General features: G+C 43.2%; 2 protein-coding genes across 3 annotated transcripts; both read right to left on the minus strand.

The window, feature by feature from the left end:
* Positions 1 to 10,343: 10,343 nt before the first annotated feature.
* On the minus strand, positions 10,344 to 12,455 carry LOC122132879 (contactin-6-like). The gene is made up of 5 exons (XM_042707709.1): positions 12,452 to 12,455; positions 11,879 to 12,018; positions 11,146 to 11,435; positions 10,553 to 10,565; positions 10,344 to 10,415 (listed from the first exon to the last, which is right to left on the minus strand). The coding sequence occupies exons 1-5, from the start codon at positions 12,453 to 12,455 to the stop codon at positions 10,344 to 10,346; spliced, it is 519 nt and encodes a 172-aa protein (XP_042563643.1).
* A 63-nt stretch (positions 12,456 to 12,518) lies between these two features.
* cntn3b (contactin 3b) lies at positions 12,519 to 56,890 on the minus strand. Of its 2 annotated transcripts, XM_031567140.2 has the most exons (20): positions 55,625 to 56,890; positions 50,292 to 50,428; positions 47,831 to 47,966; positions 35,565 to 35,740; positions 32,804 to 32,899; positions 28,609 to 28,812; positions 28,074 to 28,176; positions 26,484 to 26,668; positions 25,565 to 25,701; positions 24,432 to 24,561; positions 23,663 to 23,813; positions 23,004 to 23,131; positions 21,523 to 21,698; positions 18,774 to 18,891; positions 17,407 to 17,565; positions 16,838 to 16,987; positions 16,172 to 16,242; positions 14,918 to 15,152; positions 14,261 to 14,370; positions 12,519 to 12,758 (listed from the first exon to the last, which is right to left on the minus strand). In XM_031567140.2, exons 2-20 carry the CDS (start codon positions 50,344 to 50,346, stop codon positions 12,534 to 12,536), a joined length of 2,745 nt encoding a protein of 914 aa, XP_031423000.2. In that variant the 5' UTR covers positions 50,347 to 50,428; positions 55,625 to 56,890; the 3' UTR covers positions 12,519 to 12,533. The 2 variants fall into 2 exon arrangements, with proteins under 2 accessions (XP_031423000.2, XP_042563688.1); XM_042707754.1 differs by lacking the exons at positions 50,292 to 50,428; positions 55,625 to 56,890 and having other exon boundaries at positions 47,831 to 48,947.
* Between the last annotated feature and the right edge of the window lie 15,199 nt (positions 56,891 to 72,089).

Here is a 72,089-nt window from a genome sequence, read left to right on the forward strand (position 1 = left end):
CTCCAGGGCAGGCTAACTTAAGTGTAGCTGGATAAGCTTGCCACACCCCCGGAAAAAGGAGGGATCCCATTGACCAAGGACTGATATTAGAGTTAGATTAGCGGAGGGAGAGAGTTCTTTGTGATCGCCAAGATCCATTATTCTTGTATGAGCGCTACCGATTCAGCCGACAAGGAATCATTAATTTACAAGACCTTCTCGAGTCATTTATTGCAAACACCACAGTCGAACATTGACTGTCTTGCGTTTTTTGCGAGTAGTACATTGTAGTGTCGGTGATGCGGAGAACAAAGCACTCATAATTATATGAGTGTTATTAGTACACCATAGCATATCATTATTGTAGAAAATGATTAAGGTGGACGCATGATAAGAATAGAGAGAACTACAGACAATTTATTTTCACTGCTTCAATTTATTGCATTTGTTATTAATACATTTAGTCATTTAACAGACGCTTTTATTCAAAGCGACTTCCAAGGAAATGTAAAACTACATCGAGGAAGGAGGTGAGGGGATTTGAACTAGCAACCATGCAGATTCAAACCGTAGAGGAAACCTCTGTACCAGTGGACACTTGCCATCAGGTATTCATACATAGATATCACCCTATAAACATCCCAACACACCTTGCTCTCATAGCGGTGGTGGTGTTGAATTTTGCCATGATTATGGTCTTGTATTCTTCATAAGCGTTCATGTTCATCTCCTACTCGCCAGCGGAGAAAAAAAGAGCCCTTTTCTTTGAGTTTAGAACCATTACACCGTTAGAAAATCATGGTTTTGGTGATCGACCTTTCCTGCCTTTTGAAGTAGGACGTGCACGCGCAAATGCCATGATAACTTTAGCCTGGTTGAAATTAACCACATGATTAGGATACGGATCAGCCGTTAACGAACCCATATTTGCTGTTCTCAATCAGCTCGCTAATCTTAACGGGCTAAAAGGCCAATTGATTAACTTAGCTTCAATCCTACGACGAACGTACCCCAGATGTGGATAGAACAAGTAAACAAATGTAAAGTTTGTATTCACTACAAAAATCAATGGCTCTTTTGAGGATACAGATGCAGTCTTGAACATGCACCATCTTTTCTATTCATTCTCTTTTCCTTTTATTTTTTCATATCATTCCATGACAATAAAATCAATGATTTCTGTCTGTGTGAAAAAAAAAAAAAAAAAACACTATTGTACTGTCCACACCTATTGTGTACAACTACTGCACTGTTGTGAAGATGTCAGACATGCAGACAGCGATGTGTTACAAATTGGGAGATATTTAATGCACTCTGATCTCTAATGATTAGTGTGGACCAATATACCAGTCAAAGGAAAATCTTGATCTTGATTGTGGTGTGGGTGAGGGTGAGGGTGACCTTTTCTATAGATGACAAATGTATTATTGTCAGTTCAGTCTTCTAAGACTATTGACCATTGAGCAGACTTAATTGTGCCACTTCAATATTGATCTATAGGGACAAGGGAGATGTATCTTCACTCTCCCGAGTAAGCATGAAAGAGAAGTGAAGTGATTGGCTCATCATCTGATTGAGTTTCATAGTTTTGTCCACACAAGGAGTATACTATTACACGTATCTAATAGCTCTAACCCTGCTTATCTGATTTCCTTTTACTTCCGTTTGAAATTTCCCACATCAATTAAATGTCTGTCTGTCTGTCTGTCTGTCTGTCTCTCTGTCTGTTACAGTAAAGTTGAATAGTTCACAACGTTTGTTCAGCGTAGCATGGCAAGTCTTGGCGATACGGCCAAAAAACTCAGATCTTGGTATGCTGAGGAGAAATGGTGATAAACGGTACAATACGATATAATACAAAAGTATGATGTTTAAGTATGAGTATTTATTTGTAATAAAAAAATCATCACAGCTTGCTGTCATATATAAACAGTTGCACTCAACTGATGGAAACCTGCATAGCCTATGTTACCTATACTCAATATAATGGATATGGTCATGTCTTATAGCTTGTGTAAAATAGCATCGGATTTATGTTGCTTGATTAACCATAACTTTTTTGCATTTGGTTTCAAGCATCTCAGCGGGAGATGTCAAAGGCCTGCACACTTCAGGCAAATTAACTCGGGATTAAGTTATTGCTATTGAGCTGCACTGACTCACGGGCTCCGCTAAGCTAGCGCTGCTGCTATCATGACCTTCTTACTCGTGTCCTCAGCTGGTGGCAGTCCAGCCTGTGCACCTCTATTTGTACTCCCCGTGCGTCGCTGCCCATCACGGCGGATGATTGTTCCCGTCAGACTTGAAGGATGTACCTCGTTTAGAAGCACAGATAGAATTTATAAATGGTCTACCATTAAATGTAGTTAATTGACTGGGAGTGACATATATGCGTATGCAGTATATAAGAATCATAAAACTTGCAGTCATTTACATGCAGCAGTGCAATGATGTTGTGGCTGTCATTACTCTCATGATCTTCCAGGAGAATTTAAAATGACTGACACCCTATAAAAGGTTTGACATAATGAAAGCTACAAGGAATGTTAAAGTGGGGAATACCTGCCTATGGTTTAATTGTATTGATGCAGTTCATCTTGACATGTGTTGCACATGTATGCCTCATCTTTTTCCTCTCTCTCTCTCTCTCTCTCTCTCTCTCTCTTCCTGTTTGTGTGTGTGTGTGTGTGTGTGTGTGTGTGTGTGTGTGTGTTTACCTGTGAGGAAGACACCCTCCCTGACACGTTGTTTACTAGTAAGAAGTGTGCTCGGCATTCAGATGAATTTTTTGGCCACTTCCTGATGAGCCTGACATTTATACTTAATTAGGAAATTGCTCTGCTCTGCTAAACCTCTAATTACATGTGAGTCAGCCTGCCAATAATAATGACCCAGACACAGGCTCAGTTCACAGACCCCCTCAAATCTCCACCCAAAACCCTGCAAATGTCAGAGGCTGAAAATGAGCAAAGTTCACTTGCACAACAGTATCCTCCCTCTCCTCTGCTGTGCTGAAAGAGTCGTCTGAATGCACTGTCAGTTGGACAAGACCCCTGAACAATACCCTGTGGACTCCGTGCAACAGAACAGGGCCACGGCCACAGCCTGACATTTTACACAGTGTTCAGAGTGGAGAAAAGCTCCGCTCCGGAACACGCCGTGCTGTCGTAAGGGCACAACGCTGCATATGCAGGTCAAATCTACTGGGCTACACAATCCGCTGTGATGATTAGGAAATTGCACGCCATCTTGGGCAGAACTCCACTATTGTCTTACTGGCATCGCACATTTTAGGATTAGGCTTTAATTGGGATCTCGAGCCCCCCGTCCGTCCTGTTTGAATGAATTCGAGCTCATTGCAATTCGCATGAAAGGCCCTCTCCACCAAGAAAATCAGGCAAGGTCGAGAGACACACTGTGTTCCTCCACGCAAAGGGGCAGACTTGTTCATTACCACCACCACCACCACGAGAGAGAGAGGCACATAATTAGGCCTGTGATGAGGACTGGTGCTGAGAGCCTTTGCCACTCTGCTCATACCTGTCGATTGGCTGAACGCCACCCATGCATAGCAGATAAGAAGCTATTTATCACTGCACCATCCACTTTATAAATGTTGAGTGGCCAGCCACAGGGACGAAAAGGCTCGCCTTTACCTGAGGCTAAATGAGGAGTACAGCAGAAGCGGCATGTACATGGTGGATGGCTTGTCCTGCTGAATTTATGTGAGTCATTTATTGCTTCATGGTCAAACGTGTTATTCATTAGGGTCATCTATTACTTGATGACACTCAGGGAAATGGCTCTACTTGCTATTAGCTGCAGAGTAATGACAAGACACTCTGGCATCCTAATGAATTTTGAATGGCTGATGAATTGCATATGCTGATTTCCATGAGTTTTTGAAAATTAAATCATCGGCGAGTGAGTTGTGATTGAATTACGTCTGTGTGGTGGTATCAAACACGCTTGACTTCTTAAACGCGGGGGGAGTGATAACATCCTGCCGCAGTGCTTTGTTCTACAAACTGTTATGGCAAAAAGTAATCCCTCTTAGATCCCCGAGACTAAAAAAGCTGTACTTAGCATTGATGTGTGAATCCCGGGAGCAGAGCTTCCCGGACTTATTGAACTTTGTAATCTTGCATCAAATTACAATAAGGAAACTGCTTTGGACCCAATTAAGCCTCAGCTATTTTCTTTTTTCAACTCGAGCACATAAAATAAATAAATAAATAAAAACATATAAAGTGGATTATGCAGCACTTACATATCTGTAATTCTATCACCCTCCCTGAAATTATGCCCAGTCGTCAAATTGATTTACAATGGCCATGTTAACTGGAAGCTCAGTGTGAAGGAGCTGCAAACGATTAAATCGGAAATGGGTGGCAGAGCGTAAATCCTCCTGCCAGATAAGGCTGCCATTTCGCCTGTAAAATGCGTGCCGGACATTATGTAATCGCAAAAATAGCCAAAGACGAACTCTAAAAAAGGCTCTATCATTATTCTTTTCCTTTTTTGAAGAAATGGCAAAGTAGTGTAGTGAATAGAAGTGAATCTCAGACTGGAAAATGGGCTGTGTAACATAAGAGTCTAAGTGTTTTTTTTCTCCCCAATATCAATAAATCATGAAGGTAAAAGACTGTGGCTGCTTTCAACAATTTTATTAAGTTACTGATTTATAAAATTCAACACATACGCACCAAACAATGTTTCACATGCACAAGTTTAGTATACAAGACAAAACGATTACTTTTCAATATGAAAACACAATGTCATAGTTAAATTATCTCACGGAGATTATTGATTAATACAGCAGTATTAAAATCACAGGCCTTTTGTTGTAGTATAAAACATCATTATGTCCTCTATGTTGGCCAGATTCAAAAATATATAGATATTAATTATATACATTTGGAAAAAAGATTATTATCCTGACATTTTTAAACATGGTCCAGAAAATAATAACGCCTCATGAATGATTACTTCTTCCTTTTTTTCCCAAGCTGCTGATATAATACTAAGCAAATACCTAATAATACATTACTAAAAACAAGATCAGGATGGAGGTACGACATGAAACCTCATCATTTTACAGATTACATTGAGATAAGGAACACAAAAACTCAGGTCACACCCATAGTACATAGGAGAGAAATGCATCAGTAGTACCCAACAATTACTGTAGCACGGATGTGTTAAGCTCTGTCAGGTTGATAGCATGTTTTGTACAGGATATGAATGGATGGGAGGTGTCAGCCTGCGACATCTGAGGGGCTGTGTGGCACATCCTACAGTATAGTCTCACTACACACTCGTCTGCTCTCAGCCCACTGCTCTCCTAGCAGCTTTTGCCCACTGCATCGGTAGTTCAAAATGTTCAAAGCAAAACAAAAAAAACATTTAGTTTTGTCATCCTAATACTACTACCTGAAGTTCATCCGAGGGTGCCCTACAAGGTATACGAAAAATAGTTCTACATTTCTGCTAAGCTAAGATCAGAGGAAGCTTTGACTTGACAAAACTGTTGTCTGCGCAAGCACAGGAGCACTGCAGAAAGGTGGAGAGAGAGAGAGAGAGAGAGAGAGAGAGAGAGAGAGAGAGAGAGAGAGGAAGAGGAAGGACGTCCCACACCATAACCTGGCATGAGACGTGCAACAGGAACACTGGCATCAGTCAATCAACTGTCTGCATTGTGACAGCGGCAATAATGGGGGCAGAAAATCAATATCTCATTGACTTGGCTGCTGCAGCCTAATCAACACTGCCTGGCCTTCCTGAAAGCGCAGGAGGAGCGGAGCGGAGTGGAGCTGATTGGGCGGGGCGGGAAGGGCAGGGTGGTGGTGGTGGTGGGACTGAGCACAGCGCAGTTTTGATGGACCTCTGGGTCCCTGCACACTTGTTCCACTGGCTAGGCAGGGATGCTGCGTCACCTTGACTTCCTTGTGCTTTTGATTCAACTTTGTGTATGTGTGTATGTGTGTATGTGTGTATGTGTGTATGTGTGTATGTGTGTATGTGTATATGTGTGTATGTCTGTTTGTGTGTGTGTGAGTGAGTGAGAGAGAGAGAGAGACACTGAAGGATAGAGAGAGAAAGAGAGCGAGAGAGAGGGGGATGGGGAAGAAAGGAGTGCAAATGCAAGAGAGGGGTAGGCCACTTGGCTGACAAAGCAGAGCCAGAACAGTCCTGGGTTCAGTGAAAGGCACGACTCCTCACAGGAAAGCAAAGCACGACCACGAGCAGCACACAGAAGCTCATGCAACTGGGAGATGGGGGGTGGGGGTGGGTGGGGAGCCGTAGCACAGAGTAGGTAACGTGGGCGTCCCACACACACATGCTGGTCCAGCGCCCACCAGGACCCAGGTTTGAGTCTGGCCTAAAGTCATTTCTCAAGCCCACTCCCCATCCCTCTCTCCCGCACTCTTCCTGTCTGATCTTCTCTATCTTATCAATAAAAGGCTAAAAAAGCCCAAAAATAAAACTATAACAGTAAAAAGAAACTCATGCAGCCCCATCTACACACACACACACACACACACACACACGTTGCCCTCCACTGGTCCATGCATTGTGGCTGAATATGGTAGAGCCATCTAACAAGCAGAACACAACAAATGGAAAACAATTTTGATAAAACTCTGCCTCTGGCAGGTTCCCCTTCCATCCCTCATTTTGAGTCGAAGCTCAGGATACACCACCACGTTCTGCAAAGACCCAAGGATAGGATTAGTGTAACTGAAGCCCCAGGACAAAGGGCTCCTCTAGAAAGCTGCCATCATTGGCTCCAAGGCTTAATGACCTCTAAATTATGCGGAACATCAGGGCATACATTTACTAGGATGGGGGCACCAAGGCCAGTCGATATGTCGGATGTGAAAGTAAGACTTTTCTCCTAATCCCCTTTTTGCCATTGTAAAGCTTTCACCTCCTTTGCATTTGTCAGGTATGCCATTAGAGTCATGAAACTTTAATGACGAGCCCATTTCCATTCGTGTCTCGCATCTAGCCACTTAGTTCCCTGCAGTATGCCTTTGTGCACGTGTCGTACGTCAGTTTACTGAGCATGCGGTGACACTGCAGCGCTGCAGGGCTCAATAATGTGTCGCCCTCACGAATACAGTACACAGCAGAAGTGTGCACACCCCTGTGCAGTATCACTTAAAGCAGCGTCATGGAGTTAAAAAGCATGCATCTCTAACAGCAAAGCCGACACTGCTAAAAGCTTCCTAACATGTTAACTGGTGTCTTTTGGTGATATTGATGCCCATGTCGTGCTGTGAAAGCTTTTCTTACATTTCTGTGTGACAGCTAGTGGGAATGACAGGTGTGTTTATCTGTCCTTCACATGACCACATTCCATCAACATTTATTTGATGATGATACCAAAAGTGGTTGCACATAAAAACTTAAAAATGTGGAAAATAGTTTTGTCAAATGATTTAAAATGGTATCACCTCTCAGCAATTGCATGATTTCTAAATTGACAAGTGGAGTATTTCCTCTCATAAGCAAACACAATACTTATTAGACCATATTAAACATACAGACCTCAAAGTAGAACAACATACACCTGTAATCACTGACACACAAGTTAGACTACCTGTGATCATTGAAACACCTGTTTGAGTGAGTACACCTGTGATGCACGCCGTGTATGTGCATGTCTGTATCATGGCTACTTGTGGAAAAAAAGAATTGCCAGAAACACTGAACAATCTGATGATGGACGATGAAAAAGGATCCAGGAAGTTCGGTGACCAACTTAAAATCAGTTGAAACACAGTCGCATGTGAAATCGGTTGATATAGAACAAGCCATAGTGCCACTAATCAGAGCCACAGTGACGGCTTGCCTAAAATGACGCCATGGACATGCGCTACTTGCATAATCTAGCTCTGAAGAACAGATGGGCCAGTGCTTCAGACTTGGCACAAGTGTCATCAACGGAAATCAGAGTGTCTGTGACAGCAAAAGGCATCGCATTACGTCAACCTCTATGGACGGCATCCAAGAAAAACAACCCTTGCTCGCTCTTTGGCACAAAACTGCAAGATTAAATTTAGCATGACCATGAAAAAGAGCCTGATGAATATTGGGAGCACATTCTTTGGTCAGATGAGACCAAGATAAATTAGTCTGGCTTAGATGGGGTCGAGCATGTTTGGTTTGAACCTAGCCAGGACTATCACAGTGAATGCATAATCCCGACAGTGAAGCACGGAGGTTGGAGTGTGATATGTAGCTGCATGAGTGCAAAAGGTGTTGGGGAGATAACATTTATAGATGGCACCAGGAATGCCTGTGAATATACCAAAATACTGGCTGACAAGATGACTCCCAGTCTGCACAAGCCAACTGCGTTCCTAAAGAACAGAGAAGTAAAAACTATGACCTGGCCAAGTATGTCGCCAGACTTGAAAGCAATAGAACACCTTTGAGGTATTCTAAATTTAAAAGATGGAGTCTCTGAAGAATGGCAGAACATTTCTCCAGAAATGTGTGCGACACTGGTATCCTCCATGCCGAAGAAGAATTGAGTCTGTCATGAAAATTAAGTATTGAGTATTGAAAAAAAAAACATTTGAAATTTGGCAATGAAAGGTGTACTGACTTTTGTGGCATCGAGTTCCTTCTGTGGGGCCTGTATTTTTAATACAGTAAATCTAAACTGTTTGTTTTTAATTTCACACAAGAGCAAATGCCCTATTGTTCAACTTAGAGGTAATGCAATTACTGTAAGGTGATACAGTTTGAATCATTTGACATTTAAGTGATATTGCACAGGGCTGTACCCACTTCTGTTGCATTCTGTAAATCATAACAAAAGCATCCCCCGTAAAGGCACTAACTCTACGCAAACTCCACTCTATTTAAGGCTCAATGGAGCCCTTACTGTGGACCGGTCTTTCAAGGCCACGTCAGAGAGGGTTCACGCGGCGTCTCTAGGCATTTCCGTGTGTGTGTGTGTGTGTGTGTGTGTGTGTGTGTGCACGCTTATTTTTCCGCCCGGCATAAGATTTGTTCCCTAATAGTATCAAGCACACCAACTGTGCAGAATGCAGAAAGAGCCATGTATGAATAATTGAAACAAATACAGCAACTGGGTCCCATTGCACAAGTGGTTGGGGAGGGTCAGGCAGGCAAGAGCTAGTGCCTCTCTACAGGGCCCAGTGGAATTTTACTGTCTATTAACCAATAAGGAGGTTAGGCACAGGTCGCGTTTTTAGCTCTGGCTCCTGTGAAGTAAAACACACACACACACACACACACACACACACACACACACACACACACACACATACACACAATGTAGTCCCCTCATCATTTTATCCACAAAATCGTTTTGACTAATTTTAATGCTCGCTGCTCAACGTAACCAAAAGACTTCCTCCTTCGGTCCGCCTACTGTGCCACTCACCCTCTTTGGAAGCTCCTGAAAGCACGTCACATAACTGATAAGTGTATTTTTTAACACAAATCATCCTATAATTATGAATAAATGTAACGTCAACCTCCCAAACCCATCTCCTCCCACTAATACACCACCGTTGATTAGGGAGTCTACTTAAAAGGGGCCATTTTACAAACAACACTGGCCCCGCAACATCCAGCATCCCTTTCTTGTGGGAATTTGAATTGATCAAAAATATCTTATCAGTGGCAGGATGTACACCAGGACGAGGAGACACCGACAAGAAAAATGCAAATCCTTATGTCATCTACTTTGGTATGTAAATGTTTTAAGGCATTAGTTTCTTCCCAGGATCAGAGGCAAACACAATGTAGACATCGGCACTCCTCCGAGGAAGTGTAATTAGTTGGAAGTGAAATGTCTTGAGATGTTTTTTTTTTTCTTTTCTTTTTCTTTTTTAGATGGGTGACACATCCTATGTTGACACACCGTTAAATATTACGCATACCAGTTCGTTAACCTTTCCCCGATGTCATTAATTATGCATGGCTGAGACATGTCCCACCTGTGACTGTGCCTCATCTTCATGTACGCCCATGCAATTTGCATGAATATGCATATAGGCAGACAAGGATAATCGCACTGCAAAGATGAAATGATGAGGGTGGAGAAAGTGATATGCCGGCAGGAAAGAAGGAAGAGTGTCAGGAAGGCGAGGGGGAATAAAGAGGTGTGTAGGAGAGAGGAGGAGGCGCAGGGTTGGGGGGAGAGAGAGAATGGTGGTAGGAGTCGACATGAAAGGAGCCAGAGGGAGATGGAGGGATAGAGGCGAGAGAAAGGTGAAAAGAGGGAGGAGGGGGGGGGAGGAGGAGGAGTTGGGGTGGTGGGTGGTTGGAGGAGGGAAGGCGTCAGTCTTCAGGAGGCAGCGAGAGTGCAGAGCAGAGCGTCACGAGGATGAGAGGGGAGAGGGCGAGACCGCTCCTGAGTCGAGCTGCTCCTGAACCCCGCGCACCCATGCCTGAAACAGAGACACAGGAGGACACACTGAGACACGGCTCTTTAGTACACAGATGCACAGTCTTTAGGACACAGAGACACAGCCTTTAGGACACTGAGACACAGTCTTTAGGACACAGAGACACAGCTCTTTAGTACACAGATGCACAGTCTTTAGGACACAGAGACAAAGAGACGCAAGTCTTTAGGACACAGAAATACAGTTATTTAGTACACATAGACACAGACACAGACACAGGTAATTAGAATACAGAGACACAGGTCTTTAGGACACATAGATCTTGAGGACATAGAGACTCAGGCTCTTTCCTCGAAGGGGGAAATGTCAGGACTCCACAGGCTTAGTCCGGTGACAGCCGACAGTAAATCAACACACAAGGCTGACTTCACCAGCGCTCGCCATATCTGCATTATTAATGGCTTTGGGAACAGGAAAAGCCATTAAAGGAGTCAGAGATGATAAGGCTTACGTCACAAAGCAAGATCTCTTCAAAGCATGGGGGAAAAAAAGAGAGGAAAACGTGCATTTGAATTTCACCACACTGTCACAGCGCACTGTCTACCGCTCTGTATGCTGCCGTGCTTCGCAGTCAACAAGGAATAATAACAACCCGGTGACAGAGATGGATTGCCCCGCACGGGAATTTCTAAAAAGGTCGGGTCTCTTGCATGGGCGAGAAGTATATTACACGCGGTGGGAAAAGGAGGCAACGAGGCCAGAATAAATGTACAATTTGGATGATTGAATCATCATTAAAGGCTTATCATTGCAGGACATGGGTGCATTGGGTGGGGGTGGGGGTGGGGGTGGGGGGAGGAGGAAAGGTGAGGAAGCGTGAAGACCAGGAAGCTTACTCAGTTTATGGATGTGAATGGGCTCGCTCCCTGCGCCCTCACCCCCCTCGCTCAGCGCCCGGATCTCAATGACATAGTTGTCGTTGGCTGCCAGGGTCAGCTCGGCCATGGTTTGGTCGGTGGTGATGGCCTTGGCATCGTTGTGGCGGTGTCTGCGGCACACCACCTTGGGCGATAGAAATAAACAAAGACATAGATTTACACATAAAAAAACTGGGAACAATTTGTTGGAGGGGCAAGGATAATGGGTGGGGGTGGGGGGGTTGGGTGGCAGAGGCCTGCTCTGGCTGCTGCTTCGGGCTGGCCTTAAGACATCTTCCCCGCTGTGAAAAAGCATTCATTCCACACATTAAGCACCATGACTCCTGGGTATTATGACCAACAGCGGCGGCACAGAGTCTACTACCTCTACCAATGGCCCTGCGGAATAACCACTGACTACTCCACTCTCCATCACTGTAATGATATCTAAGATTGGACTGTAAAAATAGTATATGGCAAATATTCTGCATCTCAGCATGCACAGACACAGACATAAACACACACACAAACACACACACACACACACACACACACACACACACACATAGGAAGGAGCATAAGACTCACAACATATCCTGTGACCTCTGACTCGGTCTCCAGAGCTATAACTGGGTCCCAATGCAGGGTGAGCTCAGAGCCAATAAGAGTCCACTTTACATTCAGTGGAGGCTGTCCAGGGGCTGAGACAGGGAGAGAGAGAGGGAGAGCGGGGAAGAGGGAGAGAAAAAGGGAGAGGAGAGAGGGGGAGATAGAGAGAGTGAGAGAGAGAGAGAGAGAGAGAGAGAGAGAGAGAGAGGGAGAGCGGGGAAGAGGGAGAGAAAAAGGGAGAGGAGAGAGGGGGAGATAGAGAGAGTGAGAGAGAGAGAGAGAGAGAGAGAGGGAGAGATAGAGAGGGAGAGAAAGAGAGAGAGAGAGAGGGGGAGAGAGAGAGAGGGAGAGAGAGATGAAAAAGAGAGAGAGAGAGAAAGTGAGAGAGAGAAGAGAGAAGGGGGGCAGTCACAGAGATAAGAGAGAGAGTGAATAAGGTGGGAGGGGAGAGGTATACATTAGTCAAAATATGGCCATTCTACATTGTACATGTACTGCATCAAAGTAGGGAAATCTACATGATCTAGTTTCCAATAAGCTTCTACATTTAACACATTCTCAGACAACAAATAATCCAGAGTACATCAACATGTACACCTAATGTGTATTCATGACGGCACTATCCTAAAGCTGGTCACAGTGAAGGCTTCGGCATGTGACAGAGACACTCACGGGGTTTCTTGGTGGTGGCGTTGACGGGCGCGGACTGGGGCCCAGTGCCGGCCGTGTTGAAGCCGCTCACCGTCAGGTAATACTGGGCGCTTCCCCGCAGGCCGCTGATGTTCACCGCCGTGTAGTTGGCGGATATTCTCACCTTGCCCACCGTGTCTGGTTTGGTGTTGTCCTCCCAGTACACAACCTGATGGCCAGGGAATGCACATATCAGGCTTTCTATTTAGTATTTTTGCTGTTTTGTTGCACCAAGACACTGGCGGGAATTGAGCTGTAGCTACGCTCCCTAAAGTGCTGGAGGACCCTACCAAAAAAAAAACCTGCTATATAGTCCTCTGAAAGACTCGGGTGTGATGAGAGAAAGATGTGAAATTCACTGATTCACTTCCAACGAAATATGGCACTTCTTTGAAATAGCAGCTACTAAAAGGACGGTTTCTCTTTGTCTGTGAAGTATATGATTCCATTAGCACAGTTCAGAGAACTGCCTGTATAAAGAACCACTTGTTTTCAAAATCCCAACATTTAAAAGATGTTGAATACAACTGCATGACGAAAAGACTCCGTCGTGGACTTATCTATGTTTAGAAATATGACTAAACACTGTAATTACATTAGAACGAGGCATTTATGTTTAGGTGTATGTGTCATTGACATTTGCAATATTACAGTCGTGCTGCATCTCTAGCTGACATTTCTTTCCCATGTGCGTGCTAACGACCCTGACAATGACAAACCTTACTAATTGCAACTAATTACATTATCCCAATTATGTATGTTTAATAGAATTTCACAATGCTAATTTTCAATTACTACAATCTGTCTGTGGGCAAAGAGATATTTAATGAGGGTAAAATCCAATATCCGCCTAAGGACACATACACCATTAATGTTTGTGTATGGCGTTAAGTCAATAAATAATTAGAGAGGAAATGTACACTATACCCATGGGCCTTGCTTTTCTTTGCTGCTGGATTGGGATTGGATTACATTTACAAAACCAACAGAAAGTCTAAACGCGTGCGGATGAATCTATACATCAATTTTTTTTGTCAAAAGATTAGTTAATCAATCTATCAGTGAATGACACAAAGTCACATTTCTGATCTGGACCATCTGCTGCCAAAGATTTATTCTGAAAGAGCTGTGACTTTTTTCTCCTTTAGATCGCTCTATCGTGACATTATGGTGTTATTATCCGTGTGCAATATATCCAGTACCATGGCAACCAAATGTGTTTTTTGTGCCTTGGGCCAGAGATGCGAGAGAAGGAAGGGGGGCGCTGGGTGAAGACGCTATGCCGCTTTTGCATCCTTTAAAAGGAAGCTTTCAGTGGGCTCTGAGATGAGACGGCAGAGAGAGGAGGTGGTGGTGATGGGTGGGTGGGGGGGGTCAGGCTGGTGGGGGGGGGGGGTCAGGCTGGTGGGGGGTCAGGCTGGTGGGGGGGTCAGGCTGGTGGGGGGCCGTCTGAAGTGACAGCGGCTAAATGGAGGCGCCGCCTCACACAAACGCTCCGGGTGACACGTCGAGAGCCCAGGACAACACACCGGCGCAGCCAAATCCACCACGGCCAATTAAGCACACGGTTCCGGCCGGAGCCCAACAAAATATGAAAGGTAGGGTGTGTACTCGGTCACAAAGGACGGACGGAGGAGGAGGAGGAGGAGGAGGAGAGAGCTCGAGCCGTACCTCGTAACCGAGCACTCTCTCAGGGATGGAGCGCAGGGGTTCCCACACCACTTCAATCTCGGACGCTGACATGCTCTGGCCCCTCGCTCTCACCGGTGCCAGGCTGGGCACTGGAGCAAGTGCAAACACATAGGAGAGAGAGAGAGAGAGAGAGAGAGAGAGAGAGAGGGAGGAAAAGAAAAGGAATTTCCATCAACAGCAGCAAAACAGGGAGGGAATGGGATGAGAGCACAGAGAGTGAACCTACCCAACACACACACACACACACACACACACACACACGCACACACACACACACCACACACACACACACACAGACACACACACATCCCTCCTCCTGCAGTTTAATAGGATCTGTGACTGACAAGACAGAAGGAGAATCTGCACCGCAAATTCAATTAACATCATAGCTCACTCATAGTGCTGTAAGTGCCTGCCAGGATTTCCTGTAAGCTACCGTTGCAATAACTAATATCAGGTTGACATTCACAGCTTAGGAATGGAGGGGAGGGAAAAGGGAGTGGGAGATGGGAGATGGGGTGAAGAAAACTGTCTGAACCAACTTACTATATCATTATTATTCAAGGTCACGTCTGAGTGTGTGTATGAAAAGATCAGAGATGTTCCTGCAGGCTGCTTTCTCATTCTCCCCCTTACCTTCCTCAGCCGAGAACACGGTGGCGACGGAGCTGAAGGGCCCTTCCCCCCGCTTGTTGAAGGCCCCCACCTTCACGTCGAACGGCGAGAACGGCGGGATGGTGTCGTTGCGGAAGACGTACTTGGCCACGCCGGGGGTGGAGACGACCGTGCGCGTCCAGGTGACGGAGCCGGCCGGCCGCAGGGCGATGATGTAGCCGAAGCCCTCGCCGTTCTGGAGTTCCTCAGGCACGGGCTGGGAGCGAAGCACAAAACTATAGTGATATTAAAACACATAGAGACAGAGACACGGACTGCCCTGCATCCACCGACACAGCACACCCACAGAGAGAGGGAGAGAGAGAGAGAGAGAGAGAGAGAGAGAGAGAGAGAGAGAGAGAGAGAGGGAGATGCTGGCCATATAGATGGGGAGGAAAAAAGGGAGAAAAAAGGACAGTCCACTGAGACCGAGGAGCCTCTATCAAAGCCCCTATAGACTCAGATGCTGTAAAAAGTGTCCACTCTCTCCTCTCTAGGGGCCAGGGAAATAGGCTGCCTTGTGTCTGGAGACATATGCAGATGGATTTTCCCACCGGGGACAAGGGGGGAGACTGCCTTTGATCACTCAGCCCTATCTGTTCCTCTTTAAATCCCACTTTATATTCATTTTAACAGTGTCCTCACACAACGGGCACGTGTGGCAGATGTTAGTCGAATATGGGACACGGCTCCACATGGTGAAAAAAAGGCAACTTTGGCTGTAGAGAAAGACAAACATGGCCTGGCCTGCCAAAACTGAGGTAAATGCAAAGACAAGTGAGAATGCAGACCACCATCCTGTAAATGCAATTTAAAATGCATTTGGTGGCAATGAAAAAAGGCACTCTCTAATAACCATCTCAAGTGAAGGCCTCTTTATTACCTTCAGTACCCTGATGGTGGACTTTCATTTCCAAATAAACAAATAAGGAAATAAACAGACGCATAGGAAAACAGTGCGGCCCTCTGTACACCTGGCCCTTCCGTGCCTGGGCCACATTTACAACGTCGGTTTGCTGTTGTCAGGCGAAGGGGGGTGTGCGGCTCAATTTTCTGTCCCCTCAAATTGAATAGCACTCAGGAGGGTGAAATGGAGCCTCGCGGCCGCACCGCAGGCAAGGGGGAGGGGTGGGGCTCTACTGGAAATCATAAAATTGCTTCATTCAATTCTGGACAATTAAGCAAAGCCATTACCCGGCAATGGCGTGAACAGTAAAAAGCTGACAAATGACTTACCTCCCATGTTATCACTAATTCCGATTTTGTGCCGCCCCCGCCTCCGACATCAGTGGGAGCTGTATCAGGGACTACAGGGCGGAGAGAGGGGGAAAAAAGAAAGCACAGAAAAAATTCCAGAAGAGCTCAATTACAGTGCCATTCAGTTAAATAGGCTCAACCACAGGCCAATATATTCCCCTCTCTGACACAGCTTTATAAATTCATTTTATGTTTAAAAGCCCCCTACCCCCCACCCCCTCCCTATCTCAGTTATTCACTCACTCAATCTCCCTCTTCACAGAACCCATCTGCAGTCTATTTTATTTCATTTATTTTTTTTAGCGAATGCTGTCTTTCAAAAATGCCAAATGTCACAATGAATAAATAAGCTACTCTCTGTTAAGCATAATATCCAGATCCACCATTTTCCTTGACTGCTCTTTGCGCGATGCGAGGCGACGCCGCTACAGATTTGTGGAGCACCCGTGTGCATCCACTTGTGTATCTGCCTCTCCAAACTAAATGATCCATCATATTTAATCTGTCAAATCAGCCACTGCTTGAAAAAGCCTTGAATGTCAGGGGTGTGTATAGTCATCCAAGCGTGAGTGAGTGTACTTTTTGGTGTGTGTGTGTGTGTGTGTGTGTGTGTGTGTGTGTGTGTGTGTGTTAAGAGACACTTACTGGCATCCTCGGTCCGTGTCTTTGGGGACGGTGGACTGGGCTCTCCCATCCCAACACTATTACTGGCCACCACTCGGAACTCATACTCCACCCAAGCATTCAGCCCCACCACAGTGGCAGTGAGTGTGTTTCCATTGATGACTTCAGGGACTACAAGACACAAACACACACACACACACACACACACACACACACACACACACACAAACATATGACCACACACACACAAACACACACACACACACACACACACACACACACACACACACACACACACACACACACACACACACACACACACACACACACACACACACACACACACACACAAACATAAGACCACCCCCACACACACACAAACATATGACCACACACACACACACGCACATACACACACAACCACAAACAAGCACACATACAAACAAAATGGCATGTGGTAAGATACTACAAACACATTACTTGATCTAACTTGAACAACTGTTATATAGTCAAATATTTTTGATAAAAGACATAAACTGTTTTCCCCTCCTTGCCCCTGGGACACTTCTGTGGTTGGCAGCCCATGTTACCTGTGTCGACTGCCTGCCAGCCCACCGTGAAGGGAGTGCGGGCTTGGACCACATAGCCGGTGATGGGACTTCCGTTGTCTCTGCCGGGAGTCCAGGAGAGCTGCGCCGTGCTATCTGTGATCTCCTCCACCAGCACCGTCTCAGGAGGGCCTGGGGAGCCTGACTCCAACAGATAAAGGAGCCAGGTTAGCAAAGCATCGCCACCAGCACCCCTCCCACTCCACACACACACACACACACACACACACACACACAACCACACACACACACACACAAAGTGTCACATATGCACACACACACTTGCATAGACACACCCACCCCACACACACACACACACACCCACACATACACACAGACTTGCATAGACACACACACACACACACACACACACACACACACACACACATACACACGCATACACACACACCATGGCACGGCACGGCGTGGGGTAAGGGAGGGTCACGTGAATGCTAACAGTGCATGCCGGGTTCATAAAAGGTTACCGAGTGAAACGCTGATTTCTCCCCCACAGTTTCTCTTTAAATAACGGCGAGTGCTGCTCATCCCCCCCCCCCCCCCCCCCCCCGCACACACACACATCCCTCTATCCCCGTGTCTCAGCTTCTGAGAATGGCTCCATGTTTTTGTCTGCCTGCATCTCTCTGCTCCAAATCGTTTGCCGCTACTCGTATACATTTCTATTGGGCGGCGCGCCTGCGTTCAGTGTGTAAATGAGCCAATTAGGGCTGTTCTATGTGATAAACAGCTCCTCTCCAAAGCACCTGGGACTGACATCATGATACCCGCAGGCTATGAATACTGATGTGGATCACCACCATACCAATGCCGATGACGATCTGTTAATGTGTCAGCCTCAAACTGGTCTGCCCTATCAAAATATTTTGCCTTTTTTGGGATACTGTTTGCATATGTAGGATACATTATCTGATTAATTACATGTGAGTTGTCATGTCCATCTGTTATATATATGGTTTATGTAGGTCATTGGACACCGGAGTCGGTTCAGTCCACGCATGCATTGTCTATGCAGCCATGATTAGATCTGTACGTGACACCTCCATCTGCCTCTGTGTCTAATTGCCACTGCAGCGGTAAAGGCAATTTTAGAAATACACTTCATATTTCATTTCAGTGGCTGATGGAGGTATTAATAATTAATGGAATCATAATATGAACCTTCTACTATGTGCCTCTGTCATGGCACCATGAGATAGCTGGAAACCAATCCTAAGCATTCCATTCCACAGCGCTTGTTTGCACAGGGATCACACTTTCTCCCAACAAATAAATGGTGTGACTGCAATGCATTCTGGGCAAAAACGAAATGGGTAGGAATAATTTCATACCTTTAACGATCAATATGGCGTCAGCTGACAGATGCTCCACATCTGTGTCGATAAGGCAGACATACTTCCCGCCATGGTTCAGCTGGATGTTTCGAATCATCAGATCCCCTGCAATGGACTACAAAAAAGAGATGCGCAAAGCGTCCGTGACCATCATTTAACGGCGATTAACACTAAGACACACTTGAATAAGCATCATCCAAATGCTATGCTGAAGGTACAGGTTGGCTGTTGGAGCAATGCAGCCTTTTGATTTGCTGATTACTGCATGGTATGAAACATTTGCAGGGAGCTCAAATTAATGAGGCAGTCAGGAACTTTACAAAAAAAATTAAAAAATCACTGTCGATTCTCTGACCTTGCAAGCACAAGGCTCTGAATGCTGGGAGCCATTAGCCCTTGCAATGTTGGCCGAGACCCACGCCATTGAAAATCCTGAGAGACAAGCCTCCCCCACCTTTTAGAATGTCCCCGGTGGTGATGGAGGAGGAGGAGGGTGACGACTTCAACAAATCGTCCTGTGGCCTCCCCCCAACCCCCCCAACCACCCATTGTTGCTGCCACACCGGAAGCCACTGTGCAAACAGATTCTCTAATTGGCAAGACGATTCTAATTATTCCCTAATTATGTGTGCCCGACCGGTGCAGCGACAAGACAGACACACAGTGTGAGCAAATATTGTTCCAGACAATGCACAATTCACATTCATGTTAGCAGGAGTCAAGAAACAAACATAACAAAGGAGTTTACCATTGAAAATAATGTTTCTCTCACTTTCTCCCTCTCCCTATCTCCCTCTCTATCCCTATCTCTCTCCCCCACTCCATTTTTCTCCCTCTCCATTTCTGTTTATCTTAACCCTAATAAGGGTCAAAAATCACCAGTCATTAAAATCTTTAATTTCTCTTCTTCCAGGATTCACTTTCCTCCGTGAGTTCATGGAAAAGCATCATATATTTACGATTAAATTTATCATTTATTTGAAAAATAAAAAAATAAAGAAAGAAAAGAAACAATCATATTATTTCACACAGAATTCTCTGCAAAGAAACATTCTCTCAGAAAACCGCCAGCTTCGAAAATATTCATGCCTTTCTCTCTTCACACTGTTCCCTCACATTGTGTCTTATCCTTGGGGATTCTTTTTGAACCACAGTTGAGACACACACACACACACACACACACACACACACACACACACACACACACACACACACACACACAGACTCAAGCAAGGCGTAATCGAGGTTAGAGACACTGCCAGGGAGCCAGATTCCATCAAGCTCCGGGGGGCAATGGCGGCGACTATGCTTCAGCTGGGTTCCAATTGCGCATGAAGGCCCGGGGATCTCACAGGGCCTCCAGGGTGATGACAAAGCCAAGGCATACTTATGGTCGCTCTGGAGGCCCCTTCCCTGGTTCAGATAAGCCAGGGGTGCACAGCCTAGATGCTGGCCACCAGTAATCCTTTGCAGGGAGTCAATGGTTAAATCACCCCCCTCCCTCCCCTGAAAGCCAGGGAGTTATGGGGCAGATCCGGTTTAATTATGCTAATGAATTCATCAGAAGCCTGTTAATCTCTCTCCGAGCAGAAGACACAGAATCTGTGAAAACTGCAACTCATTACGCACGTCTGCACATGTCAAAGTCATCTATAATTGCCATTTATAACCAAGCTGGTCTGAACCTTACATGACCACTACCGGAAGATGTTCAACAAGCGATGGATCAACTTATCAGCCCGGGCTTTACACACTGTCTTGTTTGTAGTATGTATCCTTCAATGGACCTTGCATGAATAATTCATTTATCAAACACTTATTTAAAAACCATTTGCCATGAACAAAACGACTCGGTTTCTGTTAAAGAGAACACATGTCCAACAAAGAGCAGTGTCTTATCGGCATCTCTGTGTGCCGATTTCAAACCCGCCATTCCAGCCTTGCCCTTGGTTACCAGCCTACTCATTAGTAAATTATTTCAGGGCATCAGTTATATAAATAGGTATGCAAATTCAATTACAGCAAAGAGTAATGATAAGAATGTTTTCCCCCCCAGGGGGGAAATGAGAAGTTGGGAAGAGGGTGGGAGGAGAAAGAGTTTTAATTGATATGAGGGCCTTTCCCAATTGCACTGCATTGAGTTCGCTCTGGTGAGAACAACAGCTACTCATTTCGCGCAGTGAGTCTTGTTTGAGTGAGTGTGTTTAAATATAGAACCTCAGGAGGAGAGGAACCACTCTCTGTTACACCTTCAACGGTTCTACTAATGAGCGGAAGAGTCGGCGTGAGAGGCAGCCAAACAACAGGAAAAAGCTAATAAAACAAAATAAACGAGTGACTTAAAATGGACTGATGCTGCAGCTTACATCTATGAGCCATACTTTATTACTTCAAATGAGTCCGTTTGAGACTCATTCGGAAAAGGGAAATTTGCCATTAAGTTTTATGCAGTGGAAGCAGTTTTCAGTCCATGGTAATGGCAATGTCCCGTTTTTGAAGTTATGGTAGGATTAAAAAGCTAATTTATATAAGCCAACGCTACAATTCACATTATGCCAAGTTATGAATCTGTGCATCTGGCTTACACAACTTTCAGTCAAACAACCCGAACCGTCTTCATCACAGAAAGTTTATTAGAAAAAATAAATAATAAATCACCACCATTGTCAAAACGCTGTTTTCATCCATGGTGGCTAATGTTGGAGTGATACACAAATATAGCTCATTCCACCAGTGAGTGACTCACCCCGCCTACTCGCTCAAAATGATCCCCATCCCGATCAAAGTCGACAAGCTGCCCGTTGAATGCCCAGGAGAAGGACACATCCAGGGCCGGGTCGTGGGCTATCTGGCAGGGAAGCACGATGCTCTCGCCAACAATGATCTCCATGTTGCTTGGCCCTAGAGTGATCCTGGTGGGCTCTGTTCAAAGAGTCAAAACATTCTGGCATCACAGACCGGCTTCCCTTTATATCACACAGCACACACTGACATCCACCCCAGTGTTCCATCAACTTTTCTAAACCAGTTTAGAGATACAGATGATCGTTCTATTTTCTATTGTTCTAGTGTTCTGTTTAGGATGAGGTCTTTATCTCTGGAACAGTCAAACCACAACAACATATGGTTAATGAAAGAAAATGTTTGCAAAAAGCAAACTACCAGAGCTGTACATAAAGTGCTTTGCAATATGGGTGGTGAGTGGAAGGTCCACATAATTACATTCAACTAGATTAGTAGGTTCAGCTGTTGGTGCACAACAAACTGCTAATGAACAAAACAAGGGACTCATACATGCTTAAAGGTGCAGTATATCGGATATAGTGGAATCTAGTGGTGAGGCTGCAGATTGCAACCAACTGAACACCTCTCCCTTTCCAAGCATGTAGGAGAAGCTACGGTGGCTGTCAGGTGCCATACAAACATGAAAGGCCCTCTCTAGTGCCAGTGTTTTGGTTTGGTTTGGCTTGGTAGAAACATGGTGGCGTAACATGCTGGACTCCGTGGAGGAAGACCCACTCCATAAGTAGATATGAAGGGCTTATTCTAAGCTAACAACAATTAAGATGATTATACACTAATGAAAACATAATTACAAATATACTAAATTTCTGCTAATAGATCGCCCTAAATCCTACACACTGCACCTTTGAGAGGGTTAAGCCCACACATTACATATTATGACCCATAAATAATGACCTTTCAATTAGATCTCAAAGCGGAGCCTCAACCCATAATTTTAAATCTATAAGAAACCTTTTTGCAAAAGGAGAAAAAGACTCTTGAAAAGGGATAGAGCTGCAAACATATCTTAGCGCAAATTGGCTAGGAGTGGCTGTGACATGGCAGATTAATAACGACAAAACACTGGGTATGAAAAATATATATGAGTGAGGCCACGGGCGAAAATAATCCTCTCAAAATGATTTTAAGAGGCACCAAGACAAGCATTAAAGCTATTTTGCTAAAATGTTGGTGATCCATCTTAAGAGCAACACTCAATTTGTCTAAGTGTGTCTAGGGATGCTGTTGTTGGCTTACACACATTCATTTCCCCCCTAATCCCTAGGAACAAGGCAAAAACATTGTAATGCAAGGGAAATACAAAGCACAAAAAACGAATCAAATATAGTTGTGTGGGATGGAATCTGTACTATCACTTGAGGCCCTGGCCGTTATATTTACAGGTTTGTGACAGTGTTGTATTGCCCGCCGTTGTGATTTTACCTGTAATTAGCAACCTTCCCAATGCGCTTGCCGTCCCAAATTGATTTTTAGCGATGCATGTGTAGCTTCCTCCATCCCTCCTGGTCACATTGGCAATTTTCAGTGTACCATTGGGAAGCAGTGTGATCCTTTGGGGGTAGAGAAGAAACCACAATCAATGCATCTTCTGTGGTGTACAGCCTGAGCATAGTTCACTTCAGTTTCTTGGAGCTAATGGTCTCTCGTGGGGCTTGGAAGCCCTAAGTAATGTTTTGTTGGATATTAGCATTCCTTTCCCCTGTTTTAACCTTTGGAGAGAAACAGTATATTGACTGTAAAGCAGATGAATAGTTAATGAGCAGAAATAGGGAACATTGTAAGTGCTTGTTGAGACACTAAAGTGAAACGCAGTACATTTTCATTTCTGTTTCCAGGCCGATACCACAGGCCATCCTCACAACAAACTAGCATTCTCTTTCGGATTTATTTCAATATGGAGAGCGTTAAGCTGAAGCGCCAGGTAAAATGGCAGTGGTGGTTGGTGAGGGAGGAAATATCCTGTCTGCTGTTCTATTTAGACAGTTCCACACGGTCGTAATGAAACGGCACTACTGGGGAAAAAGGAGTTGAATCACAGCTCCGTCTCCAAAACAAGGGAAAACTATTTTTGTGCCTCTTACCTTTCGCTTCTCTGCAAAATCTCATTTCCTTTCTTCCAGAAACTGATGGCCTCGGGGTAGGCTTGAGGCCTGCACTCCATGGTCACTTCGCTGCCTGAGCGCGCCTTCTGAAGGGCTTGCAATGGACTCTTCGAGAAGCTTGGAGGGGAGGCTGCATGAGACATCACACATGTGCGTGATTGATCAGTAAGATCGAACAGTGATTAAGAAATGTGATTAAGGAAAATCAACTGTAACTGTGCAGCTTGGTTCTCCATCAAGAAAGTGGTTTGCTGCTGTTGAAAACGCTGCAGGTGATTTTGTGGTTTTGTTTTTATTTTTCTATTCGTGAGTCATTGAAGCCAGCAGTCACACGTTGTGGAGCTTCGTGGTTGTTTTATGGTCGGCTTCAAGAGCGAACCCTCATTATTTAAGATTGCCTTTACAGCCTTTCCTGATGGGTTAGTTATGTAGATGCCCCCAGAGCTACTCAAATAATCAATATGTCATTTACAGCAGACAGTCTTCTGATGCCACAATGTAATGCCTTTCTCAGGGTTATTGAAATCAATACTATGGAGCGTTTCAAAGACAAAACATCTCCGAGTGAAATTTTTTGATGTGATTATCCAGGCTCCTGCTTTTTCTTAAAAAAAAAAAAAAAAAAAAAAACATTTGGATGTTCTCAAGAGCTGCTTAGTGTACTGCATCATCTCTAAAAAGCCTGAACAATGGACAAGATAGTCATCGCACAGAACGGGGGGAAAGAAAATGCACAAAGCAATCTTACCTAACACCATTAGCTCGGCGCTGGCATAAATAATGCCGTGTTTGTTTTCCGCCACACACTGATACATCCCGGCATCTGACAGGTTTAATGAAACGATGGAGAGAACTCCGTTCTCGATCTGCACTCGGCCCTGTGGGGAGAACAGCACACAAATCAGAACGCACTCTGACTGGGCAGCCTATTATATGAGCAGGCATAAATGCAATTACTCCAACATTGTGAGGAGACATGGGAGAGGGGGAGGAAGAGAGAGAGAGAGAGAGTGGAAAGAGAGAGAACTGTCAAGATGATTGTAAGACCAGGTTATGGTGTGAGTGTTTAGAGCTGGGCTGGTGGGTGGTGTGTTTGGGTTGGTAAGGTGGGAGGGGGTGGGTGGTGTGTTTGGGTTGGTAAGGTGGGTGGGGGGTAGGTGAGGTGGTTGCTGGTGGAGTGTGGGGCGGGGTGTGTGTTAAGGGTAGAAACTGCTGACCGGCAGCTCTGATGAACAGAAAAGTGGTGTTGACAATACCAGTGGCACACTAATACGCTATTTACTTCCCATGAGCGTCCAGACGGAAAAGTGGCTGCGACAGGTCAGAATATTTTTCTGCTGAGGTCTCACTAATGGGGCACGGAAGCTTAACCCCATCAGCTGTTTGCCATACAGACGAGGCGCACCGACGCTGATCTTAAGTGGCAGTGAAAGAGGTCACTCCCGTCTGATTCATCTGAGCCGGGGCTGTCAGCAGGACACACTGGCTATATGCAGATATGCCGCGCATCAGCGCTGCCCTGGCGCGTGCTCTTATCATCTTCAGAAAGACTTTTATAGAATCAACTATGACTTATCTGATGAATCACGGGATTGATGGTGTGTACTGACTCGACTAAATGTGCGGAATGCAAGGTCCAGAAGTTTAAAATCCCCAGCACTTTGATTTAGTTTGCACTTCTAGCCTGTGGAACTAATGACTGAGATCCAAAGTCTCCGCAAAATGATGTACCCTGTAACCCCATAGACTCCCACAAGAACTTTCTGCTTGAATAGACTGTTGGGTTGATATTGTTGTGTACTAAAGCTGCATTTACAGTGCAGTACACTGTATACCTACATAAGAGCCTGTATTTAAATTGCTGTTGCAGGATTGCTTTACCTCTGCAGTCAGCATCTCTCCGTTCTTCAACCAGCTGTAGGACGGCTTGGGTCTTCCGCTAGCTTTACACTCCCAAGCCAAATGCTCCTCTATCGATAGGGTGGTGTCCTTCATTGTTTGGAGCCAGTGGGGTTTGGCTGTAAAAGTGGATAAATGCAAAAATAATTAGTTAAAAATGGGTAAAATCAGTAACTTTCAGATATGAACAAAATTGAAAGAGTTTCTGCAAAGTCTCCAAACCCACTACTGTTTTGCATGATGCATTCCTCCTTATTTTAGACAAAGCAATCCCATTTAACACCCATGATGAAATTTAAATTCACTCCAATTTTATAGTTATGAGTAAGTCTCTCCTCCTCTCCAGTGTGCTCTCTCTCTCTCTCTCTCTCTCTCTCTCTCTCGTTCTTGCTCTCTCTCCCGATTTCACACACCAGTCAGCACAAGGCTCTAATCATTAATAATGACTCTCAAAAGATTGCCTTGTTGAGACACACTAAATCTGCATCATCCCGTTAGGCACTCAACGTTCCGCTGCAACATCCAAGGGTTTAAACAAAAAAAAAAGATTTCTACTGCCGTCATGTATTTGTATGCAAGGCACAACGCTTGTTTCCAATCAGGCAGACTCACAACAAATACACCACTGTCACTGTTCACATGAATATGAAAGAGACAACTGATGCAAATGACGCAAGAAAAATCATATTGGTGAGACACTCAAAGGACTTTTTCTGTGCCGTTGTTTTCCACTGCCTTCACGTCGATGTTCATAGTCAGGAGTGATGCATGATTCAACTAGACCATGTCTGTAGAGCAACTTTTATTCCACATAAATGGTCTCTATGTTTAACAAGCTGTGACAAATCTAGTCTATGTATCCACCACTGGTGTACATGGGATGCCCAGCACAAGGACCTACCATGAAAAGACAGTCTTCCTCGTACAGCGTTCTTGCCCCGGCTGTTCTCGGCTACGCACTCGTACATGCCAGCGTCCTCCTGCTGGAAGCGGGGAACCTCCAGTATGGCATTGGAGTTCCTCAGCTTCACCTTGTTGGGGAACGGATCACCAGTGGTCTTTCTCCAGCTGATCTCTGGCACTGGGCTACAACATCAACAAGCCTTGAGGCGTGAGAACTTAAACAACATGTAACAAACCATTGCCTCTACATTTGGTGTGTGTTAAGTTAAGTGGGTGAAAAAAAAACCGACCCCTATTCCCAACAAATATTCATTCATTCATTCATTCATTCAATCACTTTTTCAGTCAGTCAGTGAATCATTTTAATCATTTAGCTGCATTCAGCAGATTTTGTAGAGAGAGAACAGAGAAACATGTACTGAGATGTATAGCCTTATGAGCTCTGGGTTGTGCTGTCTTCTAATTGGGTTGGGCGTCATATAGAAAATATCGATATATACGATGTTATTTTATACATTATTTGTCATATGAAGTATGCACAATATAGGCTACGCAAGTTACCATCTGCGTGTGTTTAAAACCACATTTCAACAGGGAAGAATGGTGCAGCTCTCTCTATCCCTCTCACACACATAAACACAAACCACTGTGTGTATGGTGACCATCCAATTAGATTGTTCTGTTGCTATGAGGTGAACTTAACATATTGGAAGCACTGTCTAAAGCCCTGTCTGGGCAACCTCTAAAATGATAGCTTGGCTAATTCACTTAGATGGGACATGTCTATGCGCCAAAACCCTGTTTCGCTGATGCAGACGCCACTGCTTATTAATGTTTTAATATTTTATATGATAGATTATTATAGTATACAGTATATTTAATATAGTAACGGGGACATATTTTCAACTTTGTCAAACCTCTTCCTATGCCACTGTCTGAACATCCATTCTTTACCCCTGAGCTTAACCATGTATGCTGTGTGTAGGCCTATAGTTTATTCTTTTTTTTAATCCAGAATTGTGCTTCATGTTGGAAACACCTAAACTTATTTTGGCAGTCGTTGATAGCACTTAAGATATGTGTCTGAAAGTGGTGTCTGAAAGACTTTCACATTCACCTTCTATGGCATGTGTGCAACTGGCACCCTCTCTGCTTCTCTGAAGCCTGACTTTAGGCACCTCAAGAAAACAGAGCTTTCACTGCCTGGGTTCAGCGACATTCCAGTTTTCCTGCTTTTTCTACACAGCTGTTTTTTTTTAATTATTATTGGCAAAAGAGCCCATTTTCAGCAGTAAGGGTTTCAGTCTCAGCCCATTGCCCAGCTAACACTTAACATTGTGAATGGATAAATCCCATTAAGTGTAGTCCTAAGGGTATAATCATTGTATCTCCATTGCAAGGAAACAAAGTGGTGTGGTAATCAAGAGGAACTTTCCAAACAACGCCCTTGGTATTAAAAGGGGATGCAGCCTGCTAACAATATATATGATAGTGTAAAATTAAACATTCAACCACACACACACACACACACGCACACAAAGGCACACGCACACAAAGGCACACACACACATACACATACTACACTTACTTTCCAAGAGCGAAGCACTCCAGCCTGACCACTGATCCCTTTGCTGCTGGAACACTGTCTGGGAAATGTACTTCTATTTTGGGTTCGTATTCACCCATAGCTCCTACGGAGGACAGACAACACACACACACACACACACACCTCTTTTCATTCATGATTAATCACTAGCATGCTTTATTCCTCAGTATACAGGCACAGCAACAATAACAACAACAACAACAGCAACAACAAGAGAAGAGACTAACACAAAAGGCTATCTGTTTCAGGAACGGAAATTATAAATGAGGAGCCTGCAAAAGCCAGTTTGATTTAGTATAGGCAGAGGAGTGTGAGTTCGGGCTGCAGATACAAAAGTCTCTATGGGAGCTTCCAGTACACTGTGATCTCTGTGTGCAAGCTGCAGGCTTAAAAATGAAAGACATTTTCTTCTGAAGATCAAGACAACAACAAAAACAAAACAACAACAACAACAACAACAATTTCTGGATGTGGTGCACACATATGAATCAATAGATACTGTAAATGGAGAGTGTACCATCGTTTCTCAAGACCAACGGGGTTGGAGAGCTGAGGACCCTTCCTTTGGTGATGCTGTTGTTCACCACACACGTGTAGTTGCCCACGTCGGACGGCTCCACTTTGGCGATGTACAAGTTCCCCGTTTCCTGGGACACGAAACGACGACGGTCCTGCTGCACAAAGTAGGGGTATTCATTGAAGATCCAGGCAAAGGTGAGTTCTAGGATGGAGAGAAGAACAAAGAAACGATGAGAACTTTCTAAAAACAAAAGTATAGAAAGAACAGCAACTGACACGGCACTCTAAACTACTATAGAGTATACTGTATACTATACTATAGAGGTACATTATGAAGGATTTCACTGTAGAACATACTTCCAGTGGAGAGGTCTCTTAGGTTTAAATGAGTTCAAGTAAACCTTTATTAAACCAATCTGTCTGTTCTGCATGGCATGTCATGAAAACACTACACGATTTTCCCGACGCCACCTGCAAATGAGCTGACACTTCATTTCAGCCGAGCAGTTCATTATGCCAAGCTGTTTACACACTCGGGCGCAGAGAGGCCTCCGCTTTCGCTGCGTCTACGAGAACAGATTGTTCCTTATCACACATCCGCTCTCGCCCTGAGCCCTCTTCCTGAGGTGAGCAGGCGCTGTGGTGTACAGTGGCGCATCTCTGCCATCGGGCACGTGGGGAGGGAGGGAGGGAGGGAGGGAGGGAGGGAGGGAGGGAGAGGAAAGGGAGCGAGAGGAAATGGATTACAGCGCTTGACTGGCACTCTCATGACACAGGCCCCCGTTTGTCTGCCCACTCGCCTGCCTGAGTGACTGCGGGGCTGCTCGCGTATCCTCTGTCCCCAATCACGGCTCAGTCGGACTCGGGCGAGAGGCTAAAGTGTTGGTGGGTGGGTGGGAGAGGGGGTAGGAGGGGGAGGGAAGAGGAGAGGGGGGGTTAGGTTGGGTTGGATGCAGGGGTGGTTGGGGGTGGTGGGGTTCCTGCCACAGCACATTAATGTGACATCGCAGGAGGAGTGGGCGGTACGAAGCGAGCGCACCAGTTCCACGGAGACAGGCTTGTGAGCGAACTACAAGGTGTGCGCTTTGGGTGTCAGTCATCTCCTGTCCCGGGAGACGCTCCACGCTCCGCAACCTTGGCTGGGATTGCATGTCGGCAGCCCGACTCACTGATGCCGAAACCAATTCATTCTGATTAAGCGGGAGTGACTGCTGGGGGAAGCCTGGCTACGAGCTGTGCGGGCGTAATCAGCAGCAATAGTATTTGTCAAGCACAGAAAAGTCATGAGGAAAACTGGAAATATCGAGCAAACAACCCCCTACCCCCACCCCCACCACAAACACCATCATCTTCTCTTTTGAAAAGCAAAAAGAAAGCTTTATGAGTGGTATAGGGACTCAGGCAGACATCGACCTTAGATCGTCATAACATAGCTTTCCGAAATGAACACACAGGCCGTCTCACAATCGTTCCTTTAAGACAAGTGAAGCAAATTAAAAACGATTTGTTCTATTTTGTAGACTGGATATGATATAGTATGCCGTGATGCACGATGTAATAGAATGCCATATTTATATACCGCTACATATACACTACATTGCATGTCTGACAAAAAATAGGCCATGTGACAGCCAAATACACCCCAATCGCACCAACATCTCAGGCAACTGAAGCATCAATATAAATATTCTGCTGTGCATCTATGCCCTATGGTCAATAAGTAATGATGTATGCTGCAGATGGAAGCCTATACGCATGGTGTCCATGCCTCAGTATACACTGTAGTGCTGTTTTTCACTCCCTTCAGAAGGCCACAATAAAACACAAAAATGCCCCAATGACAGCTCCAAAACTTCAGCAGACACTGTGAGGCTGTCACTTTTTATTTCACACTTCGTAGACAGGACAATTACTACTACATCCTCCACATCTCCCAAAAGTGTCACTCTGTGTGTGTTTGAGTGTGTGTGTGTGTGTGTGTGTGTGTGTGTGTCCATGGATGTGTGTGTGTGTGTGCATGTGTATAAGTGTGCATGCTGTGTGTGTGTGTGTGTTTGTTATATATATATATATATATAACATGTCAAAACTCAGCCTTTTGCTTTGATTAATGGCTCTGTGTGACATAATGGGTACTAAAAAAAGATGCATTCCCTGCATAGTGAGTACACTTTAAATACACTCCACTAATCAAAACAAATGTATGTATGTATATCTACTTTCTAAACCAGAGGAAAAGAGTTCAGTGCAGTTCTAGAAGTTGGAGAACTGTTGTGAGATACACAATTACCAACTTTGATTTGCAAATAAAGCACTATACATGCTTTTCAGTAAAGCTGAACTTAAAATTGATTATCCAATCTAAACTCCAAAAGCACTTCACTGAAAATGCATTGCGCCGTGATTGGGTTAAGACTCCAATTTTGAGCAGCATACTTTCATTTTCCAGCAGATTTAGCTCTAATCAAGGCAAAGGTTTCCAAATGAAGAGGGGAAAAAAGTAAATGGAGGCCAACAAGGTGAGGGTTCATTTGGTAGAAATCCATAGCGCCTGACTGACTGATCTCTTTAGGCTGTTGCTGGTGAACAAAACGAACGAACATCTCTGATGCAAGAAGCAATCCACAATCTATTGCTTTTAAAAATGAACACATATTATCAAAGTAAATAACAAAGAAACCATACATCCAACTGCAGTCTCTGGGAAGAGAATCCTCTATCAGCGTGAGTACTCTACCAGCGAGTACTTGACCAGTGCTTTGCGCCGCCGTAATTACTGAAATGTAATTATTGTCCCTGAAGACTAGTTTAACATCTTCATGCTTCTGACATCTTATTTCCAGTTGCAGCTGTTTCCATAACGAATTTAAATTAATGTTGGAAGTTCTTTCCTAATATTTCAAGCTAATATCTAATTACTCCAATACACTTGATAGTTAGTGCTGTCACTGGAGCCAAAGAACCCAAGAATTCAGGAGGGTGCTTCTTAAATATAGTACACATTGTCAACATTGACTTGAAGCATAAAACTCGCCTATTGGAAATGACTGCAGATACATCTACAGTATATGGTGTAATTTTGACTATGATGTATTATGTACTTATTACGCTGCCTCTAAACGAACACACTAGACCTAGTTAAACTAGCACAATAGACCTAGTTAAACTAACACAATAGACCTAGTTAAACTAACACACTAGACCTAGTTAAACTAACACACTAGACCTAGTTAAACTAACACAATAGACCTAGTTAAACTAAGACAACAGACCTAGTTAAACTAACACACTAGACCTAGTTAAACTAACACACTAGACCTAGTTAAACTAACACAATAGACCTAGTTAAACTAACACAATAGACCTAGTTAAACTAACACACTAGACCTAGTTAAACTAACACAATAGACCTAGTTAAACTAACACACTAGACCTAGTTAAACTGACAACAGACCTAGTTAAACTAACACAATAGACCTAGTTAAACTAACACAATAGACCTGGTTAAACTAACACAGTAGACCTAGTGTGAGAGGTAGACTTCTGGCTTAAGCAAGACGTGAGAAGGTGGATAACAAAACTGCTCTCCAATGCTAGACTGCATTTGTGGTTAAACTTCCATCAATTGAAAATAAAACAAAGATATCAAAATGTCCAACTGTCTGGAGCAAACTATTTTCAGATAACAATATAACTTTGGTTATTTTTTGAGCTGGCATTCAAGTTAAGGTCACTTAACTTTATACAGTAAAAAGAAAAAAAAAGTGCTTCCTTGCTTCAGTGTTACTTAATTTCCAGTTGGTTGTCCATTGTTGTTGTTTTTTAGACTGTCGTCTACTCAAGGATATACATGCTGAAAGCTGCTTTAGGTTCAACCAAAGGTGACTTAACTCATGTTCATTATTTCCTCTATGCCATCATATGTATAAATAAATGCCTTGCTATGTATATGAAGCATGCCTTCAGGGACAACAGATTGGTTTGTTTATCTGTTTGACATTATAAAGGTTTTTCACCTCTACTGTAAACTGATGAAAATTGTGACTTTGGAACTATGCCATCAAATATTTCAGCATAATAAAGATTGCAGACGATGGTTATGAACCTTTTAATACATGGGCCCCATATCTTTGTCTGTTTTTAACCTGTGTCCCTCTAGACAGCTTTCAAGTGTTATGAGTCATGATCCTTACCTCCAGAATGCATAGGTGTCCCACATAATAAAACGACTCCTTGACCTTCCCTTACGTTTACTGCACTCCTCGTTTGACTTTTGAAGTTTTCAAGGTCTACAAATGCACACACGCACACACGCACACACACACACACACACACACACACACACACACACACACACACACACACACACACACACACACAAGAGAAAGAGAGGGAAACAAAAATAGTTCATGGCATTATTAAACAAACGAATTTGTTTCAATATACTGTATATATCATGAACACAGAAAGAAAACCCTTCTTTTCATTTGTCGACAATTAAGCAGTCAGTACCAGACCAATGAATTTGACTTCATAACAATGCTGCAAATATGGGGTGGTCACATGTAATTTAGTGATAATTGAGAATCCATCCAATGTCCAAATAAAACATACAGTACATACAGTATTTATGCTTGCTTTGTGTAATAGAGCTGAAAAAATAGCTCACAGGGCTTTAACCTCTTAAGAGAGGTTAACACATTATTCAATCATTGAGAGAAGGAGAGGAGAGGGGTGATGGAAAAAGGGGGGTTGAATATACAAGAGACGTCAAGGATACACAACAGCCATGAAGCACAGCATGTCTCACTGCCAAGACCAATAGCCCACGTCATTATCAAACGCAGCATAATCTTGCTCTTAAAAGCGTTAGCCTCCCCGTCAATACTTTCAGCGCAATTTATTCCTGCAAATTAACAGTGGAGACGTGCCAGACGGCAACGATTACCTAGTGTGATAAGGCACTCACTGCTCCCAGATGGATGGATCAGCAGCTAGCTCGCTCGCGTCACGTGCATGACGAGGCCATGCTTGCGCGCATGTTAACGTTCATGCAGACGACACACTTGAGCTCCACATACCACGCTAACACACATGCAGAGGAAACTCAATGTGACCGATAAGAGGAATTAGGTAGAAGACTGGTCTCTCTCTCTCTCTCTCTCTCTCTCTGAGGGTAATGGGGCTGCAGTGAGAAAGAATAATGAGCAGGCCTCTGATGACCGTGGAGAAATCCCACACAGCCGACTAAGGCTGGGACTCTCAGTGGGGGAGAGAGGAAAGGAGAGACGAAGAGAGAGGAGCGGAGAGGAGAGGAGAGGAGAGGAGAGGAGAGGAGAGGATGACTCTCAGCCTTACAATGGCACAGATGGAGAAGAAAAAAAAAGCATTAAATAAAGAAGCTGGAGTGCTGTGGGTGATGAATAGCCTTTCCAGCCAAAATCAATGCGAATCAGTCCATGCATCATTCCCAAACGCTGCAAAAGAGCAAAGTGGCCAATGCACACATGCGCTAAGAAGCTGGCGATGCCATGGCTATATTGGTTGGTAGACCAAGGGCAAATAAGAATGCGGTCACAGTGTCTTTCAATTCTCTGCTCTTGTAGAATAGAACAGAAGATAAAGGTGGCAGGAGAGGCTGTGTTGTTCCTGTGACACATTGCATCTCATACACAAACACTTGTAAACACTTGTAAGTACATTCATACACAGTAAACACTTGTAAGTACATTCATACACAGTAAACACTTGAAAGTACATTCATACACAGTAAACACTTGAAAGTACATTCATACACAGTAAACACTTGTAAGTACATGTCGTTTCACCACCTGATGCCTCATCTTTCCCTTTTCCTTCCCGAGGAAACAGCCAATGGTGGGGATACAAATCAGCTGGCATGGCCTATACTTGAATGCCACAACAGTTTCAAGGACCACCATAAGGATTGAGTATGAACTGGGAAATTGTGAAATATCTGTGAAATTTAACTGAGAGATAAAATGGCTTCAGACATGAAGTGAGAATAGATGTTTTGAGAAGCCATGTTACATCTGCTAATACAGCTACTACAGCTACAGCTAATCAGGCAAGTCTGGATCAGTTAAGATCCAAACGAGGCCTTCCTCCCACCACCTGAGTGCGGTTTTGGTTATTGACGGCACCGATATCAAGACTGCCACCTCCCAATCAGCTAACCGATGATCAATGAGGACAATAAATGTCAGTCGGATAGTCCTCTGAAGCAGCCTGAGGAGCGAAAGCCTTTATTCAGCGCCCGGGGATAATGACAGTCTGTCTCCTGTTGGGAAGCGAGGCACTCGCTCTAACCCAAGAAGACAATCAATAGCAAGGCGGCACGATCAGAGTAGGAGTCCCTGGAGAGTCTCCACCACCGAGAAAGACGAGGCATGCAGAAAACACCCCCCCTCCCTCACACACACACACACACACACACACACACTACCTTTTGTGTCATAATCTTGGGGTTACAGAAGAGTGTTTGTGCGGAATGGTTTCTTTTGCATACTGATGCTACCTGGAGTATTTTAATGGGGGGGTTGTTTTGGTGGTATTTCTGACTGGTATGCGGGTCCAGCTTCGGTGCCAGTCGATATATGAATGTTCGCATACTTGTAATAGTGTGGACCGACAGAGCACAGAGTTAGCCCGTAACAACACACATGCCACTAGGTGATGCAATCATTTTAATGGGATTTTGGGAAGAAATATGTTGTACACCTCAACATATCTGAGATGCAGACAGACTCACACACACACACACACACACACACACAAACCCACATATTGAGGCATAGGAAATTAAAGATATTGATGCTCACAATCTCTATGGCACACACACACACAGACAACACACATATAGGCACAACACACACACACACACACACACAAACACAAAGATACCTCCAACTTATTTCTTTAAATGTTCCTTACATGCAAACTGGAGACTTGCTTTCTGGCTGTGGATGGTGCCCCACGTGTTGAAGGCAGTGCACTGATATATCCCGGTGTCTTGGTCTCGGTCCAGACTGCTAATGATCAGACTGCCCTCAGACACACGACGCCGGTAGTCCCTCCTGAGATCAATGAGCGTTCCGTTTAGAGACCATCTGCAAAGACACAAACACAATCAGCGCAGTGGCCTCCCGAGACGGATGCTCACAAACATTCCTCACGCGCATTGATCTGATGAGGCCAGCTTCATTATGGTTAAAGAATCCGAGATGAAAACAAAGACCCTGTCCGAAAGGACAAATATTAGTTTTCGTTTCTCTTTGCTCGCCAGAAACCCCCCACCACCCCGCCTTTGCAACCTAGAATAAGAGACATAAATTACAGAATTGAAAAAATCATCAGAACCTAATCATCTTTAATTTGCAGTAATTGATTGCCTCTGCGTACACAGCAATACATTCTGCTTGATGATTAGCAATTATACTGCCCATTTTCTCTGACATAGAAACAGATGACTAGGACAAAGCCATTACCTTTGCTTTTTTTGTGTGGATGAAATGGCCTTTTTACGAGTTACAAAGATATCTGCAATCTCATAAGATGCGACCCTAATTTGATCCAATACATCACTGTATCCAGCAGGAATTTTTTCTCTCTTTCCTGGAGCAGAATGCTTTTTCCAGTACTTAGACACACTGATGAATATATATCCCTACATGGAATCTACAGCAGATTAACCACTTTAAAGTTGTTTTCATGGTAGGGAATGTTTGTGAATATCACATTATGCAAAACCCTGATGCCTTCATAAGGTATTTGTACAACAAGCCACATTGAGAAACTGTTATTTGTGTACTGTACAGACTAAATAAAACGTTACCCCAAAGTATTAAAGCTAGTGGCACAATTAATAAGAAGCCTGGAATTCTACCACTGAACAAAGACAGATCTGTCCACTTACTCACAATAAAAAGAGGAGACAAAACAGCATTGTACAATGCAGAGCATCTAAACCTAATAAATACATAAATGCAAAAACTAAATTACTTGATATTCTTTTGATCTCCAGTATCAAAACATGTATTCCTGAGGAGAGCTTTCTTTCACAATCCATTCTCATACATGTTGTCACACACATATGAATCATTCTGGATTCACTTGTCAATGCAACTGTACCATTAGTGTGTGTGGAAGTCTGGAGTGTTTCAACTCAGAGCGGGTGTGAGACTCTGAAATGACAATTTGGACGATGCAAAATCGATATCACTCTTCCGTCTGGGCAGACTAACGAACACAGAGCGGCATTACAACATTAGCGGCCGCTGTGACTCACCCCAAAACACTCCTCTAACAGGCAACAAAAGACGCGCCAAAGCCGTCTTTCATGTTACCTCTTGAATTATTCATCTTTCAGAGAGCAGTTTTGAGTTAAACTGATTTATTTTGTTACATTTTCAAGTATTTTGTATTTTTGAACATTTTTGATGATGGTAATTTTATTTTATGAATATATGTTTTCAAAGGACATTACTCAAATCAGATAATTGCTTTGGACATTTTTTTTATTTATAAAAATAGGTATATAATACCTGAGGTGTTAAAGAAATGGAAGGATATAAGGAAATGTAACAATATGCAGTCAAAATAATATTCAGCATTACAGTGATAAATAATGCATTATATACTGTGAGAACATTTGTCTCCAGTCAGTGGCCCTTCAATGTGTCATAGAGCTTCAGTGCCTTCCACTCAATAATGAAACATGAGAAAGAAGGGGGTGGGGGTGGGGTTGTTGGATAATTGAATCTCAACTAAATGTATAAACTGAACAAAAAGTAACCTGACTTAAAACTGGGTCGCCACAGATGACTGGAATTGCACCACACTGACAAATGGCGCTGCACTGACTGGTCTGATTATATGTGCATAAGTCACGTCTGTTTGTTCGCCGCACTGGTCAGTCTCGGGTCAATCACTTTGAGAAAGGAGAAACTCTCCTCTGTAGCCAGGTCACCCAGACAAATAAATCAAGTGGATAAACAAAATGAGACTTGATCCAAAAAAAGGCTGCACTGTCGGGGCAATATTCCACTGGCAATATCATGAAAATATTATGGGCTCTTTTCCTCCCCCTCCCTCCCTCCGCCTCCCCTCACCAGCACTGGAGGGGTGACAGACGGGCAGGGTAGGGGTGGGGGTAGGGCTAGGGGTGGGGAGGGTTGGCTGGTGGCTGATGAGGGGGACTGTGCTGCATTACAGAGCTTAACAGCGGAAGACAGTGAGCAGGCTGAGCTGATGGTGTGTGTGGCGCCGCTCCATACTGTCTGAGATTTTTGCGCTGTCAAACACTTTGGCTGCTGCCGCTCCTCTCCTAAGTCCTGCGCAGCCTGCCAGGGACACTCACCAGCTGCCGCCGCGCCGCGTCTCGCCTCGCTCCCGCCTCGCTCCCGCCCGCACAGATGGGAGATCGCAGACCACTGCGGGGCCCCGGGTTCTCCACGGGTGCACTAAGACTGTCTCTAAGGCGCTCCGGCTCTTGCACTGGGACCGTTTCTTCATTTCGATACATGGCAACAGGAGTTCAAAATATTTGTGTCGTGTACAAATCAAGTCTCACAGCACGTGCACGTAGGCGTTTTCACACAGTGTGTGTGTGTGTGTGTGTGTGTGTGTGTGTGAGGGAATGTTCTTAAGACTCTGGACAACCAGTTCAAAACCTGGCGCAGTCTTACGCCCATGCCAATCATTTCCAGGCTTGTGATGCTACCAGTGGGTGCCAACAATGTGCCCCCTGGAAATGCTTAGCAGCTCGAGCGGGTCATAGACTAATGTCTCTGCTAATTAAAGTTGAATATAATCACAGCAGTGTTTGACATTACATGGCATGATTACTAACAGCTATAAAATGGCAACCTTTCTGATTTAGCAGCCTTTTGTTGCCAAGAGACAACATTCAGTAAATAAACTGGACATCTGAGCGGTACACTGCTTCATTAACACCATGATAATTATCATCTTAGCAATAACACTCCTCTCCTCTCATCTCATCGTCATCCTCTTTGTTTTTGAATAGAGCACAAGTCAGTATCTCCATTTGCTCATCACACCTTCCTGTTCATATTCCACGTGAGTCAACCCATACGCACCTCACACTTTTGTTTTGTGTGCGTCTACACCAGTGAAAAACAGCTGTCTGTATCCCTTACAACCGAACATGCGCAGGTGATGCATGCATTTGTGTGTGTGCAACACCTTGGGCCACTGCAACGGGGCACTGTGAGGTGTTAGGACACAGTGCACGAGGGTGCAGAGTTAACGGAACAAGCGCCAACTTTGGAGGACCATCATTATGAACTGCAGTAATGACTACGGTTTCTGAGCAGATGACTGCAATAAACCCCCGGCCATCGTGACTCATCGTATCATTGTCATCAGCAACAACCTTGCGACTGCATTGACAAAATGGACTAAAATATCTTCGTGTTCAATCAGCAAGCCGGGCCTGCTGATGCCCAAGTGGCAAAAATGCACCCGTTACTTCCAAATATCTAATGAGGGCTAAATCCATGGTAACACTTCGTCCAGGCATTCTTCAAAATTTTGGTTGTCTGAAATGAATTAGACTTAGACTAAAAATAAATAAATATGTATATATAAAGGTATAATTAATATAAACCAATAACAAGTCACATAAATGTTAACACAAACAACTAAATCAAATAAAAGGCCTATACCTTACAAGCTATACAGATATTTTCCTCTTTATTTAGTTGAAATCACAAATAACATATTTTGGTCCTCCTTAGATTCTTTGCTTACTGTGTATGTTTTTAGTTATTCAGTTAAAAAGAAATTTGATGCTGTTTGATTTTGACTTTAAGATATTTGGACTACATTCTCATATTGTGACTTTTTTTACCAAGACAATAAATGGGAGTACTGTTTTGTCTGTGTATGGTTTGGACAAAGTCGAAGTGAAGCTGATAGGTGACTACAAAAGAAAGTCCATTCAATATTGCAGTAAATGAAATGGAGCTGTATCTTTTTTTACTTTAGGAGTACTACAAGTCATGCTATACTTTAAGGAATGATAAATCGGAGCAGATGCTAAAGTTACATCTGAAGCAGGAGGGACTGATGGGTTAATCAGTCTTGGAATAAACCACACACTCACTAACTTAAATACTGGGTAGCATTAGCATTTTGCCCCTAGACTAGGCTCATAACATTAAATCTAGACTGTAAGATCTCTAACATTAACTAGTTAAACTTGGACGTTTCTTGCCTGGTATGCATGCATTGTGTAGGCTAATGTCTCAGTTAGAATTAACATGGGGGAGTTGTGTGGCAGGCCCACAGGGACCCGAGCTGGAGGCGTGCAGTCATTTCCCATCTCCACTCCCAATCTCTCTCCCCCTGTCTCTCTTCACTGTCATGTACGATTAAAGGCAAAAAGCCCAACAATAACTTAACACATTCAAACGTCCAAGATTTAAGAGCGTCATCCTGCAGTTTTTTCTTTTTCTCTTCTGACTCCTGACTCTGGTTGCCTTTCCACCATGTAAACTGTTGCCCATAGCCTTCATATCATGTTGTGGAGTAAATGCTATGTTAGGACATATACACGTTTGTCCTGTATGTGCACAATTATATATCTGTAGTGCATTATATTGCGTGGAATGCTGGTGTGGCAGAGGACAGGCGCATCAAACCCAACCCGATTAATACCTATAAGATTAACACGTGTACTTCCTAGCGACAAACAATCATGATCAAAAACTTCTTTGTTCAGTAGCCAAGCAAGCAAGACAAAAGAGGAGAAAAGGCGCAATTTAATTTCACTTAAGGGATCATTTCTGATAGCCCGTTGGACAGGGTGTTGTTACATTTTGGCAGCCGACGGGATTTGATTGTCCCAGGACGTAAAAGATGGTGGTTGTGTTTATTTAATGCTGCTGCTGCTGAATATTTGATTCATTTTGTAGCACTTTGGTCATCAACACCAAAACACAAAATACACTTACAAAGCCTGATGAGAAGGAACACATTCTGATTGAATTTATTCTGATTAAACATTCTGCTTATGCTAAGTGTTACTCAGTGATGAAATGCTTATTTTGATAAGGATATTTTGATTTCACTCCTACAATTGCCAAAATGCAACTGAACTGACTATCCTGAAAATATGAAAACTGTTTTATTTACTTCTTAACATGTCAGTGCCTAGCAAGGAACCCTGCCCAACTTCATACCCATGGGCTTATTTTAGCACTTTCTTTTCTTTTCTGACAAAATGCTATTATGAAAGTTTGGAAAAGAAAGTTTTATTTTGTATGTCTAAAAACTTTTGTACGGGAGCTGCGCTGCAAGCCAATGTACAGTCCACAACAAACCTGCTACTTGCCTTGCAAATATTGTGTCTGACAGCCTGTGGAGGTCAGCAGACAATGACCACTGGCAAGGATCTCGCTGTTTCTCTGTTGACCGGTCTCCTGCGGTGGGTCAGGAGCCAGAGCCCATACTCTGCCATGGTCCAGATGAACTCTGGCCAACCTTGAGGTTCACATCAATTTTGCATGAGACCCTCTTCATCAAAATGAGACCGGGGGCGGAAGAACAGCAGTGCAACATCTCAGCATGCATCTAGCCATATCACCTGCCCTCCCCTGAGGCTCTCCTCTGCTGTTTAGCACACAGACGCGCCACTGAGGCCCAGATATACAATACTGATCATTACAAGAAAACATAAAATGTATAACAGTGAGCTCTCAAGAAAACAATATTGTCTGGATAGGAATCTAGACATACAATACTAATGTACTAAGATTCTCTGAATTGACTACTGAGTTACTAAACTGACTGACTGATCATTGAACCAAACAAACGATCAGTGGCTTGTCATCACAGCACATCAGAATTCCCGTTGGTATGATTGGCTCAAAAGACACAAATTCAAGGACACACCCACAAATGAATATGCCGTTTCAAGTGTCCCACAAACAATTGCGCTACTCTAGTCTCCTATGAAAGCATATGTGCAAAAGATTCTTCTCAATTCCTCCTTTTGATTTTGCACCATTTGCATGACGTCACATGTGTAACACACAGTTCGTTGTCCTTTCACATTAGGACCCATAATCTTACCCAATAATCTTACCCAATACCCAAAGCTGCCATCTATCCAGCACCAGAGCCAAAATATTCTCATTTGTATTATTTTGTAAGGTATAATGTGTTATTATCATTAAAAAATGCACATAATTATGACCTACACTGCCTAGACTTGCCATTATTCAATACTAACACATTTACTAGGAAACATATTTCCTAGTTAATTGCCATACAACATAACACAAACAGTAGCCCCTCAGAATACTGTCATACAAACATACAACATAAATATATGCAAAGATGTACAAACAGACCACCTAATACAACCTTAATAAAATCCCCCTTATTTTCTATCACTACACAAGGCCTAGTTACACAACACACAACTATACTACACAGCTACATACACTAATACACGAATACACATACAAAACCCTTACATACAACCCTTCAACACAGAACAACTACACATACCCAATCCTGCATTCATCAATATTGATCATCTCTCAAGGCCTCAAAAAAAGACATACGGCCCTGCATCTTCATCATCATAATCATCAGCATCATCGCACACAGACACCACTCACACCCCGTTCACATTCACACCTTCTAAAACGAGCCAGATCTGTGAGTGCCTGGAAGAAAAGGCCTCTGGGAAAGGATCTGGCCAGGGTCCTGATATACCTCACAGGGATTACAACAGGATTCCCTGCACAATGGCCCCCCTTTCCCTGATCTGGTGCACTGCAGGAGAGAAAGGAGGTTGGGATGCTGCATGAAGGTCACAGGGACTGACATGGGGGAAAATGTAAGTAGTGGAAAAGGTAAATATAATTTAAATACTACATTCCTGGGGACACAGGCCCGAGGTTTAAGAACCATTCATTGTTTCAGTGACAAATGCATTCAGGATTTCTTTGCCACTTCTTAGGGTTCAAGGGTGGTAGAGAAGGAATGCTATCGCAATAAAATGGGAGTTTATCAGGGAGCCATGTTGACTTGAAATTAACTCACTTGGTTTATGAAACCTTCAAAAGGTCTTCACTCAGCCCTTAGTGATGAACTTGATGAAACTGTTGGTTGGATAGCACCTTTTGACATGTACAAAAATAATTCCCTTTTTATTGGGCGAATACATTTTATAGAAATTGTTGTGAATGTACAACCGGTGGAAAATAAGGTTTTTTGTTCTTGTTGTCAATATGCCTTTAAAGTCATAAAATTAGAGTCATAAAAACAGAACAGCCAGAAACCTTTACTCTTTTACATAAATGCCACTTGTGCATCAATGTTTTTAGTTAGAGAAAATACTGTATACAAAAACATCAAGTCATGTCAGACTACCTAAAAAAGTCTAACAGGTCTCAGACCTTTAAGGGTTAAATAAATGAATAATTACAATTTAATAGGCAAGGACACATATACTTCCACACGGACCACCAAACAGCATTCATCTACTTATTTTGTGGCCTTTGCGCAGCACAGTGGCTAAATAGTTAGAGTCACTGACTGACTGTAGCTGCTGGGCCACAATGGCCATAAACCTGGCCTTGGCTCGTTTTTAGGTCCTGGCCAAAACAGCTGGTGGCAACTCAGCTGTGCATTGACTGTTGTAGGGTTGGTTGGTAAAAAGAGTATCTGGGGTTACAACATGTGTGATAACGGAAGAAACCATGACACTTGCCTTGTGTGTCAAGATTGTGTTATATCATCCAGCCAAAGGCTCAAAGCATTACAAAATATTTATTTATTCTTGTCCTCCTTGTGCTTCCTGAAAAAAATATGTCTATATATCTCCTTTGCTCTGGAATACTGCATTTCAGAATTTACTGTAACCACTCACACTTTAAATTACAATCAAAACATCCCTGTGAAAGACTGGCATAGAAGACATGATTCATCACTGCCCCTATTAATATTGTGCAGCATGGATCAAGTATAGTGTTATCATTAAGCTTTAGAATATGCACAGTCTATTAAACACTCCATGATGTCATATGATCATTCCCTGTAAAAATAATTTTCAACACTATCGTACTTCAACACTTCATACCAAATCGTACCACAGTCAAGAAAACATTGTACCACTACCAGAAATAGTCTTCATACGCCTTCATACATCACTTAAACCATACCCATTACTGTCAGCACCAATCACCACACACCAACCCAAATAAACAACCTTAATTCTTGTTAATAAGCAATCAATGCACATGCAATGGTCATTATGCAGACTCTAAACATACCCCTCAATGCTCATCAACACACACAAACACATCAACACACAAAACCCTCAGTAAGTAGCATAACATCACGTCTACTAATGAGTGCCCCAGGCCAGCCATCACACAAAGCTCACCCCTTCATGATCACTATTCAAGCTCCATTAGGATCCTCTCTGCTGATAACTGCACAAGCTAAAGTGTTGCACCCCCCCCCCTCTCTCTCTCTCTCTCTCTCTCTCTCTCTCTCTCTCTCTCTCTCTCTCTCTCTATCACACACACACACACACACACACACACACACACACACACACACACACACACACACACACACACACACACACACACACACACACACACACACACACACACACACACACCATCTCTCACTTTCTCTAATTCAGTCTATATCCAGCTATTTTCTCCCTTGCCCTATTGTGCTGCTGAATGACCACTACCACAAACCATTCATTGTGTGGGCTTGTGTAGGAGTCTTGCTCCCCCCTATTACTGACCTATTAAGACAATACCACACCACATGGAGCCCTGCACGCACAACTCCTCTAACCCCACAAAGGCTTCACATCACACAGCCTTCAGGCCTTCAGCGCCTCATCACGCCGCCTTGCTACACGAGCCCCGTCGGCCCGAGCCTACACACGGAGATCGCCAAGCAACCACAGCCGCCCCCACATACTGACCACAACACAGAGAGCTTGGAGCAGCACGAGACACACACACATGTGAACCCCTGGTGGGAGACACACACACATGTGAACACCTGGTGGGAGACACACACACATGTGAACCCCTGGTGGGAGACACACACACATGTGAACAACCGGTGGGAGACACACACACACACACACACACACACACATGTGAACACCTGGTGGGAGACACACACACATGTGAACACCTGGTGGGAGACACACACACACACACACACACACACACACATGTGAACACCTGGTGGGAGACACACACACATGTGAACAACCGGTGGGAGACACACACACATGTGAACACCCGGTCGGAGACACACACACACACACACACACACACACACACACACACACACACACACACACACACACACACACACGTGAACACCCAGTGGGAGACACACACACACATGTGAACACCCAGTGGGAGACACACACACATGTGAACAACCGGTGGGAGACACACACACATGTGAACACCCGGTCGGAGACACACACACACACACACACACACACACACACACACACACACACACACACACACACACACACACACATGTGAACACCCAGTGGGAGACACACACACACATGTGAACACCCAGTGGGAGACACACACACACATGTGAACACCCAGTGGGAGACACACACACATGTGAACACCCAGTGGGAGACACACACATATGTGAACACCCGGCGGGAACCAGCCAGCACTTGTATTATTGGCCCCTCAGCTCCTGCACTGGATGTCGTCGATCTGACTATATTAAGACTCTTCAAGCTAAGCTATTTTACAGGGCTTTCAGGCCGAGGCCTTTGTTAAAGGCTCAAAAGGAGGCAGGGCTGGTGCCATACTCTGATTTCTCACCGGGATCCATTTTAAAAAGAGGAAAATTGCCCAAGGTATCCTCAGGCACCACATGACACCTTTATACTTTAATAGCAGACTGATAAAACTTTGACATGCCCCAGACAGAAAAAGTCAGTGTTATTTTTTTTCTCCCCTGATAGACACTTTTCGTGAACGATTCTGCTTCCTGCTTCACGCTGGTTGAAGTGCACAAAAACACTGCCAGGGGCCGTTTGATTTAAAAGTTCATTTATTTCTATGTTATTTTTGTCTTATTTGTGCTACTCATGCTATGTGTTATTACTATTCTAACAAGGATACACATTGAAGAGAATAGAGGTTTTGGATTCCCGTTGGGGTAAATTCTTACACTGCTGTAACATTTGGCATTTTCGCAGCAGTGATTGTTCAGAGATTACTTTACCCCTTTGGAATGAGAACAGTGTTTTGAAATGCAACTGAACCATACATACAGTATAAACATGCTGTTCAGAGTCCTCGAATGCTGACATTTCCTTTCACTTTTTCGATGGTAATCTAAAATGGCTTTTTTTTTTGGCAGGAGGAGGTTCAGTCCAACGAATGTCACTTTCCCCTCATTTACACAGAACCAGCTGCAGAGAAGTTAAACATCTCCTGAAAAGTCACTGCCTAATATGACAGTAAATTGCCATAATGAGCCATTACCTGATAGTCAGTGATACATTTAACCCTTAAGGGGCTAAGATCTGTTAAACTTTTTTTGGTAGTCTGACATGCCTTGATGTTTTTGTATATTTTCTCTAACTAAAAAACTTTGATGCACAAGTGTCATATATGTAGAAGATTACAGGTTTCTGGGGGTGTTCTTTTTATGATTCTAGGACAAAAACTTGCGGAGCTTTAAAGGCATATTGAGAACAAGAACAAAAAACTATTATTTTTGGTATTATCTACTGTTAATGATTGCATTAATGCATTGCAATAATATTTGTTTTCCTTAAAATGGGTGGCTACATTTGTCAAACACTGGGTTAAAAATATCACTAATACCAAGAATAATTTAGCTAGAGCCGTTTGCAAAAATGATGAAGTCAATTAACACAGTGCAGTAACAGTGCAGTAAAACAAAAAATCTCACAACCATTAAGGACCCTGCTCTGCACACAAGCAATGGCAATGTTTGTCAGAGTTACTTGATGAAATGGATGTGGTCTTATACTGTGATCAACCAGTATACCAGTAAGGGTGACTCCATTGCTCTGGGTACACGTTTTAAAAGAATTCTTCAATCAGCAGGAATTCTCAGCGTGACCACTTTTAACCTTCTATCAGAAACCCTTCAGATGTACAAAAATGTCTTTGATGTAATGATTTGCCTCATCGTTGGATTGATCCTCTTCCATGACAGTGTGTGATGATCCTGCCCACTCCTCCAAGCCCATGTTTTTGCACTCAGACTCACTTTAAAGGGAAATGTTAGCATGTAGCGGAATGTCACTCACAAGGTTATTGCCTCTGCCGACTGCTGCTTGCTGTGCATTTACATGCTGCTGACCCAAGCTACGAAACACAATCTACCAAAGAAAAAAAAAAGAAAAGCACAGACCGCTATTTTCACACCCACCAGGGAATAACCACAGGGATATCTTGGAATCTTGACTACAAATGAGTCATTTAGCTCTCCGTACTCTCTAAATCATCCTCTGCGCAGTGCTTCACGTTGTAAGACACCAATTTACACTTGGCGTGACCTTATAAATTCTGCATTAAAATAACCAGAGCTCCCACGACTATTTAATGCAACAGAGAAATAAATCAGGGCAGGAGTCCGCATGCACTGCAGCTTCAATAGCTTTCATTTGCAAATCCTTGTTTTGTAAATGCATTGTGCTGTTTGATAAAAGAAATGATCAATTTGATATGAACTATAGTAGACAAATGTTTACAGGTGAATAGCTCTGATTCTTCTCCCCAGACAGCATGACAATTGAACAGTCAGTCAAACCTGTAATATTAAAATGTATTCCTATGTTCATGCACTAGATCAAACACATACATACATAGATACACACATACATACCTACATTCATACACACATACATACACACATACATACATACAATACATGAATACTGCTACTACTACTGCTAATTCTGCTGTACCTTACAGTAGGGACAACAAATTACTTTCTCGCAGGAAAAAAAGAAAGAAATCAATAGCAATCAGCACTACGGGGCTACATTTTTATCCTCTTGAGAACAGCACTGCAAATCAGCTAAAACCATTAATTGCAGCCAGCACCAGCTTTGAGGCTTTACCAGTGCTTTAAAGTGAACTCTGTGACCAGGGCTGCCTTACCTGTACTGTGGAGATGGGCTCCCATCGGCCAGGCACTGGAGAGTGGCCTCCTGGTCAGGGGAATTGATGGGAAGGATCAGGTCACTGGGCTCCTTCTTCAAGGTAGGCCCTTTAAAAACTCCATCTTCTGTGAGAGCTGGTAACAGACAATATGCTTGTGAGACTACACAGGGGAAATTACTTTTGTGGTCCACAGACAACACTATGTCACATACACAGCACTGTGTCACTGTAGCTATATACAGTAAATCACATTCTTTATGTAAAAAAAAAACAAAAAAAACAAACAACCACAAACATAAAATTGACTGTCTGTGAAAAAATCTGTGAAAGTATGTGAACATTTTTTTTACAATGAAGATAAATGCAGACATCTGAATATATCTAGGACCCAATACAATTCCATCTTCCTTACAGTTTCCATTTCTCAAGTAGAACCTGATCGTTTTGACAAAAATGTCTGAAGCCAAGTCCAGTTCTTTCATACTTGATAGCCTTCATCTAAAATCTGAATCTGTGCTTCTAGATAATTATGTACAAATACTGAAACAGGAAATATTTGTCATTACACATAAAGACAATATTAACACAAAATTTTAATATTCTTTAAAATGCATTTGCAAGAATTGCATAATACTAACGGCCACACTGAGATGGTGCATTTTTGATGCAAGCCTGGAGAGGATGTGAATACAAATGTTTTAAGGAGAGCAGTAGGACTGTAGAAGGGTTGTGGCCTCTTGGACTGTTACTTCTAGTCAATATCTGTCATTCTCACTGCAAAATGTAATCTGGGAATGCTCAGCTAGCCATTGGCTTTTACTGAGCCCCATAGATAAGCTACAGCAAAGGAGTTTTTTTGAGGGGAGACATGTTGGGTCTTTATTGGGGGTTAAGCAGTGAGGCTGCGTAGAACCCCATTGTGTTTTTCTTATTCATATTTTCTTCTTCTGCAATTGGAGCCTATGGCAGTCCCTAGAACCTTATGGTAAAAAAGGTTCATGTCTGCAGCTCGAGTGCTCTAACGCTACCAATGGGTCGAAGTTGGAGATACGTTTATGCACGTAACTTTTTAAACGATTTTCAAAAATACCATTTGATTCCTTGGATCAAACAGAGTTTGCAAAAAAAGAAATTGGGTCATTTGTCCACTGGGTAGCAAATAACTTTTGATGTGTTAGCCTTATAAAACTGGTTGTTATGAGTGGTGATAACTTTGGAGATCCCGAAGACAGGACATCATGTCCAACCTCTCATGTCAACCAAATTTATGTTGCCGTTATATTGGATTTAATAAAAAAAAAAAAAAAGTTTTCAGCAGCCACAAACCTTGTAGAATCTTCACCAAATTTGCCATAGATCATATTCAGACTCACAAAAGTTAGATTGATGTTTTTATTTTCAAAACCGTTCTCCAGCTGCAGTCTATCCAATTCAGTGGGGAAGCCGCCAAACAGGAAGTGAGCGCACATCTCGGCCAATCTTGGTCAATTGACATAACTTGATGCAACTTGCTGTGATGTTCAAAGCCATGTCCTTGACATAATGACATCATGTTTCCATGGCAAATATGCCCTGCTGGTATGCTTGGTCCCCTCATTGCTGCTTGCCACTATATTATGAATTACATTTATCCACTAGGACTGCTTGGCTAGACTCTGATAGCCAAATCTCTCAAGCTCAGTTTTCACTACGAGATACGCTGTGAGCTCCAAAATGCTTTTTTTTGTTGGACACCAAGAAGTGATGCAACTATCCCAAACACATCCCCCATGAGGAATTTTCTGGACCACAATAAACACAATGAAAATTGTGCAAACTGCACACAAACCTGGTGAGCAATTACAGATAAACAATCCAGATAGTGAACACTATTCATGCTCATGTCGCTCCACTTAATGTCAGAAGCAAAGAGGAAATACATTCAACTCCATTCTCCCTGTAATCACATCCGCTGTAGGAAACACAACATTTCCTCTCCCCTGTGGCTTTTAAGGACATAAACCGGGAGTATCTTCAGGTGAACTGCATTAAGTGCAGCCTGATATACATCTGCACTGTGTCTCAGAAATGACTGATCACCCTGACCGCAACAATTAGGAGGCCCCTTGTCTAATAATTGGATCTGGGTCAATGGTAACCGGCTAACCATTTTGTCTAAGCTGAAATGATTTTCAATTATCCAAATTTCCAAGTATGAAAGTGGCCGATGACTGAAAATGATCAGATAGCCGGGCCGACGCCAAAGGTCAGTGCAGGGGCCTTAACAACACACACACTTTTGTGAGCCATGAGACTATGTCATGCAAGCTAGTGAACAGCCATAGGAGAGAACAGATCCCACAGTGCATCTGAGGGACCGATAAAACTCTGAATCAGGATATTGGAGACATAAATACTACAAAGCAACAGAGCACAACATCGGTTTACAATAAAATAAATCAGTGGTACAATATTTTACCTGCAAGGCAGCCAAAGATTGATAGCAGCACCAGTCGTTTCCATAGTAACATCATCTTCAGTTGCCAAGGGCAAATATAACGCTCATTCGATTGCTTGTGAATGGAATGCTTTCCCCTTGATTACAAAATGCTTAATCTGTGGGATAAAGTAATTATAGAAATAATTAAAATCAGACATTATTGACAGACATGTTATACAGACAAACACCAAAATCGTGACATGTTGCATGCACAGAACAAATGTATGCAAAAATATTGTTGTATAATGTTTATAGGCAAATCACTTGCAGATTTTAGCACCTATTCATTTTCATAAAACCCATTTCAGATTAAAAAACTGCATTCCAAAGTTTAAAAAGTATGGTATTGTATGGAAATTTGATGCATGTAAATCAATTGCATTTAAACAGTAGCAAACCCTGTTACATGAAGTCCTTACTTTCCAAATCAAACAGTTGTGTCTGATGATGGAGCAGATACAGTTAACTGGTATTATGCATCAGCACCCTTACAGTATGTAAAGCCCTTGTCTCAGTCCCCACTAAATCTTTTCAATTGGCTACTATTGGCAAACAACAACCCTGGAAAGTGGATTTCAATCTTATAGGGAGTGACATTTCTTAGATAAAAAAGCATCCCACCTAGTATTGCATATAGATTTTTTAATGGTTGACGCCAACACAGAATATTGCATTCAGTATATCATGCTATATATAAGATCTGACAGACAGGTATGGTTTGAGGGTCCACTTCTGTTGTCAATGCTGACTTTTAGATGCTGCTCAGAAAGTCTGTGATTCTGAACAACATCAAGAATAAAGTATGTGGGAAGACAGCCAATGTCATTCCTGATTAATGTCAAACCGTAAACCATACCTTCAAGTGTGCATTAAATGCCATGCTGAGTAACAAACAAAAGTATGCTACACCACAGGGACGATGGGTCTGGAATTATTGACCTCAAAAGCTACTTTCCTTGGCCTATTAATAGGAACTGGCAGCCAACCTAAATACAGTGCAGTATGCAACAGTGCTGTCTGCCCCTATTCCTCTGCTCTGCAACCCGCTGCCTCTCCTGCAGTCAAACTCAGCACAGGCATTGCATTTGGACAGCTTTGAGAAATCACGCTCATTTTCTCAGTTTCTTTTTTAATGATTTTTTTTATGATTATTGTTATTGTGTGACTGTCATGGCCGTTTCATCAAACGGGTTGCGCTTGACGTACTAGATGCTGAGGAAGACTGATTAAAATGCTGTTGGCTCAGCAATCAAATGAACATTTGTTCAGTTCATCAAGGAGATGTAATTATGTCCTTGTACTCGCAAAGTGAATGGATGTATTAGACGTGATTCAAATGGAATGACAGAATTTGGATATTTTGTTTGTTTGTTTGTTCAGGCACCTTCAAATCTTACATCTTAACTCAGCTCTTAACTCAGAATGTCAATGAGGATCTCCCAGCACACACCTCTGTTGCCTGAGCTCACCATGAAATCTTTCTACCAAGTACCTTTTGCCTGACTCGCCACACAGAGCCTTCCAATGACATCATTAGCAGGGTTGAAACCCCTTCTCGCATGCAGTACAAAGTGTTTCATTGCTCCTCTGCTCTGTTGTTTTATTTTGTTTAATTTTCTCGTGACAGAGGCCTTTAACGTCTGCCCGACAAAGACAGGCCTCCCCGGATCCTTGGTGGGATGATCTCTTGTCATTTGGTTATAAATTACATAATCTTCGGGGCAGCTATGGCTTAGCAGTTCAGTCCCCGGTATGGATAATTGTTCCCCATCTGACTGTAATTGCAAGCAGACAGGGACTCAGGGTGGATTTCCTGGTGTCTTTTAAGTTTCAGGGGGTGCATTTTGCCACTGTAAATTGTGCCAGATTGGATTACATGCTTTGGCTTCTCCTGGGGGAAAAGGAAAACATTGTGTGCTAAAATTCTAAGTCTGACTGCACTGCCTCAATGCCTTCTTGTGCTGCTCTTATGCCTTCAGTAACCAAGCCGAAATAAACAAATGACTTCACAGAAATCTTGTGCCTTCAGTATTTTGCCACAACAAAGGCCTTCAAATGAATAAATGGCAAAACCCAACTCCTTTAATCGTCAACCTAAGCAACAGAGGCTGCCTCATCAGGGACCTCAGAGTGCTCGTCTCATCTAAACTGCACGCGTCGAAGAAAAAAAAAAAAAACCTCACTGTCCGCGTATCGCAATTACTAGGAGTCTCTCCTGGCCGGCCCCTGTAAAAGGACAGGGGTGTGCTGCATCATTATCCATTAACTCTGTGAGGTGAGATGATGAGTGCAAGATTGCCATGCCAAATGTAATGAGGCTTCGCGGCCTCACCTCCACAACAGCGCACGGCCTAATGAAAGTCATTCGCCAGACATATTCCTTGGTGAATGAGACTGCTGCTTGGCTAGCTGGGGCCATTGTTTCCTGTGTAATTGATAGGAGAGGTGGTTTAAGGCGTCTGCCCACCCCCCGCGGGTCAGCATAATTGCAAGGAAACTGACAGGGGGAGATGGAGGGGAGGGGAGTGGGTTGGGGTGGGCAGGGGGGGGGGGGGGGGGGGGGGGGGGCGAGACAGTAGGATCATAAAGGCGTTTTGAAGATGTGCAGCTGTTTGCCGATGCAAGAGACCCCCAGTCAATGGAGCCGGACAAACATGCGCATTTAATGTTACTGTCACATATTTTTGTTTCTTTCATCCCTCGGACAGAAATAATCAGAGGAATTCAAGTCGGAGATGAACTGAATGTGCCACAATGCCCCAAACTTACTCAAAGATTCCCGCTGAAGTCCCAAGTGAGAGGGAATGCATGTGTGTGTCACTTGCAGTTAAAATGATTACGTTCAAACAGAAACCCTCTCTTCAGAGACTTCATACGAGAAAGACAGTGGTTGAATCCTTAAGGATACCTAGGGGCTAGAGACACTATCAAACAGGATAATTGGCCTGCTGCCACTTGGGTATATGCAAATTTAACTAGTAATCCATCTCGCTGGAAAGTCCTCCGTCTTTTCTTATGCCACACACAAAAAAAAAGAAAGACAAGCCTCAATAAATGAGACATTACATAGACTGAGTGAGATTAGCGAATCTCTGTGAAAGGTAAAGACTACTTTGATGAATATTAATGTTTATTTGAAATGTCTGGGAGACTGAAGGTATGAGGTTTATTGCTTTGTCTATGATTAAACTGACACTTTTATCCACTTCAGATAATACATTTATCAAAGTGGTTGTGTAAAATGATAAAAACACCTTTTCTCTGCTGTCACTCCTCACAAATGCCTCAACAAACGACAACAATACACCCATCTGCTGCTGTTAAACCTACATATATGCAATCACAATCACATACAGTAGCTCTATAAAAATGTTGTCGACAATACAGACACAGTGAGCAACTCCACATGACTGACTGACATGTCCTCAGAAACGTCTGCAGCTGGAATGAGAAAACAGCATCATAAATGACAAAGTGATTGTGATTAAATTAATCTATATCTGAAGATTACATCTGAGTATGAGCGCTAGACAAAACAACAAGGCCTAACAATAAAAAAAAAGAATGACAGCGCTGTCAATCCTCGAGTCAAGCAGGAGCAGAAGTGACATCACATCATACTTTAACTTTGATTAGACTGTCAGCCAACAATAAGCGATAAGCGTGGTCAAGAAGTTAAAATTGCAAACAGATTTCACAGTCAGTTCCTCATAAAAAAAAACTGCCAACTTCCTTTGTGTTTGTGCTGTAATTCTGACACATACGCATTCTATAGACCAAGTGCCTGTTTTTGTGATCAAAACGACTTCACTTTTGCTCTTGTCAGTACTTTGAGAACTTCATTGTCAAAACCTATGTGCAGAACTGGCATTCCACACACTCACACACACATGCACACACACACACGCACACACACACACACACACACACACACACACACACAGAAGGAAACCCGTGTTTCAGATGCTTGGGTGAATCTAGTGGATAAGAGTGAGGCCAGGAGAGTAAGTGCACTTAACATAGACAGTCTGGATCCAGCCATCCATCACATCACCCACCCTACGGTGATACCCCTAGGACCATCCCTCAGCACCATCTCTATTCAAGCTTTTTTACCCACTCGTAAGACGTAATATGGAGATATAATAACTCAAATATATCTAGCCCAAATAAAATAAAACCTATTTAGTCCAATTACATTCCTTTGATCCCATAGAACCATCTCAGTGAAGTTATTTGGAAATGCAGGAAGCCTCCTAAAAAAGATGAAAGCATCCCTTGTCTCTCTGTACGGACTAAGAATGCCTATTTGACAAGTGAGCACTACACGTATATTGAGGTATTTAAATGTAATTCTCCACACAGCTGCCCCATTCTTTTCCCCAACACTAATTTGACTGTGCTTGTTATCCACAAAATGAGATGATGCAAAACATCCTAGTTGCATCTATGAATAAACATGAATGCCAGAGAAACAGGATCGCATTCCCCCTTGGAATAGCATACAATAGGAGATATGTATGGGAAGATTCACCGCAGATTTCTTCCCACCCCAGTCTTTCCCCTTACACTCCAAAGACTGGGAATTTGTATGGGAGCTCCATATCTGAAAAAGAACTGATAGCATGCAGAGGGTTTTATTGTGAGGGAGAGAAAGTGTGGACCTTCATCATACATTTACAGGCCCATGTATTATTACCTAAATATTGTCGAAAACCTAGCCTAATAAAAACGAGCAAAATGACTGAATTTAATGAATGGACAGATGAGAAACAGACAGGACACAACTAGACGGTCTTAAGATCTGAACCAGTCTCTCTGAAGTTATTCCCTGAATGAGAGCAATGGTAAGTATTCCAGCGAGCATAATACGGATATCTCCCCCCAGAAGAGTGAAGTCTTCCAGAGAAACCTCAGCCCCGGGCAATGATTCTCCACTCTGTACGCACGGAGCATTATACGGGTATTATGCATGAGATGGTAACAAACAACCACCTTCTCTTAAGCCTGCTTTCTCCTTGACAAACCTCAGTGTCCGAAAGACACTTTCTCCTCTACAAACCCTCTACACAAATATTAACAAGTAAGTCTATATTGTTATTTAGATAATGCATTTCTTTCACGTGTAGTATTTTCTGGGTTAATACTTTAAAAGTGTAAATGATCGTCCATTTCGTTACAAAAACGATTCAATTAAATGGCACCTAATATGTAACCTATCGGCACTTTCAAACTGGATCGAGACGTCCCAGGTAAGGACAAGTACATTTGGCTGAGAGGTGCATTATCGGAATGCAATTCAAATTACATACCGAATAGTAAGACCGAACAGTTTCTCCTCTTCATTAAATTACTTGTATGCGTTGATTCCACGGTCTGCACAGTGGACAGAGCCAGTGTCTGTATGTCACTACCCTTCTCGGTCATCCATACCGTGTTTCCTCTGGTATCGACGATCAGAGTGTGCTTGGAGCGGAGTCCGGGAATTTATCCGAGTGCAAAACAAAAATCCAAAGGTTTGCTGTGGTATGGGAGCACAGTCCGAGCGGCAGTCCTTTCTGGCTGAACGGAGGTGTGCTGTCCGTTGTATTCCCACGAAGCGTCCCCGCAATTACCCCACGAATCCCAGAGCCGCGACTCTGACAGCTGAGTGCTCACAGGTGCTTGCGTGTCGTCTAGCTGCAGCTACACGGAATTAGAAAGTGTGCCAGACGGAGAAAGGACAAGACGAGGACCACTGAGTGGCGAATTCCACTCTGCACATCCCCCGCCCGCCCTGTCCTCAAGACTATCACCGTTGTGCAGAGGGCAACCAAGCGCCAATACTCATGTAGTATATTTTACATGCACAGCTCAAATTCCTCTTTGGTCGTGGGTTTGAATAATCACCATGCGCAAATCAGTATAATGCAAGGCTGACCTCCGCTTGCTCTTTTCGTCGCATGCAAAACTGTAATTGTCCTTACCCAATTAATTTTTTTTGCACGCCTCTACATGGAATTAATAACGACTGTGTCAAATGCCGACCCTTAATTATTCTAAAAGCTATCACGATACACAGAAAGTATGGCGCCAGAAGACGAAGGCGACTGTCCGGTAGGCTAATTAGTATTTTTATTTTTTGAAACACTGCGTTTATAGAGATGTTGTTCAATCACAATTAAGGCAGAAATGAATTTTCTTTGTGGATTGGGCACAGCAAGGCTACATTCTTCAAGAAATTAGGCCTAGTCAACTTTACATTCCGAAAACTAAAACAAACCTAAATCCAAATAAATCACCACTCGGAGTAGCCTACTGTTACACTATCAGAAGATGTCAGCAACAGAACAGCACACCCTGGTGTTGGACTGCAAATCACTAATATCAAGCGAACAAAACATTTTTAGAATAATTCATGTCAAGGGTATTTTTGTCCCCAAACTAATACAGACGTATGATACACCTGCTATCACGTGACATTGCTCATCAAGATTATATCAATAGAGATAAAGGCCAAGGAACAAAGCCATGAATTGCAAATTCCCCAAACAAAGCATCTTCTCTAAATAAAGACTTTAAAGCAGAGTTTAATTTGTAAATGCCATGATAAAGATTGTTCTCGAAACAACCCATTGGATATTGTGGGATGATCTAAATCAAGCTGAAGTGAACTTGCCACGTCACTGCAGTTCTGATAGTCATCCCCGTGCACCATGTTGAATGTCGCAACAGAAGTTCCTGATGTTCTCGGGTGAGAGGCAGAGACAGAGGAGTATCTCTGACAAGCAGTGCATCCACTGGAGGTCCTGTGCCCCACGGCTGTTGTGATGCTTCTGACCTGATGTCAAAGCATCATGCTCCTGCCAGGAAGCCCGGACAAGATGCCCAGTGTTTGGGAGAGGGAGCGGTGAGCTGTGAGGAGCTGGTTGGTAAACCAGAAGGGCATTTGGCAGCATTTGCTCAATGTGCACTATGTCCTGGGGAGCTTCCTCCTAATGTGATAAGTAAATCACTTTCCAGGTCAGTAACATGTCTTGCGATGGTAATGTACTGCACCATACTGCCAAGCCTAGTTGCTGAATTTGATTCTGCTGCTGTACACATTTTGAAAAGCCCAAATGTACATCAGGGTGCACCCTAGATGTGCAGTCTGACACCTTCATGGGCAAGCCGAATGTCGCTTTGTGTTTATGCTCAACTGAAACACAATCCCCATGCATAGCCTACTTCTGCAACAATACCAACAAAAACAATACCATGTACATGTATACAGTATAGTAGGTTTTTCTTGGTATTAATACTATTTTAATTATATTTTTGTTATACAATATGTTGGGTATTAGATGATGTTTCATTTTTCTGCAATGTTGTCATGTAGCATCAAATTCAAAACAAGCTCAATCATCGGGACGGATCAAGAGACATACATTCCCCCCCCCCCCCCCCCCCCTTTGTCTTGAGTAGTATTTCAACTTGGTATGCAGGGGAAAATGGCATCAAACAGAATTTGATCCCTCATTTGGTGGATATCCTGCTGGGACGCCTCACTTCAAAGGCAGCCAGGTGAAGGAGATCCATATGGTTTCCCTGCAGCCTCGGCGAGACACTCCGAGGATTTCTACACTCAGCTGAACGTTGAGCTTTGCACCATCATCTTCAAACTGAAAAGGTCCGCAGCCCAATGACCGCCTAACCTGAATGCTTGGACACATTCAGTAGTGTACCGTGACTGGATAGTGTTGATTAATACCGCTACTCTTATGGGGCTTGATATTTCAGAACAAAGAGTTCAGTTCACTTTGTTGTATGGGATATTGTGTTTGAGCTAAACAAGTGGCAGGGCCAGACAAAGTAGGGGTACATATCAATAGAAATATCCTGCTGTGTCAACCACACAAACATAGCTGTGGTTCAAATCAAGTTGTATTCATTTAATGGATTATAAATACTGTGGATTTTTACTAAACGACTGGTTGTATCAATTTAGTGTCAACTGATTCAGTATACAATACCACCAGTGTTCAGTGTACAACATCTTCTCCCCACAAATAGTGAAAGAATCTGAAAGAATTTAGCTGCTGTTGTCCTTTGCAGCTTCTTGCATTAGAACTTCTCTCAATACAAACATATCTGAAATAAAAAAAATTGGGCTAGTCCTATCATTGTACAATAGCTTTGTAAAGTATGATATATTGAGTCATCTTCATGCAAGACTGCATTAAGAAGCCCAGCGTTGACTGTAAGCGAACTCCAGAGCAGAGAAGTCTTGCCGTTTGTGTTGTATGATATAACAATACAGACACGGCCGTGGTGTGAGGAGGAGCCGAAAGCAGAACGGACTGGAGAGAAAGATGAATAAAGTTCTTTAAATTAACCAAACAACGGCACAAACTCTTAGGTGGAACAATAATCCTCAGACAGTTCAGAGTCAGACAAACAGACAGACAGTCAGAGCATAACCGAAAAACACTAGTCAAACGCGCGGACTGGCAACAGAAAGAAGCCCGGGAATTAGCTGGCAAGTGGCCCGCCATTTGTTATATTTTATGCCTTGGAGGCTATAATGCAAAAAAGAATTGAAGAGTAGGCCTTGTCTAGAGAAATCAGCAGCACATTCTCATAAAAGGGATAGTTCATCAATTTAACAAATGTACATGTTTATTTTACACATTTTACAGTAAAAACGAAGTTGATGACCATTTTTTCCCCAAAGTTTGAGCACTTTGAAATCCAGCATTAACGTAACTCAAAACGCATTGAAACACCAGTTTTAAAAAGTATAAATAGATAAATAAAAAGATAAATCTTTGCTCATTTAGCTAGTTCAGAACACCACCTAGCATGACACAGCTTCACTCCCCTCTGATGCGCCTACCTCCTGGCTACTCTCCCTGTCGTCACATGCAGCAGGCTGCTTAAATAGGTCCGTTATCTTAGCGCACTTTACGGTGACAGTCAACAAAGGCTTTTTTTTTTCTGCCGCTCCTTGTCTGCACCTCTGGCTGTGGGGTTCCTCTTTCTCTCCATGTTTTGAAAGCACATGCAATGAACTGATCCAACTCTCACAGCTATTACAGATTGCACGAGCCATGTCACTGCAGATAAGTTTGCCTTTTGAATAGCTGTATAAGCTAACCTGTAATGCTTTGGGCTATATAATGGGCTATGGGTTATATATATATATATATGTATTTAAAAAAAGAAAAACACTGACTGGGCCTTGCGAGATTGGCCCACATGGAAAATTCCCAAACTTCCCAATGGCCAGTCTGTGCCTGCAGGCAAAGAAACAGGCAGAGGTCCATAGGAACAGGCAGGACACTGATCACTAACAATACCAGGCGAGATCTAAACCAACAGTCAGACAGGGCAGAAGTTCCAAAACACAAAGGCTTACAAAGGTCGTGATCCAGGCAAAAGTAAAAAAAAACACAGCAAACAAGACAAGATAGAGTCCAGGCAGGGAATTATCAGGTCAAAAACATGACAGTGCCTTGAGCTATGAAACACCACTGTGATAATCCAGCAACAAGTGCAGATCTTGGTAGGGTTGAAATGCTGAAGCCGACGGGGTGAGTGGCAACAGGTGTGCAGGCAGGAGCGCAGGCGATAGGCTCAGCAACCTGCCAGTCAGCCAAGAAAACAGGAAGCCCAGGTTGCAGGACAAAACACAGAGTGGACAAAAAAGGGAACATGACATGACAAAAAACCACAACATGACAGGACACAGGAAAACATTTGGACCAGGATGTGGAGGTGGGGATCCTGGGCAGGATGGTGACAGAGAGAGCCTGGGGAGATCAGAGAGTGATAAAAGCCAGAGCTGTAGACAAATGCTCTTATAATCCGCCTGCCATCACAATCACTTCAACCCATACATCTTATTACGAAGCATTTAGGCCTTTTCCTCCCATGCTCCAGTAACTCCAGTCAAAAGGATGACACACATTTCCATAAGGTGACACACTGAACATAAGACATGAAAACTGGCGAATGTGTCAGCGAACCTTAGCGATCACAAACCACTGAGTGCTGACTGTTGCCAAGATGAAAGGAGGAGAGTTCACTGTAAATGGGGGCCTTTGAATGCTTCCTCTCAGAAGTTTCTTTTTTAAACACCGCTCCCCATTTCCCAGTCATTTTGTACGTCTCAAATTACCCATCCTTGTATATTTCATTGCCTTGTCATTGACGTGACAGTTGACTCTGTTTCATCCTGTGAAACATTACGCAGATTTAGGAGCTGATTTCTTTTTTTAACCAAAGGCCAAAACTTGCATGTTACATCGTGCAGTGCTGTAGGCGATTATCAGTTTCTGCTTGATAGAACACTGTTTCAATTCTGTTCCATATAGTTTGCCATGTCCAACAAAACTACTGAGGAGGTGGCCTTGTTTTGCCATTGCCATTACAACCATTACAGTGTGTGTCTGTGTGTGTGCGTGTGTGTGTGCGTGTGCGTGTGTGTGTGCGTGTGCGTGTGTGTGTGCGTGTGCGTGTGTGTGTGCGTGTGCGTGTGTGTGTGCATGCACTTCTACTCAGTTTCAAACTGAGCACATCAATTTCACTAAAGGCTCTCCTCATCTTCCACGCTCCTCCCACACCACTGATTGTGTACTTGGATGGAAATGCATCTGCCATGGATACTTTGGTTTGGTTTGTGTCCCATGGAGACTGCACACACACACACACACACACACACACACACACACACACACACACACACACACACACACACACACACACACACACATACACAAACAAACACAGGGCCGGTGTGCATGATGCTTGGGCCCGGAACAAACATTTTTAAAAGGGCCCCCACCCTCACCCCAATTAAGGTAAAAATACGATTTAAAGTTACAAATAGCCCATGCAGTGGTCAGTGAGCTAGCTAGCGTTAGCCTGTAAAGTAGTATGCTACTGTACATGATAGCGACCACATATTGACTTACGAGGCAAACGTAGCAACAAAAATTTCCCACCTTGTTCTTTTGATGCCTTAGCATGTCTGTCTTGTTTTAGAAATCCAGCCATCCGCTCCCTTGCCTGTATAATGTCATCTTCTTTTCCTTTTTTCTCTTTGCTTGCGAGCGCCAGATTTGTGAGTTAACATTTTGACAGCTCGATTTTGTAAGTAAATGGGTGTAGACGAATAATGTATTGCTAATCTCAAGACCAAACCCTTTTGCAATATAATACATATGGTTAGGCTACATATTGCAACATGAAGATATATGAATTGACAGCAAACAAAATGTGTTCAAGACAAATAATACAAAGACTTTCTGAAGACGTATACATTTGTCTAAATATTCCACCAACATATATGAGGTAGGATCCCTCTCCCATGGGCTGGGCTGGGGAAAACTTCCTCTGCCCCCCCCAGACACCGGGCCTGCTCACCCACTGTAACAAAGTATGATCCGGGCCAAACATTGTGCCTAGGTAGACAGCAACAGGAATGTACTTTCCAGAGACATTAAACATTTTTTTGTAAAAGGATAAATAAAAACATTTCAGTGATGCAAATGGTTTCCTCCCTGTTGGAGCAATTTGCTTGACTGAACACTTGCCTTTCATGACTTTTCACTCAGGCCTTGGAGGCCCACTGGTATTAATTAAAACGAGAAAGATCCACACAACACAGCCGTGACCTGCCTCAGACTTCCCCACCAATTAGCAGCATTCTCCGAGCCTCTCCCAGCGGTCCGGGGGAAGCAACAGGAATTTCAGCGGAAGAATTTGAGCCGCCTGGTGATTCGGCTGTGTGTCTGTGTCCAATTTGTTCTTTTTTCCGATGAAGGAACAGATCAAGAGTTTGTTTCTCCACACACACCCTTCGTCCCCCCCCCCCCCCCCCCCCCCCCCCCCCCCCCCCCCTCCCTTCCCTGCTTAAAAGTCAGCAGCTCCCTGGCTGCTCTTTCCGCCGTGCTGCCACTGTCACTGCAATCTTATTGGGCCAGAACCAAAATGGCATCTGATTCGCCTCTGAATACCAATGGCACCTCTGCTGAATCAGCCAGGTTCTCCTAGGCGAGAGACAAAGCATAGTAACCCCGCGGGTCAACCTGCGGCGATGCTCGTTCCATAGGTTGCAGATACAAAATACGCCATGAAACATTTCATGCTTTGTATTCCCTTCACGTACACCAGACATGAAACGACATTAGGTATGTACATGTTCTGCATGTATGCCAAGCTGTGACAGGACCTTTCCTGTAAGGTAAACAGCTCTGACATCTCACATGAGATACAACTGGAATCTCAGCTCCTGTTACAGTCAGGGAGACATGAAAATGACGAGGCGGCGTGTTAGTAATCTACCCCTCCCGTGAAACATTTCCTCACGCTGGCAAATTTAATGGCTGATTATGCTAGTTGCTTTTTAGATGTCTCTTTCCCTGCGTGAGACCCACATCTTCAGACACATCACTCTGTCTTCAGAGAGGGCTTCTAAACCTGTCGAGACAACCAGCCAATATCAGAGCAAAGGCAGGCTCATAAACTTGAAATGACGTCAATTTCTGTTCGACTATTCCACTGACAGCCGAGTCTGTAAAAACACAATGGTTGGCGGTTTATTAGCACAATGAATTTGCCGGGCCCATTTGCAAGTGTTTGATTAGATGTGGATGTGTGTGTGTGTGTGTGTGTGTGTGTGTGTGTGTGTGTGTGTGTGTGTGTGTGTGTGTGTGTGTGTGTGTGTGTGTGTGTGTGTGTGTGTGTGTGTGTGTGTAGGAGAAAGAGAGTCTGTATGCATTTCTGTGCATTTATCTTTGTCTGTGTCTGTGCTGTGATTTGGCCCCCCACTCTCTCCTCCCTTCGCCCCTCCTCTCCGGCTGTCAACCAGCAGGCAATGTCTGTGTGCTCCTCTGCTCCTCTGAAGTTGCAGTGTGCTGGTTAAACTGAAGCCGATATCCCACCCCTCACACCCCCCCCCCCCCCCCCCAAACTCCTTCCACCACCGCCCCCGAACCCCACCCCACCCCACCCCACCCTCACTCGCACTCTCCCCAATTGAGCTGAAATGCTGGCGATTCTCATATCGGCTCGCTGACAGGCTCAGCACACCCCCACCCCCACACCAATCATCCCCCATCACACTCCGCTCCACACACGACTCATTCTGCCAGGCATGTCCCACCCCAGCCACCCCAGCCAGGGCCCGGTGTTCGCCTATTTATTTAAATGTGATAAATATTTAATTTGCAAACGTGTTGCGGAAGATCACACAAGCACTCACAAAGGACCCTCAACTGAATATGCAACACTGTGATAAATATTTCACCATTTCATTTCAGCAGCCCCCTACCGACTCACCCATCCGCCTCAAGCTGATCTTTGCAAGAATTAAATATGTTTTGCTTGCAGTATTTATTCTTGAAAAACAGTGAGTGCCTCGAAGCAGTTGCTGGAAGTGTTCACTACCATGCTTGATCCGGTTCTTAAAGTTTTGTATTTATTTTTATCATTGGATTTGTATGTTCAAATGGCAGGGCACAATGACATTTGCATACCAGTGCATCGCAGTACAATGACAACCTCATACCAAGAACGACAAACAAATCTGTAGGCATACCTCTGTACATGCAGTAGGCTTGTAGCAAATTTAATCCAACCCCAGTGACTAATTCCCTAACTGTCACTCAGTATTGCGAAAGAAAATAAATGAATAAACTAATTCTCAGAATAACATGTAATTGCATACTTTGAATTTTCTGCCTCTTAGTCCAAATCCTGAACCTAAGCAGATGTTGAGGACTAGCAGCTACTCGTACAGGTTCTCTGAAAACTACTGGCAGTGAAGTTTAACCTGTCTAGAATAATATTATATAGAAAACATGTACCTTCACTAACAGTGTTGTGGCTCTTAGATGAAAAAGATGAAAAGTGTTTCTGTTAAGATGTACTCATTCGCTAATTAAGTGCAAAAGTTATGAAGTAAACATTGACAAAAAATGTATATGGGTAATGGTGTATGAAATGGGTCAGTAAAGCAAATAAAAATATTGTTTGTGATGGTGCCTGATCCACGACAACTGTTCATTGAAAATATGGAGCCTGAGGCCTTCACCTGGCCCATAGCAAACAACCCAGCTTCCCACAGGGCAAACTCTGATGATCTCCCCTTGGAATGTAAACCTTTCGACGTGGCTCTGACTTCAAGAATGCAATGTATTGAAAAGACAAGCTCCTTTAGTCAGCCATAGCCTCCTTCCCTTATGCGTGGGGAATTCATCAATAAAGCAATTGTTTAAGCTCCCCACAGACTGCGCTGCTGCCTGTAAAATTTATGAGAGGCAGTGCAAACAGACAGGGGATGGATCGAAAGGGGTCCAAGAGGCTGCCGGAAGAGAGTCCTTAGCAATAACAACACAATCCATCACCTCTCGCAAACATCAGGCACACCCTGGAGTTCCTCAGCAGTGCGTACCATTGCCCCCCTCATCACCACCACTTTCTTACCCCCCCCCCTACCAGATCCCCATGTCTTCAGGCTCATCATCATGTCTCATGTTAAGAGGTTATTTTATGTGAGGGATGGCGCCCAGATTTTCCCCAATCCAACAGCATCATGGTGTGCCATTTCCTCTGCATGAAACAAATAGCAGGCGTCCATTACACAGCTTTTTCACCACCCCCACCCCCGCATTTCTCCCTGGATATACCATACGCATTGTTTGTGGCTGTGAGTGACATTGTGAATTCAAGACATTGCACAAAGCACAAAGATCATCAAAGAGTAAGAGCAGAACACAACACAGACCACAGGACACTTTCAATCACTTTCAATTGATCTTGAGGCTTGTGGTTGTTTGTTTACAATAAGAAGCGTTCTGACACATAGTATTTTGTGCACACACAAGCACAACCTGTTGTTTGTGAATTTATATTATTCATGAATTGATATTAATGTAGTTGTAACTAACAAGTGTGGAATGTGTAGCAAATCTAGAGCAGACAGAACGTAAATATGATTTTCTGTAAAATATAAGAAATATACACAAATCTTGACCAATATTCTTGGCCTATGGTTTATGGCATCTATGGTTTTAAAAAACATGGCCTCCAGTAGAATTTGATACCGCCTTAACCTTTTTGTGTTAAATGTATCTGTTGAAAGGCTCTCTTCTAAATTGATGGATATGTTTTATGTATTGCTTGAAGCTGTAACTACAGATGCATTTCCGCTAGAAAAAGCTAATTGTGTTTGCGCAGCAGTAGTAGAGGAAGGTAAACCCTTGCCCAGAAAAAGAAAAAGATTATACAGCCCTAATACATGCGCATATAGCAGACAGCACACTGTAGGAAACAGTGTTCGAAATTGACATTCTTCATTTATTGTGTGTAATAAGCTACACAACTTACCTAGATCAAGGGACATTTTTTATCAAGTGAAAAAACTAAAGCGTTAAAAGACTAAAGTGATACGAAATTCTACTCATCCTCCATGCTTCAAGTGTAAAGTGATGCTTAGATTGGCCTACTTGTTTTGGAATCCTCAGAGTCAATGTCACTGAGTCTGCTGGTACAATGAGTGTAAACTGTATGCAATTCCTAATTTGATTTTGGGTTGATGTTAGATTTGAAATGATCACATTGGAGGCTGTAACACCCAGCTAATCAGACAAGGCCTTACATATTGTAGTGTGCAAGATTGTGCGCTTCTGTGTGTGTGTGTGTGTGTCTAATAGTGTGTCCCATAATGTTGTGCGTGTGTGCCTGTTAGAATGTTTAATATTCGATTCTGTGTTGAATGTATTCGTGTTTCCCTGCTTGTATTAATGTCAGCGTCTATTTCTGTTCTGTCATTTTGCCAAGTGGTTTAAACACGATGGAGTCCACAGTTAAAACATGTAATCTGTAGAACTAGCAAGCTGGCAAGCTATCAAGCTCAGGAATAGCTTACAAGTTAGAGCATTCGGGCTTAGCAACAGTGGAATCAACTGTAACCAAGAAAACTTCCCAATGTCATCCTTGTCCGTGACAAAAGAAAGTAGTACTACAAACTAAACAGGTTGCCTTTTTAAACGGAACCAAATGTTTCCTTTTTGGGATATACATGCATGCTTACAAACACGTATGGCAACCGGGGTATAAGCGGGATAACAGCCTTCAAAAGTGTCCCGTTATATGAAATGATTAAACTTGGTGGAGTTCTTTACCTCCACCGTGTCAATTCATTTTGTATACCAGGACACCTCAGTGGCCGTTATCCCTTACTTGACTGTGTGCATTCCGTGTCTGTTAGTGTATTTGGCCGCCTTTACCTAATGTATCATGTAAATATTAGACCCTCTAGCGATTTTACCCTCCTGTATCAGTCTGACTGAATGTTGTGTTCGTCAATAAACAGCAAGACGCCAAAGAACAGCCTGCCCCCTGCTTCCTTTGCTATCATGAACATGCCATTACACTCATGATGAATGTGTTTAATGTACATATAAAAGCTTGTGATATAAAAGTGTAAACTAAATGACAGTACACAACATCAACCTGTACATAACCCTGAACCACTGGCAATCCCACACGTGCAGACAGGCCTGACAGATCAATCAGTTTTCAGAATGAGTACACATTCTTCAATCATTCTGTGCAATACTGCAATAATGTAACTTTGAAATCCTCAATGTTGTTTCTGCTGTGGGGCTCCATAGACTGATCCACAAAAATAGCCAACCGCTCTTTGATGATCTGATACCTGTCTCCCCTACGGTGAATGTAGCTAGGCTGCAACTCTCCAACACAACCAACCTTTAGATAAAAAAAGTATCTGTTTGATGGATCTGATTTTACCTCCAACAAGGATGTGGTCATAAATGAGTTCATATGTATTCTGGTCATGGCTGGTTATTGTTTCTTTGAAAGTGTATCATTTATTTAAAGAATGCTGCAGATGATCTGCATTGGTGGTAGAATCTCCATATATTTGAAAAATTACAGCAAATGAGCATTAATATGTTTGGATGGCTCCATTTCATGACACTACCGACACAGTAAGGTTTCTCAGCCATAATGGATGTTCTTGAGTTGTGGCTACTGTCAGAAACCTGGATGCTCTTTAAATTATTATTATTATTCCAAACACTTTTATAAGAGTACTGCAGGATCAGGACCGACGTGTCAGAGTCAGTGGCGTGAATATCTCAAGAGTGGTAGGGACAGAAACAACACCATCACATGGCTGGAAAAGTAAAGAGAAGAGGACTAAAGAAGAACAGCTCTGGACTGTGATTGCGTTATGTTGACACAATCACACTAATGAATGACTTTATGAATTTATTTATGAAATGGCTGTGTGTCTTTTCATCTGTCAGGGCTTGTGTCAGAATGTTTTTATTTTATGGCGTCTACTCACAAACACACAGCGACTGCACTATTCACATGTAAGTTCACACACCGACTGCACTTCTATTCTTCTTGCGGTGCTTCAGTGTGATTACTTTGAGCCCCAAAGTTTTGTGTAATCCTCCATGAATAATTAGCAACTGTTGAAAGCCTTGGAGAAAATTACACATGCTATAACATTTCATGCTTCCCTGTCCATTATTCTGTAGCAGTTTGTTTCTCTCTCTCTCTCTCTCTCTCTCTCTCTCTCTCTCTCTCTCTCAAAACACATCCTCCAAGCTTACCTCCTGACTTTTTGAAGGGATGTATTTACATGTGCAAAGTTGAAATAAACACCGGGGTTTGCGGGTTTAATTCTGACAATGCTGCATGTAGCAGCAATTTCTAATTGCCTACCACTGGTGGCTGAGATGGATTTAGTTCTGACGAGTGTAGGAAAGATGAGAAGTAGAGGTGAGTCCAGTTGGTCCCTTTGACCGTTTATTGTAGAATGGTGGATAACAAGTTGTTGGAAATAAAATAAAAGATATTAAACTAAAGAGTCTTTCGTAAAGCACATGGTTCCTTTGCAAACGCCCTGGCACACGGTCAAAAAACTGTTGCCTTCCTCAGCCACGCCCAGATGCTCTGGCTGCTGGATTTTAGGGCCTTTCCCCCTTGGGCTCCACCTTCAGCCTCTCAGGTAAAGTTCAGGTGTCCTCTAGATGGGGTAAAAACACCTACGGCCATAGTGTCACTCATTCATTCTTACACACACTCACACTTGCACATACTAATAAAGAGAGATAACATAAGAATCAACATAAAGGTTAATTTGGCTCCTACACTGCATGCTTATGCAAAATATACCAAAGAGACATTTTAAATGCTCTGATTTGAAGGCTCAGGCAAAAGGCTTTTCCTCCACTTTGTTGTGCAACTATTTAAGTAAGGCACATTTTCCTATCGAGTCCCAGAGGACAGAATGTGACAAAGGAATGTGCCATCCAACGTGAAGCCACGGGGGTGTACCTTCCCCGGTCAGAGTGGTGATGTGTCAGTTTGTGTTTAATCAGACACACTTAGTCACATAGCCCCCAACGGTGTGTGTGTTGTGGGGTTTAGGGGCCACCCCCTCCACGATTTGGATGCTCGGTGAGCCTCATGGATGGTTCTATTGCCTCTGGCTTGTGTGTGTGTCGCCCCAGTCATTATTCTCCACACACTGCAAAAAGAGATGAGAGGGAGGGGTGTGTGTGTGTGGATATGCAGGATGAAGTGGGCCGAGCTGGACAGCTATCTGTAGCTGTCAAACTGAAGCCAGGAAGGCCTCCGCCCTCTCTCTCTCTCGGCCTCTCTCTGTCTCTCTCTCTCACTCTCTCTGTACCTATGAATTTAGTCAGAGGAGATGAAAGCAGTCGCTTCAAGTGGGTCATTTACAGTGCTGCATCTAAACTGCTTTTGTTGGAGGCAAAGTGAAGATGGGAAAGGAATGCCAATCTCATGTTCCGTGAGAGTGGTCCTTAAAATGTCTGTGACATGTCGGTCACATGGCCACAGCTGTGAGTGCTCCACGGCGATGCCAACACAACATTTGGAAAGACTCTACTTTTCAGCTGTAAGAAGGAAGAGCAACAGGGGCTGTACGCTATGGCTCTGAAACCCTATCTCAGAGAGCAGGGATACAATTTGCTGTAGCATTTCTTATTCAACTGTATAATCCTTCTGTAATTCACTTGTAAAATCTAGAAGTGAGTCCGATGCTTCTGAACCTCCACACAAAAGTGCTGCTAATGTTGAATCTGTTACACCGTCAAATTCAAAATAATAGGTTCACAACTTATGGCAGGAAGATGCTTTTTAAACAGGGAACTTTGGCTACATATTACATTAAGCATCCTTAGTTACTGTGTACTTAATACTTAATTAAGCGGTAAGTACAATGCACTAAGTAAATGAGTACTTATTTCTGATTGGTGTACTTAGCGTTAACTTAGGTTTAAGGGTGGTGTTAGTAACATTTAATTATATGAAAGGAACATAGCAATATTTTATGTAGATAAACACTAAGAATGACACTTAATATAAAGAAGAGTCACTGTAACATTATATAATTCTATACCATTCTATAATGTGCTTGCACTACATGTCCATCACCACACCATGTTACAGCAGCTGTGCATGCTGCACAGTGCACACACTTGAAAAGAAAATACAACATTGGCTCTGCCTGAATGCAGTGGCTCTCAACGGAGAGTGACCATGACTCCCTGACTGAGCCCGATCGGTATCGGAATAGATTCAAAGAGATGAAAGTGAAGGCTGCTGTTGGAAGTATATAATCTTGCTCTGTGTTGTAAATCTGCGCCGACATAGCCTCCCGCAGTCTCAGATTGTCATGGTCATCTCCCATTGAATAGATTGTTCTTGCAAATCCCTGCCCTGAAGGCTGACTTTTGTTTAATGTAACATGTAACGCAGGAGAAATATATAGTAATGACCTTTTTCTGGAAATGGAAAAAAAGGTAATAACCTGCACCGTGAGACAATTAATTACCAGATCACATTCAGTCTTGAACCTAAGCTAAGGTATATATGTATGCCAATCCCTTTGTGTGAGGGCACATTCTAACTAAGTGAAAAAGCAAGTGGGTGGCTATGCTTCTTTCAGTGCGTCCACAAAAAGGACGACTGCTTCAGCGGTTGCTGCCCACGTCTGCCTGTGATGTGGGGAAATTATGATAACCATTAAAAGTGTTGTGCTAAAGCAATGTTTCAGCAATCCATTCTTTGACCATCAAGTTCACTCATGCATAGAAACATGCCAGTGCCTAGGATACTTGTTCTCTACCAAGTGGCTTGTCAGGGGACACTGTAGAGAACAACAGACAAAGCCTCAGAGCAATCTCCATGTTTGTAACTGATAATATTATTTGGCTTGTTATTCGTGGGATCTTTATTTCTCTGAGAACTTTGACAGGTAAAATTGATAAGATGCACCCCCTCAAAAGTAGCTTCATGGCTAATTCTATGGAATGTAAAATAAATATTATGCTTACATGGGCAAATCAAACTGTATGAGTGCTTTGGATCATGGTAACTAATAACAGCAGTAAATTATGGTCCATAGTTTATACCACAGACAATTGTGTTTCTGGACGTTTCTTTGCAGTGATATGTACAGTAGTTGTGCTGGAATCTACTCTACTCTAAGTTACACACTGAATTATAAACATTGTCCAGTTTCGTCCTCATCAGCTACAGCATCCCATAGAGGAGACTGGAAACCCCCAAATGTAGTATTCATCATTCTTAATGCTGACATAAAAAAACAGCTGATATAAAACTGCTATTTCAACAAGTTTCATTTAATTCTGCTGAATACGTGGATTGAAAGCTACTTGATCTCCAGGAAGACAATCTATTCACTATTTCCCTGCTATTATTTGGTGGACATGGCAAAGTAAGCAAGCAGTCATAGTTAAATAGGTAGATAGCTAACTGCAACCTAAAACTGTTCACACAAACAACACAAACAAATATATCAAAGCAAAATCTTTACAAAATGGAGATCCTTTATACCTGTGTAAAAAAAACATATGATACCTTAAAGCAGCACCCGATTAGCAAAGATTAGCAAATGTAGATGCAGTGTGGTTTGGAAGAACGAGTATGACTTTTCAGTAGATATGTGTTTGTCATTTTCAGACCTTGCCTAAAGCTGATACAAAGGCATTCTCACTTTAGACGGATTTTTTTGCTTGCTGGTGCCTCGGCAAGATGCCTCGGTGAGTCCCTCTTGCCCAGCTCAAAATGTTTGCAATCAGTAGGCCAAAACTGTCACTTTACATTTAGCAGAGTCCAACCATCCTGCCAAAAGTCCTGACAACTCAATACACAACAGACCCTTTACAGTGACAACTTCTGATTCTTGGTGCTCTGTCTCCTCGGTACCTTGTGATAGAAGTTTTCAGTTTTGTGTGGACACAAACACTGTCCAGCTGTTAGTTTAAGAGACAGATGTAAAGGTGCTACTATGACTTACCATTGGCTAGCCCATTGAGGGATCAAGTAAGGTGTTTTGGTCTAAAACTAGCGAGCTAACTACCTAAAAGGCATGCCAAAACCTTGCAAACCACCAACAGCCCAGCTGGCGCTGGCAAAAGCTTGCTAAAATGCTAGCTTCTGTCTTCTGGTGATATATTTGGCAATGCAGTGTTGTGAAAGCTTTTCCTACATTTCCAGCCTGGAGCACAGAACTACCGTGCATTTTCTGGATGGCTAGTGTGAAAGACAGCTTTGTTCATCTTTCCTTCACATGACCATAGACTATCAAAATTAATTTGAAGATGATACCAAAACTAGTTGTCTATCAAAACTAAATTGTTCCATAAGTGTTGCTTTAAACTCCAGTAGGGTGAGCTTTAGCTCTATCTTATGTTATTCCACCAGTACATAGACAGA

The sequence above is a fragment of the Clupea harengus genome, chromosome 5 (assembly GCF_900700415.2).
Source record: "Clupea harengus chromosome 5, Ch_v2.0.2, whole genome shotgun sequence".
In the NCBI taxonomy this organism is placed as follows: domain Eukaryota; kingdom Metazoa; phylum Chordata; class Actinopteri; order Clupeiformes; family Clupeidae; genus Clupea; species Clupea harengus.

Excerpts from the sequence above, each read along its gene's own strand:
- LOC122132879 (XM_042707709.1), bottom strand. Across the intron at positions 11,436-11,878 it reads CAGAGGTCACAGGATATGTT|GTGGTGTGCCGCAGACACCG; the intron begins GTGAGTCTTATG and ends CTATCGCCCAAG.
- cntn3b (XM_042707754.1), bottom strand. The coding sequence starts at position 48,315 with ATGAAAGAACTGGACTTGGCTTCAGACATTTTTGTCAAAACGATCAGG. Across the intron at positions 35,741-47,830 it reads AGCCCATCTCCACAGTACAG|ATGGTCTCTAAACGGAACGC; the intron begins GTAAGGCAGCCC and ends GTGTCTTTGCAG. Across the intron at positions 16,243-16,837 it reads GACACGGACCGAGGATGCCA|TCCCTGATACAGCTCCCACT; the intron begins GTAAGTGTCTCT and ends TCCGCCCTGTAG.